The 71,851-nt window shown below is 47.2% G+C and overlaps 1 protein-coding gene across 1 annotated transcript; it reads right to left on the bottom strand.

The window, feature by feature from the left end:
• Nucleotides 1–27,451: 27,451 nt before the first annotated feature.
• GALNT12 (polypeptide N-acetylgalactosaminyltransferase 12) lies at nucleotides 27,452–64,159 on the bottom strand. The gene is made up of 10 exons (XM_049627186.1): nucleotides 63,741–64,159; nucleotides 51,484–51,653; nucleotides 46,642–46,831; nucleotides 42,597–42,782; nucleotides 39,381–39,498; nucleotides 37,781–37,957; nucleotides 35,254–35,385; nucleotides 30,962–31,075; nucleotides 29,808–29,954; nucleotides 27,452–27,839 (listed from the first exon to the last, which is right to left on the bottom strand). The coding sequence occupies exons 1-10, from the start codon at nucleotides 64,103–64,105 to the stop codon at nucleotides 27,702–27,704; spliced, it is 1,737 nt and encodes a 578-aa protein (XP_049483143.1). The 5' UTR covers nucleotides 64,106–64,159; the 3' UTR covers nucleotides 27,452–27,701.
• Between the last annotated feature and the right edge of the window lie 7,692 nt (nucleotides 64,160–71,851).

Below are 71,851 nucleotides of genomic sequence, written 5' to 3'. Positions count from 1 at the left end.
TGAAATAAACCTGATGGATATGGTAGTATTATTATTCCTATTGTTAATATCCCCCTTTAACAGAAGAGATGACTAAGACACAGAAGCTTCACACAGCTGGAAAGAGGCCTATTTGATCTTCAGACCCAGGTCACCTTCTGCCAGATGAATGTCTTCCACCGTTTTGGGTCTGTCTCTCCGCTACTCTAGGGGACAAGGCTGTGTCTAGTTCCTGCACTTTGCTCTCTGAAATACTGCTCCGTCACTGTAGTGGGGATGAATGGTAGGAGAGGGAGGCAGGAGCCAGGTTGTAAAGAGCCTTGCCTGCTAGGCAGAGGGTCCCGGACTAGACTTTAGAGATGGTGGAAGGTTCAACACAAGCCAACAAACATGCTTGGTTCTTTCAGTACTTATCATGAGCCTTGCCATGGACTCTGAAGTCAGCACAGATTTCCTGGGAAGAAGAAAATAGAACCCCAAACTCCTTAGCTCTGTGTCAAAGTGGCACAATCAGATATCCAAGAAGTGGTGAGTAGGGCAAAAACCATCATGGGTTAAGGCTTTCTCCATGTGATAGTCTCAAACATCTGGCTCCTTCCTATGCTCTAAATTTGGAACAACTACATATTCACTTCCTCCTAATCAAGATAAGCCCAAGACCGAGAATCCAGACAATTGTGCTAGGTCATTTAATTGCTTTCCTCTTGGAAACCTTGAGCTAGCCATAGGGAAATTCTCTGGCCAAGGCAAAGAATAAAGGTCAACACTATGTCGCATCCTGATGCCTTTTACAGACCCCAGGAGCCACAGGAGAAATCAATTCCAGTCAAACGAGTTGTGAATTTTTTTGTTTTTTGTTTTTTTTTTTTTTTTTTAGTGGAGTCAATATTTTAAGATTCTCCAAGTCATGGAAAAATATACACTAAGAACATGAAAACAACACTCACTGTCTCCAACAGCATAAAATTTACTTCTCATTGTTGTCTAAATAAAACCAGGCTAATTCCATCAGGAGGCTGTGTTCCTTAACCCACCATAAAATGATGTGTTATGAAATATTAATGGAAAAAATAGTATTACAAATGATTCCTACTTTTCCTGGCTGCCCACAATTTTGTTATTAACCATGCTTTCTTTTTTAAAGCTTTTTTTTTCTGACTATGAAAGTAATAGGTACTCATTGTTGAAATTTTGGAAAAGAAAAAGAAAAACGAAATAACAATCGCTGCAACCCACTATTAACAAGTTATTTAAAAAAAAAATTTTTTTTAACGTTTATTTATTTTTGAGACAGAGAGAGACAGAGCATGAACAGGGGAGGGGCAGAGAGAGAGGGAGACACAGAATCCGAAACAGGCTCCAAGCTGTCAGCACAGAGCCCGACACGGGGCTCGAACTCACGAACTTTGAGATCATGACCTGAGCTGAAGTCAGACACTTAACCGACCAAGCCACCCAGGCGCCCCTTAACAAGTTATTTTTTTTTTTTTAATTTTTTTTTTCAACGTTTTTTATTTATTTTTGGGACAGAGAGAGAGACAGAGCATGAACGGGGGAGGGGCAGAGAGAGAGGGAGACACAGAATCGGAAACAGGCTCCAGGCTCCGAGCCATCAGCCCAGAGCCTGACGCGGGGCTCGAACTCACGGACCGCGAGATCGTGACCTGGCTGAAGTCGGACGCTTAACCGACTGCGCCACCCAGGCGCCCCAACAAGTTATTTTTTAAACAAAAATTGAGGTCATAAAATCTGAAGTTTTTTTCATTTCTCATTTGTAAGTAGCATAATCCCATACACCGAGTATTCTTCAAATATGTCATTTTTATCAGATATATGAAATTGCTCAGTGTGGAAGTGCCATAATTAATTGAGCCAGTTACCAGCCTGTGGACACCCGGGTTGTTCCCAGTCTTTTGATTTTATAAATCAATGTGTAAAATGTTCTCATGCAAATGTCTTTGTCTTTCTAAGAGTTTCTTTAGGAAGTAGAATGACTAAACCAAGGGGTATGAAAAACCTAAGGTTCTTGATAGATATTGCCAAATGGCCTTCCATTGTGTTCAACAAATATTCATTGCGTGCCTAAATGCCAAGCGTGGTGCTGGGCACTGGGGATACCACAGTGAATGGGAGACAAACTTCCTGCCCTCCGGAGCTATATTCTAGTGATGGTACCGACGTAGCTTCCCACCAGCCATTTATGAGCATGCCTGGCTCATTCCCTCACCAGCATGATGATCAGTTTATGAGTAAACCTTGAGTAACCGGTAGCCTAAAAGTGTTCTTTCAATTACTGGTTGAATTTGCTAGTTTTTGATTAACATACTTTCCCATATAGGTAGCAACCATCTCCATTTGTACATGTAAATTTCATGCTCACGTCCATTTTTGTATGATGTTTGTCTCCTCTCACTGGGAAAAGTTTTTCATATATTCTAGATGCCAACTTGCTGCTGCCATATTGTACAAATACTTTTCATCTGCACTCTGGATATTTGTGGTGCTAACTTTCATTCATGTGGCAAATCCTGAGCACCTACCAGTATGGGGGGGTGGAGAGGTGGACAGAAACAGACATGGTCCCCTTGGGGGAGACAAACCTGCTTCATGAGAGAATAAGACAAAGGACTAAGAGACGACATGCCCTTGCATGTCCCTGTTATGACTGAGGACATGAGTCTCAGGGACAACTCCTGAGAAGCAGAAGCTGAGACAGGGAAGCATTCAGGGAGTGCTCTTCCTGGGCGTGAGGGGGCACCTACAGGGAGTGAGGGAGGCAGAAAGGGAAGGGAAAGGACTGGCAAGAGAATGTGCTCTCCCGTGAAGTCTCTCTCTGTCCTGGTCCTTGCTGGCATGCTGGCTCGGAAGCATAACCTTCACAGCAGAGATTCCTTCCTTGAAGTGGGGGTGGGTGGCCTTTTGTGAACCCTGCCACCAAGTCAGACACTGGTTATGAGATGTTTCTGGAGGGTGGGGAATGTGGCCTCCCAGGTAGGTAGCTCCCCAGAAGAGGCAACTGTGAGTGCCAGCAGTCAATGCTGTCACAAGTTGGGGTGGGTGCAGGAGCCTGGCAAAGGGCATGTGGGTGCGGCCCTGTGGTGTGTCCCACACATGTCAGAGAAGCTGAAAGGCCAGTGTGGCATGAGGGGCGAGGGTGGGGGGCACCACGATCAGCCTTGTAGTTAGCAGAGATCAGTTTGGTTTCAGTGTGGAGAATGGACAGGGGAAGAGGGCAGAGAAGAACTGCACGGTCTGGTGAGTTTGGGGAGTGCAAAACACACAATGCCCCACCTTGGGTCCCTTGGGACCATGATAAGCATGTCAAAGCCTCTGAGAAATCCTACAATACGGAAACTTGAGTAACTTTGCTCAGACCCACAATTCTCAAGAAATCACAGAGAAATCGATGAACAGAAGGGATATAGCATGACAATACAAAGGGTGAACTCCAATAGAGAGACAGAGGCCTGGACTACCGTAGTCCAGCACTTCTCTGCAGAGAAGTGGGTGTGTTGAAAGCATATTTAGGAATTAAAGACCACAGGACTTAAATTGAAGATTGGCTATGGAACAAGAGGGAGGGAAATGTCAAGAACGACTCGTACGTTTCTAATTTGAACATCTGGATGGTGACACATCACTCTTGGAGAAAGATGGGGTCTGTGATTGAGTAACGTGGGAGAGGACCGTGCATTTGAAAATAGATGTTACGCTCAATATTTTAACTTAGTAAATGCCAGCAAAACGTGGGGCATGGGCAGACCCCCTGATGAAAGACTTGGGTTCTCAATCCAGCTCCACCAACACGCAAATCTATAACCCTGAGAAGATCCCTTCACCCCACTGAGCCTCAGTTTCCCCACCTGAAATATGGAGATGATAAATCCTATTCTAACTACCTCATACGACTACCATTTGATCAAATAAAATAATAGAAATAAAAATACATCCTAAATAGTAGAATGCAACCTAAACACAAGAGTGGTGTTAAGATTACGGCTAGCACTGTCTTTAGAGGTCACTTCAGCCATAACACCCCAAGGACTCAAGTCAGAACAAGACACGATGTCAACAGACCCAGAGACATAAATCTAGGAGGTGGCTACGTTATAAAGCTAATTACAGAGATTTACGTGGAATCATCCCAATATGTTTTCAGGCAAGGAATTTTTTTTTTGTCCGTTATTAATGTCTCTCCCTCTCCTCACTCTCACTCAACCAGGGCTTTCAACCAGGGGCACCCCCACCCCACCAAAACCTGCTCTCAAGGTACCACCCACTGAGTGGCATTAAAGAGATAGCGCCAGGAAAACCTGACACGCGATCTTCCCAAGGATGCTTACCCAGCTCGCCCGCAGCACAGAAGCAAATCCTCTGACAGAGGCCGGAATCTGAACGGTGGGATTGGGGTCCAGGCAGCATACTCACAGAGGTACTGAGAGCGCAGTAAGCAGGTCACAAAGGACAAATGCTGGAGGAGTCCTCTGACCCCGCACACCTAGAGCAGTCAGGTTCATAGCGACAGAAAGTAGAAGAGTGACTGTCAGGGGTGAGGCGGGGATTGGAGAAGGGATGGGGATGGGGGGGCATGGAGAGCGGGAGAGAATGGAATAATGGAGAGTCAGTGTTTAATGGGTTCAGAGTTTCAGCTGTGCAAGGCGGAAAGCGGTCTGGAGATGGATCGTGGTGATGGTTGCCCAATAATGTGGATGTACTTAATACTTGGAGCTGTGCACTTAGAAACGGTTAGGATGGTGAATTTTGCGTCCTATTTTACCATAATAATAATAATAACAACGTGTAGAGGAGGTTCAAAGTCACATCCTTATACATTTGTCACACCCATAGAATGTACAACAGTAAGAGAGAAGCCTCATGTAAACTACTGACTTTGGTGATGAGGTGCCCATGCAGGTGTCTCGGTTGTAACAAAGGTAGCACTCTGGTGCCAGACAGTGGGGGAGGCCGTGCAGAGGCAGGAGGTTTATGGGAACTCTCTATCTTCTGCTCAATTTTGCTGTGAATCTAAAACTGCTCTAAACAATAAAAGTATTTTTAATAATAATAATAATAAAGTGGTACCTAGGTGGTTTGTAGCGCTTACCCTGTACTCAAGCAATCATTCCAGAAAGGGACTCCACACGCACGCACACGCACGTCATGCCCATGCACGCATGCACGACCTTCCCACGCACGCACGCGCGTTACGCCCACGCACGCGCATCACGCCCATGCACGGACGCGCGTCGCACACGCGACACGCCTGTTGTGTGCGTGCGCGCACGTCATGCGCGTGCACGCACGTCACGCCCACGCTTTCACGTCACGCCCACGCTTTCACGTCACGCCCACGCACGCACACACGTCATGCACGTGCGCACAGCCCTGCCTACCCTTCGCTCTCAGCTAGGCAAGTAGAACTGGTCCTAGATGTTTGGGCTCGTTTGGGGTTCGCTCTGGAGCTTTTAATATCTAAAGGAATCTTTGTTCTCGCCATGGAGCCATTGCTCATCTCATTTAGCTCTTACGTAAGACATGCTTTGGATCTGATATGTGGGGGAAAAAAAACATTACCCATTTTACTCGTTTTGAATAAGCTAAAAATAACCATCCTCCCCATTTCCTGGAGCCAATAAAGACTGCTTGGAAAGAATAGAGGAAAGAAAGACACGGAATGTGAAAAAGAGCCGAGTCTGGGCATACAGAAACCTGGGTTCAAAGCCTGGCTCTGCCCCTCGTCTGTTGTGCGACCCAGACAAGTCACTCGGGCACCTCATCCACCAAATGAGAAGGTTGTGCCGGAACCTCTGGCCTTTGAGATGCCTGCGGCTCTGACATCCTGCTTTTCTGTGAAAAGTAAGACGGGGAGTTGAAGCATCTTACTTTGCTAGCCATCCAGGAGATGAGTCATTTTTATTATTCAGAAACTTTTCCAAATTAATTTTGACGTGGTCCTGTGTGGTAAGAAATAGCTAATGTCTTCTCTCCTCCCGTTCCTGTTCTAGTGTCTAGAAGTAGTCATTCAGACTCACGGTCTCCCCTTTTCAACTCCTGCCACCCTCCCTGCCGTGCAGTTTCTGACTCCCCTATCCTTTGTAACTGATCCTGTCAAGGTCACCGTCACCTCCTGTGGTCGAATCAACAGGCATGTCCCAGTCCTTTTCCTACCTTGACTTCTTCTCAGGAACATTTCGCCATAGGTGACCATCTCTCTTTCTTGAGATACTCTCTTCCCTAGGGCTGAGAGGGAAAATGACTTTGCCCTCGCAGAGCCCTGAGTGCCAGCGCCAGGATTTGTACCCATGATGTTAGTGCCAAAGCCCGTGGGCCTCAATGCTGCAGGTACCATGTCAGCATTTTCGGTGATTTGCCTTCCCGCTGGGATCATTTTGCCACCACATTCTAGATTCTCCAGGTGATTCAGTCCTTCACTCATTCATCAATGACTTGTCAACAGCCAACTCTTTACCAGGCACCAGATGATGAGATGGGGGTATAGCCAGACCAGCATGACCCCCGCTCTCCCAGCATTTATAATTCAGTAGAAGAGTCAGGCATTAAACAGGTAAGTACAAGATACATGTATAAATACAAACATGATGAGTTCTTGGAATGAAAGTGCCAGATGCTATGAGAGATGAGAACAAGGAGGACAGACAGGATGTGGGCAAATGCCACTTTGGAGAGAGTGACAATGACAGGAGAAGGAGCTGGCAGAAAGGATAGAGAGGGTGGGAGCTCACCGGGCAGCGGAGACAGCACACCCCTATTGGGGCCTGGTGGGGGTGGCATCTTGAAAGGGGTACCTGGGGGACTAGGCCTTGTCATTACCAACAGCCTCCTGCTTTTACTTAGATGGAGCTTTTGGAGTGGCTTGGGGAAGCCAATGAAGACTCTGGAGGAACTAAGCCCCTCCCATGCCTCCCCCGGCCCCCCATGAACACCACCCCTGGGGCCAGATCCAGAGGAGGCCACGGCTGGACCATTTCAGGGCCTACAAGGGGCCAGAGTGAGTGAGAGAGCAGAGCAATGGGCAGAGGGGGTCAGGCAGGGTCGGCTCCCACAAGGCCTTGGGGGACACCCTGAGGAGGCCTCCAGCTCAGGCTGCAGGAAAAACACTCTGATGATCTGTGGAGACTTGGCAGGGTGGGCGGGGAGTCAGGGGGGGCAGAAGGGTAGCTTATGCTGACCCTGCTTATTTCCAGCAGGCGTAGAATCAGAAATATTTTGCCATAGCCGAGGTAATAAAACTGTTTCTCTCAGCTTCCTTGTGGAGGGCAAGCACTCGTATCATTACGAAGCCCTCAGAGCCCTCGGAGGTGACCTGGTCCCCCCTCCTCCGCGCACAGATGAGGAACCCGAGGCTGGCGAGCTGTAGGGACTCCCTGGCAGGCTCATGCGACCAGTAAGCGGCACAGGTAGAACTGAAACTTTGTCTGCCTAGCTCCAAAGCCCCTCACCTTGTCCATGAGGCACCTTGGGATGCCACCTGGACCAGCCCACTCTGTCTTGCAGGTGAGGAAATGGAGACTCAAGGGCTGGGACCTGATCCCCAGAGGCCTGGCCCTGCTGCTTCCCCTGCTCCAAGCTGCCTCCTTTTGGGGTGGCAGAAGAGAACGTGTCCCTAAAGAAAGGCCATAATCACGTGGCTGTGAACAAAGCAGTGTCCCTAACAGTGTCCCTGTGGTAGGGAGCAGTGCAGGGCCCCAGGGGAGGAGGAGAGCTGCCGCCCCGAGCAGCTGGTGTGGGAGCTGGAGCGGCTGCCTGCCACCCCCTCTCCCAGGAACATAAAACTCAGGAACGCGCGTTGGGCAGGAGCCCGTGGGAACAGTCCTGCGCTCCCCTCTCCAGGGGCCGCCGCAGCCACTGATTATGCTCCCAGCAAAATTCTGGCCCAACGACTCTGTCGTACAGAGAGCTGGCGCCGGGCGGGCTGCCACGAGGGGCTCACGGCAAGTCCACCGGGTCCAGGGCCTGTACCTCTAACCCCACAGAGACCACGTCTCCCAGGGTCCACACTCTGACCCTGGAAATCTGGAGCTAGTTAAGGGAATTTGGACAGATGTTGCTCTTTCCAGTTTCCTGTGGAAATTCAGCAAAACCAGGAGGCATCTCACTCAGGGGAGGAGATGAGATATGGGAGGAAAACTGAAGAAGTAAACACATGAGGCATTTGTTTGCAAAGCAGTTGTCCCTTTATGGCTCGGGGCTGGTCAGAAGGACGGTCTCCTCCAGCAGAGGCACTTGACAGCAAAGCAGGACCCTGGCCAGCCAGGGTGTCCACAGCGGTGAGCCCGGCCTACACACGCTTGGTGCTTGCACACTCCTGAGCCCTTGCACAAGCTGTCCCTGTGTTCGCAATGCCCTTCTTTACCTTCTCTTTCTAGAGAACCTCCCAACCCTCATGGGCCAACCGGGGTTCCCTGCCTCCCACCTTTCCAGGCCACAGTGGTGGCTGCTCCTCTGGGTTCACCCTTCACCCTGGGAACAGTTTCACAGGGATCTTGTTACCGTGGGCTTGGAAGGCAGTTTGTTGTTACATCTGTCTCCCCTGCGAGCCTTCAAGCCTTTGGCAGGTGTTCTACCTAATCAGCCTGTACAGAAGACCCCTGTAAATCTTGGAGGACAGACGGAGTGGGGAGAGAGAAATGGAAGGAGGGAAGGAAAGACGTAGGAAGAAGAAAGGAGGAAATATGGATTTCTTCAGGATATTTGCAAACCCCTAATGCTTCCTGATTGACTTGAGCCAACACCTGCCTCTCAGAATTAACATGCCTCCAGAAAATTCCACCATTAGGCTAGAATAAGACTGACCTGAGCACCACAAATAATAGTGGTGTAAAGGAGATAGGAGATCATTTCTCACTCACATGAAAGTCATACTGAGTATGGAGAGGCTGCTCTTCGAAGTCATCACAGGCCCAAGCTCCTCAGTTCCATTGCTCTGCCATTCCACGGATGTTGTACGCATACTGGTGGTCCAAGATGGCCCACCACCACATCCCCAGTCACGGGAGGGGCAAAGGGCAAGGGAAAGTACACTCCTCCCTTGCAAGGCGTGACTGGATTTTGGGTGCATCAGTCCCCTCACCGCCTAGGGCCATGCCTAGTACAAGGCAGGCTGGGATTTGTGGTCTAGTGCTGAGCATCTGTATGCCAGGGTGAAAGTTCCATTTTAGTGTAAGAGAGGGGAAATGGATTTTGGAAACAACCAGAAATCTTTCCAAAATAACAACTGACAAAGGTTTTATTATTTATTTATTTATTTTTAAAGTTTATTCATTTTTGAGAGAGAGAGAGCGTGAGCAGGGGCGGGGCAGAGAGAGAGAGGGAGACACAAAATCCAAAGCAGGCTTCAGGCTCTGAGCTGTCAGCACAGACCCCGACTCAGGGCTCGAAGTCACAAACCACTGAGCCACCCCAGAGCGCCCCCCCCCCCACTCCTTTTTAAAAACATATTTCAAAGCCACGGTATTTTCATGATATATTTGTCCATCTCAACAAACCTGTGAAGAAATTGAGGCTCAGGGGTGGAAACACCTTTGGGTGAAGGCACTATGAGTAGTGAAGGAATGGAACAAAAACCTGAATATGTGGTCTAAGTTGGTATTTCAGTTTAAAACCTCTCAAATACTAAAAAGAGGAGAAAGAAGCTATAACTGGGCAGCTCTTTATAGGGAGAAGATCTGGGGATCTGAGGTGAACCCCAACTCAGTGTATCTGATATTATAGGTCTGTCCCCACAGCTACCTTAATTGAGGCTAATGTCCAGAACAAATAGATGAGTGGTCATCCTCCCCCAAGCTGGTCAAACTGTACCCGGAATGCTGTGTTCTGGAAGCCAGCCCTTAACAGGAACACCAAGAAACAGACGTCTGGAGGTGACATAGGCTGGGGTCTGGACACCCTGTCCCGTGAAGAAAGAATCACAGCTAAACACCATGGAGAAGGGCAAAATCTGGGGTATGTAACTCCTTATCTTCCCATCTCTGTCACAGTGAGGGCTAAGTGATCTCATCTGGGTGGCTCTGAGGAGCAGGACAAGGGCCAGTGGTTGTAAGTCACTGGGAGGCAGAGCCACTAGCACAAAGAAAAGGAGGTAAAGAGAGTGGAGTAATGACGCAGGTGTGGCTGGTGTGGCAGGTGGGGAGGCCTTGCTGTCAGAGGGCTCTCAAGCAGGGATGGAGATGCTGCAGAAAGGACTCTTCTAAGGCAGAAGTGTTTACCTGGAAGCTCCTGAGGGCACGTGCAGTCCGGTGTGTGTGTGCCCGGCAACGGCATGTGTGTGTACGTGTGTGCTTCCCTGTGTACAGGGGCCATCGCTTCCTTGAGATTCTCAGAGGCGTCCGTGACCCGAGCAGGATTCCGTAGACTGGACCACCGGGCACCTCCAGGGCCCCTGGCCACTCTAAGATCCCCTGGCCCCAAGCTAGGAGCACAAACATCCCCAGTGAGGAGCGATAAGGAAGAATTCAGTGGCCTCAGGAAAGGGGGGGCTGTCTGGGACTGAAGATGGCACTACGAGTATGCCCCTGGGAGATGCCACGAAGTCTGGCTATACAAGCCTCACTTGGCAAGCTTGGAGCATACGTTCCTCCCCCTCCTAAGGCTGGAGTGGCCCAGCACCCCACTGCAAAGAATCCAGTGATCCTACATTTGTCACACACTAGGTGGGGAGACTGACACAAGGACCAGCCACATCAGTTGTGGGGCTCAGTGCCAAATGAAAATTGCAGCTCCCTCTTTCAAAAAGTATTAAGAATTTCATGATGGTAACAGTAGAGCATTAAACCAAGTGGGGGGCCCTTCAGTTGGGGGGGTGGGTAGTGAACAAGTCAAACGCCCAAGAAGCTGGCCTGATCAGATCAGAGACAGTCCAACAATGAGTTAGAAGCTCAACTCAGTCTAAAGCTCAGGCCTCCTGAGCCCCACCCCATCCCTAGTCCTCTTTTCATCACATCCCACCCCCTCACCCTCACCCTCTGAGCTTGGCTGCCTCTGGAGATCTAGCTACAGCCAGGCCGTGTGGTACCAGGGGAGGGAAGAGTGGTGAGGGCCTCATGGGCTCCTCATACCCTGAGGTCTCTGGTCCTATCACGTTGGGCAAGTGAGGCCTGACCTTTCCCGGGCCTGAAAGTTCCTCCGGGTCTGTGGGCTCGGCCCACCTGAGCAGTCCCATGCCACGCTCAGCTGATGGTGCAGGGGTGGGAGACAGTGCCAAGGAGGGGGAAGGAGGCCCCAAAGACAAGCTCTGGAAACCTCACAAGTTCACACCTGCTCTGTCCGGGACCGCCGGCAGCAGTTGGGGCCAGGTCATTCTTTCCACGAACCAACAGAGCTTGGGGAGTGGTTGAACACTGTCGTGGTCATATTTGCTTTTAGAAAGACTTTGCTGCCAAGTGGGGAGGAGAAATTGAGATAGCAGGTCTGCAAAGGAGGCCACTTAAGGGTCTATTCCATGGATCAGGGAAGAGAGGCTATGGGGTTTGAACTGAGACAATAGAAATGGGAAGGAGGGAGAAGACTGGCTTGGGAGACGATGGGTAGGACTGAGAGCCTTTCAGTACCCCTTGGATGTGGGGAGTGAGTCTGGAGGTGACCCCAGCTTTCTGGCTTACGTGGCTGAATAAATGGTACTGCTGTTCAGTGAGAGAGGTGTAGCAGGACACTTGGTTCCAACTGGCTGACCTTGGTTACAATCAAACTGACCTTTACCAAAAGGAAAAAGGGAGCACACTGGCTCATAAGACTGAACAGTGTGAGATTAGAGTTCACTCACTCACTTCATTCACAGCAAGATCCAGGACCTCAAACCACATCATCAGTATATTCTCTCTCCTTCTCTTGGCTCAGGTACTCTGTGCTGACTGTCCTTGATGACTCCTCTTGCATTGTCACAGGATGGCCAGCAGCCTCATGGTCACAAGATGGCTGCCGACACCTCTCTGAGCTATATCCTTCTAGGTTTAAATCAAATAGAAGTAAACAAGAGCTTGTGTCTGAGCATTTCCACGAAAGTTCTGAGATTCACTCTGTCTGAGCATCTCCACGAAAGTTCTGAGATTCACTCTGGTCAGACCGGCTTAGATCACACGCTGACCCTTGAGCCGGTAGTTGTGCTCACTGACTTGGACCTCACACGTGAGCTCTCCTGGAACCATGTGGACCACAGAGACTAAGAGGGGAAGGGGCAGATCCCAAAGAAACACGGTGGCTCTTGCCAGAGTGAAGGGAAACGTGCCAAGGAGACAAACCACATCTTCCAGCTTTGTGGACGAGTGTGGGTTGGAATGAGTTGTGCGGCAGCGTTGGCACAACCACGGGGAAGTGCTCGGCAGGCGGAAGGGTGGGGGAAGACCCAGAGTGCAGGCGGTGAGAGATAGGCTTCAGAGCACAGGTAGCGCTGTGGACTTTGGAGCCATTCTGGACCCCCTGCCTCAGGAACAGCAAGTCCGGCCTGTCACGAAGGTCTCTCCGTCCCTTAGCGCTTCGGGATTTGGCGGCGGAGCGGTGGCTGCTGTCCTGCACCAGCTCCATCTGACAAGACTAGGTGGCTTTGTACCGTCCTCTCCCTTGGTTGATATCAGGACGTGAATATGTTTGACGGTGACGTGAGCCACTGATGCTGCAAAGGAACAAGATGCATGCCAGGCCTCGGTGCCAGGGCATGATGTGAGACAGCCAGGGTCCTTCGGGGCTGATGAGCGTGCACAGGGGATCACAGGCTGACCCCTCACTAGGAGTCAGAGGTGACTCCTCTTGCCTGCCCCCCCCCCTCTTTCTCTCTCTCTTTTTTAAATGTTTTTTTATTTGGGAGAGAGGGGGTGAGTGGGGGAGGGGCAGAAAGAGAGGGACACAGAGGATCTGAAGCAGGCTCTGAGCTGTCAGCAGAGAGCCCGATGCAGGGCTCGAACTCATGAACAGTGAGATCATGACCTGAGCCAAAGTAGGAAGCTTAGCCGACTGAGCCACCCAGGCGCCTCCCCTCTTGCCTCTCTTCAGCTGGTGGGTCTTTTGCTCTTGTCCTTTCTCCTCTTCCTTGAATGAAGACGAAGGGAATACTTAGTGGGAGGTGGGGGGGTAGTGAGACAGCCATCTTGCAACCACAGTGTGACAGGGATGTGCTAAGCATGGCCGTGTGGAAAGACGGAATGAGCCTCCCCCCCTAACAGTACCATGAAGCCTCCCTATCAGCCCCAAAATGCCTAATGCTAGGCATCCTCTCACATAAGAAAAATAAAGCCTTGAATTTTATTAAGCCACTGTTTTTCAGGTTTCTGACACTTGCAGCTGAATACAAGTAAGTCCTAACTGGATAGACCCAGGTAACAGTCAGCATTAAAGCCAGGCCTGTGTTTGAGGTCTTCCAGGGAGAACATGCAGGGTCACAAGAGGATCCCATGGGATCCCAGGAAATGTGGCTCAAGGATGTTGGAGAGGAAGTCTGGAGTGGATGGGGAGCTAAGAAATGTGGTGCAGTGGCCAGAGCCACAAGAGGAGACAATTCCAACAGGAGGCAGGGACGGAGCAGGCCAAATGTAGTGGTGAGATGCAGGGACATGGGGAAGAAACTTTGCAAGGGATTTAGTATATGAGAGGCCCTTGACCTGTCAGGAGAGGTTCAGTGCAGGGTTGGGGACAGAAGCGAAACCACACAGCGTGATAGACTCCCAGGCTTTGGGCAGCTCACTCATGGGGGAGGGGTGCTCATGGAAGGACGATGCAATGGGAGGAAGCGGCCCCTGGGCCAGCTGCTGTCTTGTCCTCACTGCAAAGACCATTTCCCCTCTTTCATCCAGGATGAAGTCTAAACTCTTCAGCCTGGCGTCCAACCCCACCAAGATGTGGACCCAGTCAGGACCTGGCTCACCTTCCCAGCCTCCCTCCCCCACATTCCAGCAACACCGCTCCCCACCGTTCCTGGCCCTGCCGCCCCCTCCTTGGACCACCCTCCCCTCCCAATCGATGGCCTGCTCAGCCTTTCAAGATGGCACAGGTTGCAGCCTTCTATGATGAAGATGAGATCATTTTCTTTTTTGGGCTCCTCCCATCCCTCTGTGTCCACCTTGAAACATGACTGCCCAAGTCCAAGCAGGGTTTGCTCACTGGGGTAGGGACAGTGTCTGGTTGTCTGGCACATGTAGGGGCCAGTAGTCTCGGCCTTGGCGAGTCGTCCTGGGCCGGTGACAGTACGCCTTCCATGAAGCTCCCAGGGCAAGGGGAACATGCGAGCATCCTCAGGTCCACATCTGTCCCTTCCACTCCCACATCGCTGGCTTCTGAGAGCTCCAGAAGGGAGCAGAGCAGTCAGCAGAGAAGCGCAAGGGCTTTCTTCCCTTCTCCTCTCTGGAGACTTTCCAGAGGGCAGCTGCATCCTTTCTCTTGTTTTAGAAGGAGAAGATGCGATTGTGACCAAATTTAGAAAACAACCAAAAATTAAAATAAAACACAACCCATATTTAAAATCCATCTTGACAGCTCCACCCCGCTAAAAGGAGCATCTCTTCTGAGCAATGTGGGTGAGGGCTCAGCAGCAGAAGTGACAGCACGGCAGGCTGTGATGTCACCAGCTTGGAGGTCGCTGGGGAGAGGGGGTTCTTCCCACCAGAGATGGACAGGCCTGTCCCACCAGCACAGGGGTGGGATGATGAGAGCCCAGGGGGAGGTGGGGCTGGCATGGGGCAGATGCACACAAATTCAAGGAAGCAGCTTCTTGTTCTTGCCAATAGCTGGGGAGGAAGGATGCTTCTGGAAACTACCTCGGAGACCAACCACAGTGGATGGGCCCCTCCTTAGCACAGTGCTACTTTTAGCACATTGTTCTGCTGTGTTTTGTGAGGAACAGAGGGAAACCCAGGGAACCAAACAGTGTCGCTTACCTCATACAATAAACATAGCAACCAGGTACTGGGTGAGTGCTACATGCCAGGAGCTGAGCTAGGTGGTTGGTCGTTTTGATTTTGATGTTGATGTTGTTGTTGTCGTTTTTAATATTGTTGCCAGGAATTCTACATGAGTTATGTTGCCTCCGAGTGATTGTTATAAAGGGGAAAAAGGTCTTCGTGAGACAGAATGAAGGAGATGAATTTATCAGGAACAACCGTAAAGGCTTCTTTTGCAGGTATGGCATTCAACAGGCAGTTTTAGTAGGTTGTCAGGAAAGCTACTGTGTCTTCTGGATATATTAATAAAGATAAAGAGGCCAGATGAAGGGAGGTGATATCTTGATGAACACCATCCCTATCAGTCCCAATGAGACCTGTAATCTCTGAGTCTCAGTTTCTTCCCCTATAAATTAGACCTAGAAAATATCTCCTTCGAAGGGTTGTTGTGAAGAATAAACAAAGTCATGCATGAAAAGCAACCGGTGCAATGTCTTGCAAGCAGTGCACACTTTTTTTTTTTTAATAAAGCGCAATGATCATAACTGTAATTATAAACGTTGGCATTCAAAAATGGAGTTCAGGTTTTCTCCCAGAAGCGGGAAGAATCTGGAGATGCATCTTGTCTTCACACATCTGAATCCTTGGTACAGGCAAGAGGAAGGAGACTAGCTGTGCTTTTCTCCAGAGGACAGAACCAGGTTCACATGGCAAAAGCTAATTTTGAGCCAATTCCACCCAAACAAATGGAATGGTGGGGACAAAGAAAGACTGGAAGGAAAAACTTCCAAATGGTGCCATCTCTGGGCAGCCAGAAGTTAGCTGATTTCTTTATATTCTTGCATAGTTTCTAAATTTTCAGCTAAGCATATATCTTCCTAATAATCTGGAAAAAGTAAAGTGTTATGGAGGAGGGGGGAGACAATCTATGTCAAGAATGTGATAGTAGGAGGGGCACCTGGGTGGCTCAGTTGGTTAAGCATCTGACTTCGGCTCAGGTCATGATCTCGCAGTTTGTGAATTTGAGCACCACATCAGGCTCTGTGCTGACAGCTCAGAGCCTGGAGCCTGCTTCAGATTCTGTCTGTCTGTCTCTCTCTGCCCCTCCCCTGCTCATTCTCCATCTCTCTCTCTCTCTCTCTCTCTCTCTCTCTCTCAAAAATAAATACACATTAAAAATTTTTTTAAAAAAGATATGATGGTAGGGGCGCCTGAGTGGCTCGGTCGGTTGAGTGTCCGACTTCGGCTCAGGTCATGATCTCACTGCCCGTGAGTTCGAGCCCCGCGTCGGGCTCTGTGCTGACCGCTCAGAGCCTGGAGCCTGTTTCAGATTCTGTGTCTCCCTCTCTCTCTGCCCCTCCCCTGTTCATGCTCTGTCTCTCTCTGTCTCAGAAATAAATAAATGTTGAAAAAGATATGATGGTAGGAAAGAGAGTCTAGACTCCATTTGAGATTCTACCAAATATGAGTCTCATTTCCAGGCCTCAAAAAAACTGAAATCCATTCACCATCAGAGTGTGGCAGGGTTGAGCCTTCCCTCAACTTGAAATTAAGGAAACAGCCTGAGTTAAATCTAAAAGACAGGAGAGAGCAAGGGTGGGTGATGAGACAGACCTTGGAACGGGCACCAGCTGATGTGGGTTCTGGTCCCAGCCTCATCTCCCCTCTCTGTGTGATGCAGGGTAAGCCCCTTCCCTCCCTGGACCTCGGGGTTCTCATCTACAATTTCAAGGGCTCGGACACAATGGGTTCTAAGCTGTTTTCCAGCTCAGAATTGGCAGCTGAAAGCCATAGGCTCTTGGCCATACTTTCTCAAAGTCTCCATGGCCCAATGGACCTCAGAAAGTCTTTCAACCCCACTGTTCTACCCCTGCCTTTAATAAAGCCACATCTGGAGTGTATCTCCTCTGTTCCCTGTTTTGTACAGTTCTTCACAGCTGGATCCCCATAAATCAATTTGTTCTGGAGACAAGTTCCCAGAACTGTCCAGAATCTTACCCAGAAAGGGCAGTTTTATTTCCCTTCAGCTTCTGGTTCCAAAAGGAGTTTCCTAAGCCCATTCCATGTCAGGACAGGCTCCCCAGGTCTTTCCAACCCCATGGCCAGCTGGGGTTTTGCAGAGTAGCCCAGACTCACGCTCCCCTCCCCTACCTGTGGGTGCAGGGGATGAACCAGCCTGGGAGTCCGCTTCCTGGCCCCTCTTAGGATGCGGTGCCCCCACCGTACAGTGAAAAGACTGGACTAAAATGACCCCCCAAGCCTCCTGCAGTTCTTGAGTTCAAAGTTTTCCCACAGATGAATAATGAGAAGCGATGAGTTGAAAAGTTAACTTCCCTATGGATGGAGGGGGAGGGAGACTGGGGAGCCTCTGAGGACTTCTTTTGCTCATTCGTTCAGCCACAAGGCAGCAAACAGCACAGAATCCAGGACTTTTACGAAGAGCAACTGTTATTCTTGGGCAGAGGTCTGAGATACTCCTTATTGTTTCTGACGGCTGGCCTGGTACCCAGCATGTCTTAGTACAAGCAACTCTCAATGTTTGGTCAGCAAATGGTCCCCGAGCACCTGTTCAGCTGGGTGCTTTATGCTCCCGGCTTTGTCCACCTCATCTCGTTTAATGCTCACGACCCCCTGAGAGGTACTAGCACTGCCTCTATTTTACAGAGGAGGACTTGTGGTTCAGAGGGGTTAGGTTACTTGCCCAAAGTCACAGAGCTGGCAAGTGACCAATCAGAATTTATATCCGGGTCTGTCCTTCTACAAATTCCAACCTCTTTTAAATCTAGCCAGCCAAATAAAGCCAAATCTAGGTCCCTAATTGTTTTCCTGCTAACAAGAGTTTGGACTGAGAATTCATTTGGGAGAATTTTTAAAGATAATCTTTCCCAAATGTACTTAGTTAGCAGAAGTACTTGTACTTTGCTTAAAAAGCTGAATAGTACTCAAGGTTTATAATAAAATCAGCAGTCTCCTGCCCCTCCCCACTCCCACCCCATCCAGATCTGGCTCCCAGGCTCAACATTTCAAGCTGTTTCTTCCAGTATTTGCCTCCGTATTTCAGATAACATAGCAGCCCTCCTTTCTCGTGATTTTTCTGTTTTAGATCATTATTATTGACTTCCTGTTATGGAAAATGAAGGTTGCCTTACACCATTTCTCCCAGTCTTGCTGCCATACACACAGACACGCATGCACAGCTCCACCCTGCCCCACAGCCCCTGATGTGATTTTATTGCCCTCAGAGCATCTGGGACAACCTAAGCTCGCCTAGACCTCTCTGCAGCAATGGTGAACAGAGTCTTGACCTTTGGTTAAATGGAGCAGATGTAATGCAAACGTTTATCTTCCCTACTCCCAGAACTCCAGTGGAAGCCACATCCCATCAGAATGGTTTGAAGAAATGAGGCTGGCTGGCCTGGAACAGAGAAGACTTGGACATATATCCTCTTTCCTTGAATCTCTGAGAGGCAAACACACTGGGTGGCCTCCCAGGGAGATCCAGAACAATAAGGGAACCTTCAGGGAGACAATTTCAGCTTCATAAGCCATTTGAGAAAAAAATGGCCTGAAAAGGGAGGAGCATCCCTCCCAGGGGCTGTGGACAAGCCAGTGTCTCTGACCACAGACTGGGGACGAGGAGCGAGTCCTGCATCAGGAGTGAGTTGAACATAGGACTTCTACAGTCCCTTCAAATTCCATAACCCAGTAGTTTGCTTCCTTTTGTAACAGTTGGCAATTAGACTCCGGGGCTGAGTTGCAATCACTCTTGAGTTAATAACCAGAGCTGCCCAATAGACACACCCTTCTGGCAATTTCTTTTTGGGATACTGAAATAACTGTCTTAATTCTAATGAGCAATCACTTCCACTGACCCTTGCCTTGTAAAAGAAGGTTCAAGATGACTCACAGAGGAATCATGACATAGCAGATGTGACAAAACTCTCCGCCCCATGGGTTTCAAGCACTCTGAAGACAGAAACATGCTGGATGGAGTGATTGCAGCTGCCCTGCCCATAGACTGTGGGCCTCCCTGGCTCTTCAGCAAGAATCTCATGGGAGAGACTGCAGAAATACCTCCCAAACCCAGTTTTGCTGCCTTTGAAAGAGAGAGAGGGCAGGCTGTATGGACAAAAGGGATTGCACCCGGACAGCTGGCCATGAAGGAACCGGTCGGAACCTTCGGCCACTCTGCACTTGGGACAGTGTCCCCGGGTTTGTTTCTGACTTGGCACCTTCAAAAGAAATGAGCTTGCCCAGAGACAGGAGTCCACCGTGACCTCCTGAACTTTCCAAGCAGGACAGACTCAGTAATTCTCACGCCATAAGTAACTGGCAGTGTGGCGTAACTGGACCAAGAGTGAAGGGGGCCCTGCGGGCAGGGGCTGTTGGGTGGGTCATCCCTCCTCTGGGGGAGGCAGAGGACAGAGCTCAGATAGCTGAGCTCAGATCCCAGCACTGCCACCTATCAGCTGTGTGGCCTTAGATGAATTCCCTACTCTCTGTGAGTCTCCGTGTCCTCACATTTGAAAGGGGCACAGGGAGGGGAGGACTAACACCTACCTCACTGGGTGTTTTGAGAATTAAATTAGATCATTTACATGAACTGTTTAGAGCACAGCCCACCTCATGGAATAATAATAATAATAATAATTATTATAATTATTATTATTATTAGCAGCAGCAGCAGCAAACAGGAGACAGCAATCCTTACCCAGATGACTTTGTAGGATCAAACAAAATAATACCCTTGAGGGGCACCTGGGTGGCTCAGTTGGTTGAGCGACTTTGGCTCAGGTCATGATCTCGAGGTCCCTGAGTTCTAGCCCACATTGGGCTCCCTGCTGTCAGTATGGAGTCTGCTTCAGATCCTCTGTCTCCCTCTCTCTCTGCCCCGCCCCTACTTGTGCTCTCACTCTCTCAAAAATAAACAAACACTAAAAAAAAATAATGCCCTTGAAAACAGAACTCTAAAGTTGTGTATAAGTATGAGAAATCTAGTGTGTAGTACATTAAACCTCACAAACATTAGGAGACTGAAGACGCCAGTATTTCCCACCCTGCTTGTTAAATAAACATTGTAGCTGTGGTACAACCAGCCATGTAGCAAGGTCTTTAGAACTTTTTATCAAGATTGGTAACTAATTTTATTTTATAATTTAACATAATATATTAAAGCCAATGTTTGAAGATACGACTTTTTTTAATAGAATACCAATTTAACACTTTAAGAAAAACACACCCAGACCAAATTTAGAACACAGGGGACCGGATGGAATGACGGAACGGCAAAGAAAGTGCCGTCCCTAACTTGCTGTGTGACCTCAGGCAAAACCCTTTCCCTGCCCGGCCTCAGTTCTGCCATTGGCTACCTTGGGCACGGAGTGACCTCTGGGCGCCTTCCAGGTCTGCGTCCCGTGGACCCATGAGTTGGAGGATTTTTAGACCAATAGACTCGGCCTCAAGTAAAGCTGTGGTATGTTTCCTGAACTGACAACACCATCTGGCGTGTGTGTGAGGGTAAGACACTAGTGACTGGCCAACCTGGAGCTTTCTGCCCTCTTTCTTTTTCTCACTTGAACATCTGGCCACTCCAAATATGGCCCACAGACCAGCAGCCTTGGCATCATCCCGGAGCTCGTAAGAAATGTACAATGTCCAGGCCCAACCCGGACCTACCCAACATGAATCTACCTTTTACCAAGCTTCCAGGTGATCCTGTGCACATGCAAGTGTGAGAAGCACTGTTTTCACAGGCAGAAAGAAGGAAGCTAGTTAGTGCAGGCAATTTAAGTTGAACACATACTCAACCCTTAAAGAAATTTGGAATTGACTCACATACATAAAATAAATCCTTCCCAAATGATGTCTAAGGGGTTCATCATGTGATGAAGATTTTGTTTCTTGGGAATGTTTACAAGTTTTCAAAAAGGACCCTTCTTGAATGGTATAAGCAGGCATCCGATGACAAACATGGTGTCCCTGAACCTGATTTTCAAATGCGCCTGCACTGTCTGCATTGTTGTTAAGGTAATAACCACACTGATGGGTATGTTTCCAGAAATTCAACATGAACTCGGCCACTCTGAGCTCCCAGCGGCCATCCTCAGGTTCTAGCCGCTTGGCCTCATCACAACATGGCAGCAGACTTCTTCAAAGCCAGTTAGAGAATTTCTCTCAGCAGGTGACCTCTAGGAGCTGAGGTCAGTCAGTCTTATAAGCACAAAGATCCAAATTCTGCCCACAAATAGTGGGCTTAGAAGAAGACTCCAGGCCTCAGAAAAGACAGCAGCCCCGAAAGATCCTCAATTTCAGCCCATGAGCCCAGAGCAGAGAAGGCAGCTAAGTGATGCCCAGGCTAACAACCTACAGGGAAATGAGGGCTATTGTAAGCCACTGGGTTTGTGGTGGTTTGTTACACAACAATAGGAAACTAATACAGGTTTTGGTACTCAGAAGTGAGACAATGCTGTAACAGATATCTAGCATGGGGAGCAGCTTTGGAATTGAACAGTGGGAGAAGGCTGGAGGAATTTTGCAGAACATGGTAAGAAAGGCTAAATTTCCTTGAACAGACTGCTCATAGATATATGGATGTGGGGTACCTGGGTGGCTCAGTCGGTTAAGCGTCGGGCTCCTGGTTTTGGCTCAGGTCATGATCTCATGGTTTGTCATTTCAGGCCCTGCATTGGGCTCTGCAAAAACAGTGCAGAGCCAGCTTGGGATTCTCTCTCTCTCCCCCTGTCTCTGCCCCTCCCTCACTCGAGCTTTCTCTCCCTCAAAATAAATAAATTAATTAACTTAAAAAAGTCTGGATAAAGAGGGCACCTAGATGGCTCAGTGGGTTAAGCATCCACCTTCAACTCAGGTCACAATCTCAAGGTTGGTGGGTTTGAGCCCCACGTCAGGCTCTGTGCTGACAGCTCAGAGCCTGGAGCCTGCTTCAGATTCTGTGTCTCCCTCTCTCTCTCTCTCTCTCTCTGCACCCTCCCCAGCTCATGCTCTGTCTCTCTCTCTTAAAAATAAACATTAAAAAAAAATTTTTTTAATGGATGTTGAGGACACTGTTGGTGAAGGACTATAAGGATTGATTAGAAGAAAGTGAGGACCACGTTATTGGAAACAGGAGTGAGGGGACCCTTGTTATATGGTGGCAGAAAGCTTAGCAAAACTTCCTGCACTTACGTAGAATTTGAAGGGATGAACCTGTTATTTAGCTAAGATTTCCAGGCACTGCTGGGTGCTGCCTGGTCTCCTGCCATGCATAGGAGAACACAAGAGACAGATAGATAGTTACCCAAAAATGAAGTAGGACTAAATTATTTAGAAAATTCTCAGACTCTCCAGATGGCAAAAGATGGTAAAAATCAGGATGGTTGCTGAATGTGTATCACAGAGAAAAGGTTGAGTGTATGACTGCACCACCTTTTGTTAAAACCCCAGAGAAATCAAAAGGTCAGAATATTCAGTCACACCAACTGTGGGGCCCTTTCAAGAAATTATGGGTGTGGGCACCTCAAACGTCTTCACAGCTGAACCAGGGGCATCTAGGAAACTTGAAGTCATTATCCCCCAGGCATCTTAACAGGAGGCCAACAGAGAAGAGACGTTTTTAAAAAGATCTGTGGATGTGGCTTCTGTTTAGTGAAGTGAAAAGCAGTGAATTCATACAAGATGCTCAAAGTTCTTGAGAAAATCATTTTAGCAGAAATCCTGCCAGCTTGGACTGAAAAAGGGACAGAGTACAACATGAACGGAGACTCTTGGGCCCCTAAAACTCCACTGGAGGAAGCAGGTTGGTAAAACTATTCAGTTGCAATCATGTTACCTTTCATAAAAAAGGAAGGAGGACACGAAAAGGGGGAACTTCATGCCCAGAAGAAAGAGACAAGAGTCCCGAAGGTTCTTCCCAAGTCTCGAAAGTGAATCCAAAAAAGGCAAACATTTATGTGGCTAGATTTCAGAGTGTTATGGACCTGTGGCTCCTTCTGACCTTCACGTCCCCCTTTTTGAGACAGAAAGTCTGCAACCGTGATCACATGCTTTCCCACTGCTGTGTGCTGGCCATGTGAGGGCAGATAACCTGTCCCTTTGGCTTTGCAGGCCCATGGGTGGAGAGGAGCCATACCCTGGCCACAGCACATGCCAGAGGGCTCCCAGGAGCCCCATCTGGACCTGGACCCAACTTAGTTTTTGGATTTTCAGCTGGTGAGATTTAGATTCAGATGATGAAATTTTTGACTTTGAACTCATACTGTAATGAGATGAGGCTCAGGAACCTGGGGTGGGGGTGAATGTATTTTTTATGTGGAGGGGGTATAAACTACTACGGGCCAGAGGGTGGGCTGTGGCAGGCAGAATGGGATGAGCCCCAAACATTGTGCCTTTTGGCGGACATGCTCTGTGTGGTCTCATCCCCTTGAGTGTGGGCAGGGGCTGGGAATATGATGGGATACAACTCTGCTGAAGACATTTTGTGGATGTAAATAATACCCTGGATCAGATGATTTCTGAGTTAAGAGATGGGAGATTATCCTGGGTCAACTTGACCTAATCAAGTGAGCTCTTAAAAGAGATAAGAATTAGCAATAGGCGCTCTCCTACTGGCCTTAAAGAAGCAAACTATCATGTTGTGGAGAGGGCCACATGGCAGGGAGCGGAAAGTGGACTTTTAGAGCTGAGGTCTTTAATTCTGTGGCCCCAGGGAATTGGATTCAGCCAACAACCAGGGAGCTTAGAGGAGGACCCTAAGTCTCAGATGAGATCACAGCCAAGGTCGACACCTGGATTGCAGCCTTGGGAGACCCTGAGCAGAGAATCAAGTCGAGACATGCCCCAAATTTGACCTACAGAAACTGTAAGATAATATATTTAATGTTTTAAGCTGCTACAATGCAAAAGCTTCAAAGCAGTTATTAAAAATATATTCAAAGAATTTTTTAACACTATATTCAAAGAACTAAAAGAAAATGCGCTAACGATGGGTCAGTACAGAAGAAATCTCAACAAGAAATGATCGCTACAAAAAAGAACCAAATGGATATTCAGAGATGAGAAATATAATAACCAAAAAAACAAAACAAAACAAAACATAAACCCAGCAGCAGGTTTGAGATGGCAAAAGAAATCAAATGAACTTAAAGACAGATTATCAGACATTATCCAATTTCAAGAATAAAAGGGCAGAAAAAATATTTGAAGAGATAATGGCTAACATCTTCCCACACTGATTTTAAGAGCATTGCATTCCAAAGGCTGCAACAAACCCCAAGTCTGATAAACACGGGCTATATCTAGACGTATCTTAAGCTGCTGAAAGACAAAGACAAAGAGAAAATCTTAAAAGCAGCAAGAGAAAAATGGCTTATCACAGACAGGTAACCAAATGATTACCAAATGACTTCTCATTCAAAACAAAGGCAACACTAGGGTGGTATAATCTGAAACTCACCACGATGAAGGGGGGGGGATAAACCGTGTAAATGAGCATTCTATAGCCAACCAAACTATCTTCCAAAAAATTGAAGGTAGAATAGAAACATTCCCAAATAAATAAAAACTGAGCTTTTGTTGCTAACAGATCTAGCCTAGATGAAATACCAAAGAAAGTCTTTACACTGAAAGAAAATGATACCAGAGGGTACTCAGATTCACAGCAAGTCGTGAACAGCATGGAAAATGATACTTAGGTGATAAATATAAGAGACTGTGTATATATACATATTTTTCTTCTCTTATTACTCTTCAGAGTAATAATAAAAATAAAGCCATAATTATACCATTCTATTGAGTTTATAACATATATTAACACAATTTGTATGTCTACAATAGCACAGAGGAGGGGGTAGGAAATGAAGCTACACTGATACAAATTTGCTAAATTTTACTGGAATTAACTCAATACTATGCTGAAGATTGTGATAAATTTAGGAAGCAGACTATAATCCCGGGGGAAACCACTAAAAGTGTAAGTAAAAAATTTAGGTAAGAAATCAACATGCTTGGGTACCTGGGTGGCTCAGCTGGTTAAGCATCTCACTCTCGATCTCAGCTCAGGTCTTGATCTCAGGGTTGTGAGTTCAAGCTCCACATTGGGCTCCGCGCTGGGCGTGAAGCCTACTTTAAAAAAAAAAAAAAAGGAAGAAAAAAGAAATCAACACTCTTAAGGGCATTCTTATCCCCATTATGTAGATGAGGAAATGAGTCCTGGGAGTGAAATAACCTACATAGCTAAGGCTGGCCCCCAGGACCCCTGGCTCAGCACACTAGGACTAGGGGCCAACTCACACCTTCCAGTGGGTCAGATGGAGACACCCAGGCTCATATTCCTCATCCATCAGTGAAGGAAAATGTTCATCAAAATATTGTAAATTGCCTCCCAGTCTGTACAAATATTTCCCTTGGCATCCTAAAAAAATATTATTTTTATTAGTTTTCTACCCTAAGAATAACCGCACATAAGTTGATAGCAGGAGGATGAGGGATGACTTCTTAAGGCAAACAAGTTGGTGGCAGTGCCCAGTGAGTGCACACAAAAATGCATGTTGTGGCCCTCTTGCACTCTTTTTTTTTTTTTTTTCATGTTTATTTATTTTTTAGAGAGAGAGAGACAGAGCGTGAGCGGGGAGGGGCAGAGAGAGAGGGAGACACGGAATCCGAAGCAGGCTCCAGGCTCGGAGCTGTCAGCACAGAGCCCAGTGCGGGGCTTGAACTCACGAACCTCAAGATCATGACCTGAGCTGAAGTCGGACGGTTAACCGACTGAGCCACCCAGGCACCCCACCCTTGCACTCTTTATGAATTTGGTCGGCATCCATTTATGCCTGCCCGAACTGTCTTCCCACACCCCTGCATGGAGCTCAGACTGACACACAGCAAAGATAAAATATGCATAACATAAAATTTCTCACTTTAACCATTTACAAGAGAACTGAGCTGTGCTGGAAGGGGTTCATACCCTAATCCCACCTGCCAATGAGCTATTTAATCCCATAAGGATAAAATCACTAAATTCTTTAATACTTATTTTTGAATAAATGGCTGCAGATGCTTATTGTGCTTCACATTGTATAACACGTTATTTATGAAAATAGAAACTTAACAAGGGGTGCCTGGGTGGCTCAGTCAGTTAAGTGTCCGAGTTCGGCTCAGGTCATGAGCTCACAGTTTGTGAGTTCAAGCCCCACATCAGGCTCTGTGCTGACAGCTCAGAGCCTGGAGCCTGCTTGGGATTCTGTGTCTCCCCTCTCTCTGCCCCTCCCCTGCTCACGCGCGCTCTCTCTCTCTCTCTCTCTCTCAAAAATAAACATTAAAAAAAAAAAAAAAAGAAATTTAATGAGCCTGTACTGCATGCCAGGGACTAAAATAAGCCCTCATCTGCTCTGTTATGTAATCCTCACAACTCCCCTCCGAGGCTGGTTTCATTATTCTCATTTGACAGAAAAAGAAACCAAAGTTCAGTGTGGTTAAGAGGCATCAGATTGACACTAGCCAGGTCAGTTGGAGTTGTTCTGGGTGATTGTTAAACCAGATTGCTCAGAGAAGGGAGGATGCTTTTAAGACAGCATGAGGCGGTAGGAAATGTACGTTGAAATCAAGTACGCCTGTGTCTTCATTGCTCACATCTGACTGGTTACAAAAACAAAGACCTGCAATGTCCTCATAGTTTCCTTTTAATTATCACACTGATGTCATCAGGTTGACAAGATCTCAGAAGTGGATCTGGACTAGTTCACAGATCAGAATTACTGACAAACAGCAGCAGGAGCTGCTATAGCACGGAACTGAACACGGGGTTCAGGACCAAATCTCATCAATGAACAAATTTGAAAACTGCGTTTCATAGAGCACATTAAATTTCCCCTGATGCTAATGTGTGATTAAAACGTGAAATGACATAAATATCTTTTAAAGTCACAGAGGTAATTACCGAAAGTAGCCAGCCACATCACAGCTAGGCATTGTCGGAAGGCCACCGTGTGCTTCAAGTTTACTGTGGCTCAGCAAGTCACACTGTTCCTTTAAGACTTCAGCTTTGGTGGGGCGCCTGGCTGGTTCAGTAGGTTAAGCATCCAACTTCGGCTCAGGTCATGAGTTCATGGTTTGTGGGTTCGAGCCCCACGTCGGGCTCTGTGCTGACAGCTCAGAGCCTGGAGCCTGCTTCGGATTCTGTGTCTCCCTCTCTCTCTGCTCCTCCCCCACTCACGCTCTGTCTTTCTCTCTCTCTCTCAAAAATAAATAAACATTAAGAAATTAAAAAAAAAAAGACTTCAGCTTTGGTTTAGTCCTCTTTAGCTAATGTAAACCTTTGCTGGAATTTTGACTATGGTGGCAACACATAAGCAAATAGCATTCTTTATTTCAATAAACCTGGAATATCTCAACAGTGTGAAGGAATCAATACAATGTTCCTCGTGTCCATCTGTCTACACTGAGAAAAACCTAACCCCATGCTTGAGGTGTTATCAGTGTACACAGAGTACATTACATGAGTCTGATTTCCACACATTCGTGGAACCCTCACGAACACCAAAAGAGAAGATTTACCTCTTTCCTAGGGGTTAAGAAAAAGACATGACAGTAGGACATACATCTTGATAGAAAAATATTTAAAGATTTTATTTCTCTGAATGCCACGAGTTAACATTTTATGATCACCCTTCGAAAATAGGGCATTTGGGAGCAATTTTGAAGTTTTCCAAATCAGTACAAAGCTGATTAAATCCAACGTCACATTCACAGATTGCAAAATGAATTCCTTATAAAAACAAGGAAGCCAGGGTTGGGGTGGGTCTGTCACCAGAGTCCGGGGGCCTTGCCACTCCTTCGTGGAGCTCCCTGGTATTACATGTGTTCCTTAAAGAACCATTTCTGATGTTCCGAGTTGGTGCAGAGCCGTAGGAATGGTATGAAACTGTCACTGAAGGCCTTCTTCTCAGCCTGAACGCATTTATTGGACTGTGCGTGAAATAAAGAACCATCCTACAAGAGAGAATAAGCACTGGCTGTTTACCAGAAATACAAATAATTCCTCAGAAAGTAGCTTTTTCCTTAAAATGTGTTAAGAGCTCGGGTGATTTTTTATCATTGCAGAAATATTTACTGAGCACTGTGTTTGCCCTGTACTGAGGCAACTCAGGACTGCCCACGCATAGACAGGGCCAGGCGTGGACAAGCGTGTCAGGCTCACCAGGGTCCCTGATTCCACCGTCAGGGTGAGTGGTGCCACCTGCTGGCTGCTCTGGGGATCCGTCAGATCCCAAGTCTCCTCCCTACTGCTATTCTTCTCCTTGAGGGATATTAGGATCAAAGATTCTTTATTAACATCTTCTGCTTCCCTTAGGTCAACTGATTCCATCCCTGGCGATCTCTTTCTCTTAGGTATTTAAATACAGAATCAGGAAACTTGGCTGTAGTCCCAGCTCAGCCAGAGAACAGCTGGGCAAGGGGACAAGTCACCTGAGGACATGGGTTCTATGGGACTGTGCCAATTTCCTCAACCCCAAAAGATCGTGGTCCTCTTTAAGGCCTTCCCCTTGTCTTCCTTTTCCCAACTGTTCTGAGTTACCTCAGCGAAACTCTCCCCCATCCTTGAGTCTGTTTTTTCCCTCCACCTCTCTGTTGTAAGCTTTAAGTTCCCTGGGAACTTAATCATGGCTGAGCAAGTGACATACCTGTTCCAGGGAAAGAGAAACCTTTGGGAATAAAATTATAGGCAGAAGAATCTCAAAAATATTAACCCTGAAAACCCTTAAAAGAGTTCAAATGTTGCCTTCAGAGTACCATGAAAGGAAATAATTAAATAGCATCCCTTTTCCCAGCCTTCTAAGGAGACTTTACTTTTCCTTAATTGGTCACTGAAATTTAAGATACAATTTTAATGATGTTTCAAACCAATTTTATGATTTCTAGCTTACATTACTGTGTAAGCCCCTTGAGGGCTTACAGTTAGAAGAAACAAGAGAAGGGGATGGAGGCGGGCGCTGCAGAGAACCACAGACGGGGAGATTTGCAGAAGTATTTTCCCTCTTATTTTTGATATCAGACGGATAACACCATGGCGCAGGCTTGTTCAGGTAGCCCGCAAATTTCACTGATAATCATAATATCTTCTACAGGAAAATGTACTCCAACTTTTGATCATGCTTAGAATTAACCCATTTATTAGCAAATTAGACCAATCTTTCCATCCCTGGGGCCAGGCTGGGAACGAAAGCTTCCTATGGAGATAAAAATAAACTCATTTCGTCTTTTGAATTATTTTCTTTGGATTTACTCCCTCAAGTGCTTTTTAGTGAGTCAAAAGATTTGACAGATTCACGAGTCCTATTACAGCTTGTGGCCAAGTGTGGCGGGGCTAGTGCCTAATGGGCCTGAAATAATACCCGGTTCCAAATCAACATCAACTATTCTGATGGAGAGCCAGCTCCATCAGAGAGATGTTTTCTTGGTGATTACCCTGCAGGTAACAACTGATCTCTATAGAGCTTTATGGTTTCCAAGGACTATTTCTGCTATCCATCTAGTCCACACTAGAGGTAGACAGGCTGCTATTATTGTTCCCATTTTACAGCTGGGAAAAACGAGGCTTAAAGAAATGGACTAGCTTGCCCCTGGATCTAACCTCACATCCTCACGCTTTGGCTATTCGTTTCACTCATTTTAAGCCCATTTCATCCTTGGGTGTGTTTGCGACAGCTCCTCACTCCAGGACTATGGCTCACGGTCTAAGGAGGCCAGAACGACTAGATGGGAGTCAAAGCACTCCTGATGCTGGATGCCGGGGCCCCCGACCATACTGTTGGGTCCATGGTGAACTCCCTGGTCTCCCCAGATGTGGCCGCATCCCTGAGATCCTCGAGGACTGTGCCAGGGAACACTCTTTACCTCCACTCCCCCTTCTGCAGCCCATGCACCGAGAGCAAGGAGGGCAGCAGACGGCTCACTTACCTCCCGCAAGATGAACTTCTGATTCTCCGGGGCAGTTTCCTGGCAGAGTTGCATGATGAGAATATCCATTCCTGCGTCCACAGCGATGCAGGCCTCTGGCTGGTGAGTGTTATAGCGTATTTCATTCCGGGATGTGTACTCAAAAAACTAAAAATGGAGCAGCCAATCGTGCGTCAGTTACTCTCTGATGTGGAGAGAGGGAAATGGCTGGACGAGAGCCTGGGGTGACTTGGAGCTGGAAGAAACTCAAATCCCACCCACTCATCTCTAGGTGTCTGACACTGCTTAAGGCAGGAAGCCTTTAAAGGTCCAGGTAGCCAACGTTTCCCTCCTCTGGGTCTCCTGCATCTCCTGCATCCTCCACGGGCCCGCTCTGGTGGTTTATCTGCCTCCTGGGGCTGGGATCTGTTGCAATTCACAGACCTTCCAGAACTTGCTCCCCTGCCCAGCCTGAAACTCAGCACTTAACCCAGACAGACCTGCCCCGGCCACCAGCAATTGCCCTAAACACCACTTTACGTGGCACTATCCATCAAAACCCAGAATTCTGTTCAAGCATTAATTCTAAGGAAGTCATCGGACCGCAGATCTGTTGCTCCCCACCCCCCCACTTTTGTTTCTGACAAGAGGTTAGTGGCATGGTTACTTTACAATCAAAAACAGGCAGGCAGGGAATCAGTTAACTAAACAGTAATACAGCCACACAAAGGATTATCAAGAGGCCATTGGGAATGACATTCTCAAAGGATGTCTAATAACACATGAAAAGTATGACGAAGTGGAAAGAATGGAATATAAAACATATAGACATTATGATAACAACTATTTAAAACACATGATCTAAAGGCCTTGCATAAAGGAAGATGAGAAATAACTAGGTCTTAGTTCTAATGGTGGTTGCAGAGTCCTGCCATTCACTTACTGCTTATATTTTTTTGCATTTCCCAAATATTCTGCAAAAGCATATAATACCCTCATAATGCAAAAAAAAAATATATATATATACATCAAATATTTAATTTAAAAAAAAAAAGAGACTTCCCCTCATTTCTCTCTTTAAAGACCCCACACAAACGGTCCCTTGAACATTCAGGCTCCCACTGTCTGCTTTCCCCTGGCTTAAGAATGTCAAACTATAGAGAAGCAGCACCTACCTGGTTCTGACCCATTCCGTGACAGTGGTAGAGAAGGACCTGGTGTCCCACGATTTGGTTTTCATTGGGAGGGTTATAGTCAAAGCAGTAATCTCTCAGTCCTTTGTTCTGGAGCTAAACAAAACATAAAGGTGGCATTTTGGTCCAGATTTATACACAACAACAGGTTCCACCCAAGGCTCCAACGGTAATGACTCCATTGGAGAGGAGTCATTGAGTCAAGAACCGGACTTACTGGGTAAGAGCTCCTTAGATTTTCAGTTTTGAAAGTGCTTTCCCATTCTATACCATAGGCAAGAATCATAACCCCCATTTCTAAAGATAAATCTGAGTTGCAGAGAGATTAACTCTTTATGACCTGAAAGCTCTTATCTCTCCATTTCTCCTTGGTGCAGACTTATTGCTGCACTGGTCCATGCAGAGCTGGGTTGCTGCCTCACACATGTACCAAGGACCCCTGCAAGCAGGATCTGCAAAAGACATCCTGTGTGAGAGACTCACCATTTTCCAGATGAGAAGTCCATCATTCTAGACTATAGGAACAGCACAATACAGAGCTGATGGCCCAAGGTCACACGAGTGGAGATGCCTGAGTCTTGAATCCAGGAACTCAGACTCCAAGTCCAGTGCTCTCCCCATCACTCAACACTGTCTAATCTAATGCCATCTCTAAGGTACCTTTTAGATCTAAAACCCTTCGATCATTCCAAGAGAAAAAAATCATGCTCCCGCCTCCCTTTTAGTAGCCTCCAGGGAAAGACATACACCTTCCAAATCTCTTTCTGGAGAGTTCAAAGACCCCTCAATGAACTCCTCATGAATCCCTCTCCTGCCCTGGCCCTCGTCCACCCTTGACTAGCCTGTTTCTGAAGATAAGACTCAGTCATATTGAAAGAAGATTCCACAATCCAATCAACTAAGCTCACAAAGCACAGACTTCCATGTTCCTGAAGTCCCTTTGCTTGTGAAGAAATCTGGTTAGAATAAGCAGAGCACCTTAGATTTGGAAGGGCTCAAATGTCCCCACGCTTGACCACCAAAGGACTGTGACCTCAAATGAACTCCCTATGTTCAGAAAGATTTGAAATGGAAAAAACACTAAAAGAGAGGTGGGAACCCCTGAAAATTAAAACTGAGATAAACTAAGCTAGCTGTATCAAGTTGGTGAAACAGAAAAAGAATGATATTAAATGACTTTAGAACATTCCCCGCTGTTTTTGTTTTTTAGAACATTCCATGTTTGATTACATTTCCTTAGTGAACTATATTCTATAAACAAATAGAGCAGCAAAGAAATCCTAAACCTCATTCAGTATCAACTGTCAGTGGTAATAGTGGATTATTATTTTGAAACTATTTTAAATATCTTTTAAGATAAAGCAAATAAATAATATGGTAATATTTTTGAAACTAAGATTTTCAGTGTAAGCAAAAAGTAATACAAGTATAATATCGAAGAAGAAAAAATCCTGTAAGATTACATTTAAATTTGAGATATCAGTATGAGTTCATGATTTGTTTCTCAAAAATATGCATTTCCTTTCTCTACCCACTGAAAAACTATAGCACTGTGCACCCCACATGGTACTCACTGGCCATATGTGGCCACTGGGTACTTGAAATGTGACCAAGTCCAAATTGAGATATGCAGTGAGTGTAAAATACACAGCAGGTTTCAAGACAGTATGAGAAAAAGACGTAATGCATCTCGATAAATTTTTACATCAACTACATGTTGAAATGATAATACTGGGGATACATTGAATTAAATAAAATATATTATTAACTTCACCTGCTCCTTTTTAAAATATGGTTACTAGGGGCACCTGGGTGGCTCAGTTGGTTGAGCGTCCAACTTCAGCTCAGATTGTAACCTTGTAGTTTGTGGGTTCAAGCCCCACATTGGGCTCTGTGCTGACAGCTCAGGGCCTGGAGCCTGCTTCAGATCTCCTTCTCGGTCTGTCACTATCCCACCTGCACTCTCTCTTTCTCTCAAAAATAAACATTAAAAAAACTTTTTAAATAATAAATAAATAAACCTTAAAAATAAAGTTAAATATAGTTAAATTTTTAATTATGTATGTGGCTAGCATTATGTTTCTGGTGTAGAGTGTGGTCTAGAGACAGAGACCACAGCTGGCATCCGGATTGTGGGCTCTGAACACTGCCCCCCACCGAAAGGGTCAGGGGCTCTGGGAGGGATGGCAGCAAATGTAGAAGATGAGCGTGGCCAGGATCAAGGAAGCAATCAAGCTACTACAAGGGGTCAAGATCACAGAAGCCAAAATGAAGAGGTTCTCACTAGCTGAAGATGGGCAACCTGAACTCTTCAAAGAAAAAAACAGAAACCAACAGACGAACTGCAGCACACTGACCATATAAAACCCCACTGGTTTACAGTGATGCTCAAGAAAAGAAAAAGCCAACAAGCAAATGAGCCAACAAACAAACTGGAGGAAACTGAAGTGCCAATTCTTACTCTGAAAACAGGCAAATAAAGAGAAGGACTTAAAAAATTTGTTATGCCTTTTCTTGTTTTTAATTTTTTAAGTTTATTTTTTTATTTTGATAGAGAGAGAGAGAGCGCAAGCTGGGGAGAGGCAGAGAAAGAGAGAGAGAGAGAGAGAGAGCAGGGGAAGAGGAGAGAGAGAGAGAGAGAGAGAGAGAGAGAGAGAGAGAGAATCCCAAGCAGGCTGCACACAGTTAGCTCAGAGCCTGATGAGATCATGACCGGAACTGAAATCAAGGGTCAGATGCTTAATGACCGAGTCACCCACTCATCCTTAAAATTTGTTATGCCTTTTCTGAATGAACTCTAAATTTCACGAATACCAAATGGTCCCAGTTAACAAGGGAACGTTCTTCTTTACAGAAACATCTCAGCTAAAAATGCAGAGGAAATGAAAGGATTAGAAAAAGCACCATTTGACAATGCCACTTGAAGTTTGGGTCTAGGTGATGATTATCAACAGTTACAGAAAACACGAGAGAGGATGCTGACATGGCCCCTGATAGTGGCTGGTCCTGGACAGGCCCCATGGACCCGCTGATCAATGTCATCGCTAGAAGCAGGATGACCAGAGGTTAGGTGCTCCTGCGATGATGCTGCAGGAGCACAAAACACACCTGTGGAGTGTTCTTGCCATAAAAGGCTGATGATTCCATTCCAATCAGACCTTTGGACCTCACTTCCATTTTAAGAACTATGGGCGAGAGGCACGATTTACAAGACACCACAAGGAAACAATTAGGTAATTCCAAGGGTGAGATGTGCTACTGGACAACGGATGCTGTTTTTGCAACAATATTAGCACAAGTGGGGAGGAGGAGGGAAGAGGTCTGCCTTAGATGAAGGAGACGTGGGAGGGAGGACTAGCAGCCAACCACAACGCGAGACCTTGTCTGGACCCCAGGTGGAACCAGCCAGTTACCCTGAGAGAAGTGTGAAAAAGCAGGGGAATGTGGGTAAGGGCTAGATATTAAAGGGTACCAAGAAATTACTGCTCACTCGACGGGGGTGTGATAATGGTCTGCGGTTAGAAGATACCATCCATACAGACGTGCACGTGGAAGCGAACGGGAGTGAAAGGACAGGATGCCTGGGGTTTGCTTGAGCAAAGAAAAACATGAGAGGATGCAGCAGAGGAGACAGAAAGCAAGAGAGGCAAAATCATCATAATTCTAGAAGCTCGGGAACAGGGTTCATCACATCATTCTCTCTGCTTGAACCTTTTCATAGCAAAGACTGAATTGAATGCGTTAACGTCCTGCTTTGTGTTTATCAAAGACTCCCAGAATGGAACATGGGCACTTCTGGTCAACACGACACAGCAGAGGACACCTTCCTAAGTTGGTGTCGCTCCTCCCCAAAGCCAAAGGCACTGGACATTTTAGTTGGCTTCATCCCAGAGACATTTCTTTCAGGTTCTTTGAAATAACCAAAGTGACTCTTCTCCCTCTACTACTGCCTTTATCAATCCCCGAGCTGGGAATTATTAACTGGTCCAGCCATCTGAAGCTTGAAGTAATGTGAAACCGGACATGGAAACACCAGGTGAGCCTCAGTTTCTTTATCTATAAAATGGGAGGCTTATCATCACCAATTTGGAGATGGCTTCTAGTGCTGACATTCTGGACTTGAGGCCCAGACACGGGGAGAAGGAAAGACAGTGGATTAAAGCAGGGAGGGGAGGAGGGGTGAGGAAGGCTAGCAGTCCCCATGAAGGGGCCTTTCTTGGCTAGGATTTATTGGTCAGGGAAGCCCCTGCCCACCAGAGGCCCGCCTCACTCACCATCCCAAAGAAGCCAGGCCTGTCTTCAGGCACATGCAATTCTGGGTACACGTTTTCCAAGAACCACCTGAAGTCCTTACACTGGAGCTTTGCACGGAGCTGCTTCCTCTCTGTCACATCGCCAAAGGGTTCCTGAGGAAACAGCAAAAGCAGTGAGTCCCTGCAGGTCACGTACTTCCTACCAAAGCCTTCTCTCCACGGATGCTTCCCTCCTCTGCAACGTGTACCGAGAACCCACTGTGTGCTGGCTCCTGTGCAGGCTCAGAGGGTCAGACCAGCCTCAGACACAGCGACAGCGCCTTGGCAGGACAGACCATCACACAAACAACTGCATTATCGGCACTCTCACTACAAGGAGGTGTGGCCAGGTGCTCTAGGGAAGGACACGAAGCGCCTGGTAATGAAGTCAGGGAGCCGAGTCCTGGGGCTGCGTCAGCTCCCTGGACCCGTGCATCTGCACCATCGATGAGTGTGTGATCACAGACCAGTGGACGTCAGTCGAGTACATACACCCTGACATTCTGAATTACTGCTGATACCTGAAGCGTTCACTTTCAAACACAGGTGAATATTCTCAATGTAACCATGTACATAGACCTTATGTGCTCAACATGCTGAAGTCTGAACATATGCTTACAATGGTAAGTGCCAAGTGCTGCAGTGAAAAATACTTGTGGAAGTTTAGCTTTCTGGCCAAAACAAGTGATTAAGAACTTCTAAATAATTGCAGCACCTGGGTGGCTCATGGCATGATCTCGCAGTTCGTGAGTTCAAGCCCCATGTCGGGCTCTGTGCTGACAGCTTAGAGCCTGGAGTCTGCTTCAGTTTCTGTGTCTCCTCTCTCTGACTCTCCTCTGCTCGCATTCTGTCTCTCTCTCTCTCTCTTTCAAAAATAAACATTAAAAAAAATTTTTTTAACTTCTAAATAATTAAATAAAGCAAGCATCTATTTAGCATAGCCACAAGAGCAGTGCTGAGCACTATTACTGTCCTTGCAATATGATGTTAAAGATTAAAATTTAACAGGCTAAATATTTAACAAAATGGTAATGTCAGGAAAGCGTTTGAGCAAAATTTCAGAGTTTTACTTATTTCCCAGAGGGTCTTCCTTTGATGAGTCATTGTGCCCTCATCTTCAACCAAATATCCCTTTTAACACTCGGCCACGGGCATCCAGACAAAAGGTGTACGTGGGGCCCCTCTAATATGTCATTCTTTGGGAAGCCTCAGGAAGAGAGAGCTGTGGGTTCCAGACTGGGTAATGGGAAGGAGCAGATGTTTCCACCCTGCAGCCTTGGGCATGACAGAGGAAGCAATGACCCTGGAGCCCAGAGGCAGAAAGGGGCCAAGGTCAGGGGCAGGTCCACAGGGCTCTGCAGAGCAGGGAGTGGGTTCTACGCACCCCAGGCTCAGTTCTGCCCACATCACCCACGAGGCCTTGGGCAAGCTCTCTGAGCTTCAGTTCTGGCATCTAAAATGAGAATTGGGGCACCTGGGTGGCTCAGTAGGCTGAGTGTCTGACTTCCTCAGGTCATGATCTTGCAGTTCATGAGTTCGAGCGCCTCATTGGGCTCTGTGCTGACAGCTCAGAGCCTGGAGCCTGCTTCGGGTTCTATGTCTCCCTCTCTCTCTGCCCCTCCCCCGTTCACACACAGTCTCTCAAAATTAAATAAACATTAAAAAAAATAATAATAAATAAAAAATGAGAATTCCATAGCTATCCTGAAGGGCTGCTGTGAGGATTCAGAAAAAGAGGTTTACACTTTCATTTTAGTTGATGCTGGTGCAGAGTGGGCACCCTGTCCAGGGGCCTGTAGAGCTGGCCACTGCAGAGGCAGTGGACCTATTTGCTAAAGCTTATTTGTAACCCTAAAACCACTACACCACCATCATCTGCAAACACATACAGAGAGGGATAAAAAATCTGAGTCACCCAACGTGACGCTCCTGGCTGAGATCATGTCTCAGCTCTCACGCTGTAAACAAGCGTCCTGTTCATCGCCCACCTAGTGCCACATTTTGCTGCTTTGTGTTGGTGACCTCACTGTTTAAAAGGCCCCCAAGCATGGTGCTGAAGGGCTGGCTAGTGTTCCTCAGTGCAAGAAGGCTGTGTTGTGCCTGGCGGAGAAAATACGTGGATTAGGCACGTGTCACAATGTTGTTGGCCATGAGTTCAATGCAAACAATCTTTCGACAGAAATATACACAAAACCACGTATTGTATACTGTATATATTGATCGGTTGGCAAAAATGTCAACCTGCAAGAGGCCTGAAGGAACCTAGCACCGTATTTCTCTGAGAAGCAGCGGCTCAGTAGCCTTGAATCAGTGTTTGCAATGGTGACACAGACCATAATTACTGTAAATGATGAGAATCAACATGAATGTATTATTATAAGTGGGGGGATAAAGTTTTCCCATACTTGTATCTATTTCTGGAACCAGGTCCACTATGGCGGGGAGGCCAGAATCAGCTGCTTTTGTTTGGATGAGGCCAGCTGGGATACAGGTGGGCTGGGGAACTCACCAGGCGGGCATGGGGGTTGCGATGGTAGTAGAGTTCTTTAAATTCATCCATCCACACTTCAGCTGCTCGGACACTGTTGGCCAGAGCCTTATTGCGGGAGTAGGGAGCTTGCTTGGGGAAAACGTGGCCAACGTGAGAGCACGGGTGTGTTTCCAAGGTCCCACCGCACTGCCAGATCTGTGCAGAGAGCAGGGAGGAGGCCGGGTGGGTGAGTGGCGGGGCGGGGGGGGGGGGGGGGGGTGGCGCGGAATGGTGAGCTGCTGGTCCACCGTGCCCATAGCAAGGAGGCCGGGCACACAGACATCATGATGAACACTGCCAGGCCTCACCCTCCATGGGGTAGGAGGCCACCTCCCCAGCACATTCAGGACACAGGATGCAGTCAAAGAGCAAGAACACAGCCCCAAAGACAAACAAGCCGCCGGGAGCAAGATCCCAGAGTCCATGCACTAGAGCTCATGCACTTGACTCACAGGAGCACCCATAACTGACCTCACTGGGAACCCATTACTCATTATGTAAAACACAGGCTCATTACCTGATCTCCTAGCCACAGAAGATAGGAAAGCAGCAAGTAAGGAGAGAGGTTTGGAAGGGGAAAGGAAGAACTTCTAGAGGCAGAGAGCAGCCTGACACCTAGGGAAGAGGCAGAAAGACCATTAAAAGCACATCCTAAACCTCAACAGGCTGACTTGTCTGAGACCAGCTCATGCTAGGGCACAGGGCCGTGAAGACCCCACGGTTCCCAGGATGTGAGACCAGGGAGAGTACCTGGTACTTATAATGGGGGGTGTGAGTCCTCAGCGGAGGGCCAATTCTTATTAACTCTCTCTAAGCAGGAAACCATATAAAATACCACCAAAATTTAAAATTTTCTATTAAAAACTACAGACGTTAACATAAAATGTTGATACTCAAAATGCAGGATTTGGTTAACTAGAAAACCCACTGAAATGCTAGTGGCCTCTCAAAGGGGCATCCGTGGGACACAAGCAGCAGAATCAGGAAATGGGCTTTTCCCAAAAAGCAGATTCCTGGTCCCTACCAAAAATCTATCAAGCCTGACTTTCTGGAGACTGTACCTATAAATGTGTCTTTTTAAACAAGTTCTTTGTTAAACAATTCTTATATGTGGCAAAGTCTGAAGGTCACTGTGCTAAACAGGTTATTTCATAAGTAAATAAGCAAATCAAGACTCCACAAGATGGGTCTGGGAAGCAGGGGCCTGGGTGTTAGCCCCGTCTCTGCCACTCACTGCGTGGGTGACCTTGAGCCAGTCACTTCCCCTCTCTGGGCCCCAGTCCCTCCCTGCTGTAGTAAGAGAAAAGAACTAGGTGACCTGCAAGGCCCTTCCCTGCCCCAAATATATGAAAAGTACAATTTTTTAAAAGTTCAAACAAGAAGGCAAGCATGTTTATAGAATGTGCACGCCACTACTATCCTCTTCCAGGATCATTAGATAAAAACCATCAACATGGAAGAAAAGTCTGCCAGGTTCTCCTGGAAAATCCCATCATTCCCAGAGAGAGAGAGAAAGAGAGAGAGAGAGAGAGAAGGGACAAGTGAAGGATGAGTCCAAACAGAAGACTGGAATACTTACCCTAAAGGAGAATTCGAGGTTTTCTCCGCCCCAAACTTCCATTCCTGTATCATAAGACCCCAGATATTCAAAATATTTCTTACTCACAGCAAACAGCCCTCCAGCCATTGTTGGGGACCTAGGAGAGTGTGATAACCACATTGCAGTGTGAGCAGCAGGTGAACTGTCTGTCGGGAGCCCTCCAGCCTGCCCAGTCGTCTCTAAGCACACCCTGACTTTACGCTCTGTACCAGGCCTTGCGCTGGGCCGGGAGGCATAGATGTGCCCTACGGTCCCTGCCCTAGGAGGCTCACAAACATCTCACCAGGCAGCACTGTGTGGGCACAGAGGGGAGGGCATGGGGCAGGTGGGCAGGGTTCAGTTTCCCAGAGGAAGTGAGGCCTGAAGAACACGGAGGAGTTGGCAGAGAAGAGGAATGGAATGTTTCTCCAAGAAGATACCAGCATGAGCACAGGCCTGAGGGCGAGATAAAACCTTGTACCCCTAGAAGCACAGACAACCCAGAGAGTTGAAGAAAGAGACAGGCTCCCCAAGAGGATGGCTAGCGCTGGGCTGTGGTGGCCTTGGTCACAGGGTCACAGGGCAACACAGATGCCCTTTGGAGCGTAGAAGACCACAGAAGGCAGCTCTCATCTCAAAGCTCCTCCAGGGCCCATTCCTCTCCTGCATGAGTGGCCTCCTTCCAGGACCCCGATGGCCACTTTTGCCTTTCACCCAGCCTTGTTTTCTCCCCAGCAGGTTCCTCTGGTTCTAGAAATGGCCCAAGCCTTCTGTCCTACCACAGCAGAAAGCTTGAAAGGTCAACACACCAAGACATGCAGATGCCAAGGAATGTATTCAGAGGTAGAGAAACTGTACATCATCAAGGGTCTAACTGTTTAAAAATGTTAAGGTCTCCCGGCAGTGCTTCTGGGCCTTGACAAAGTATTAGCTTTCCCTGCATTCCAAGCTCTGGGCCAATGAGAAAAGGACAGCAAGATTCCTTGTGGAAGGGAAGGCTCTAGACTACAAAGCACTTCCACGTGTTTCATCCCAAAAATCTAAGGGGTAGGCAAGGTGGATATGCTTGTACCTATTTCACAGGTGAGGAAATTGAGACCCAGGGATATTATAGGAAGGGAAGAGGAGGTGGCCATGGCATCCCCGAGCACATGTGTGTGATGGGGAGGAGGGGACCATGGGAGTACATGTCAGCATCCCAGGTTGGACGTATGAACCTGGATAAGACCCTTCCTATTCTGAGCCTCAGTTTACAAATCTGTTCAGTGAAAGTTGAGTAGGATGTCACTCAGGACTCCTACAGAAGCCGGGGTGTCACCACAATCCCTGCCTTCCCCATTCTCATTCAGTCTCTCTCAGTCCACCACATCATCTCTGGAGTACCCTGTTTCTCTCCATCTTCTCCTGCACCATCATTCCTGACTCGAAGATTATGATGCCTCCTAAAGATGTCCCTGCCCGCTGCCCCGCCCCCTCCAGGCCCCTTGCCAACATGGCATCTAGCAATCTTTAAAGAATGTAACAGGCAGGGTCATTTCCAGCTCAAATCCCTTCAGTGGCTTCTATTCTCTCAGGGTAAAGTCCAAAGCCCCGTCCTTGGCCTTCTAGGCTGGATGTGACTTGGCCTCGTTCATTTCTCCACCCCCATCTCGTTTTCTTTAAATTTATTTATTTATTTATTTTTGAGAGAGGGAGAGGGGGGACACGCAGAAGCAGGGGAAAGGCAGAGAAAGAGAGAATTCAAGCAGGCTCAACGCGACAGTGTGCCCCATGTGGGGCTCAGACTCACGAACCGTGATATGATGACCTGAGCCAAAATCAAGGGTCGGACACTTAACTGACTGAGCCACCCAGGCACCCCTCTACCGCCATCTCTTGAGACTGTCTCCACAGGCATCTCCCTCTGGCCAGTGGGTCATCTCAAGGTCAGAACTCAGAAGTCCTCCTGGCAAACATGGGTGCAGATCTAAGACACCATTTCTAGCTCAATGCAGCAATAAAGCTGATGTCCGATCTCCCTCTGCCTGACTCCCATTTGCTCCTGAAGTTGGAAGGGGAGGAAGAAGCCTTTATATTACTTCAACACCTCAAAGAATGAGAGCAACCAAGCCCCCGCTGAACCCACTCTACTCAGACCCAGGATCACCAACTAGCCAAAGGTGGCCCATTCACCCCCCAGGTCCACCTATCTCCCAGTTGAAAAAGGACCTGACAGTGTGTCCTCAAAATGTTAAGCATGAAATTATCATATGACCCGCCAATGGTGCTCCTAAGTATATACCTCAAAAACCTGAAAACAGGGACTCAAACAGTAACAGTAAATCAATATTCACAGCAGCATTGTTCACAATAACCACATGATAGAAACAACCCAAGTGGCCATCAGCAGGTGAATGGATAAACAAACATGGATGTCTACACAGTGGAATATTGTTCAGCCATTAAAGGAACGGGGTTCTGGAAGAACCTTGAAAACACTTATGTGGAGTGAAAGAAGCCAGACACAAAAGGACAAATACTGTGTGATTCCACTTACACGAGCAATCTAGACTAGGGAAATCCATCGAGAGTACAATAGAAGTGACCAGGGGTTGAAGAAGAGACAGGGGAGTCATTGCTCAGTGGGTATAGGGTTTCCGCACAGGACAATGAAAAAGTTCTGGAAGTGACGTTTACTCAATACTATGAATGTGCTTGATGCCACTGAGCTAAACACTTTAAAAATGGTTGAAGTGAACAATTTTTTTGTTATGCATATTTTACCACAGTTTTTAAATACATAAATAAATAAAATATACCAACATAAAATTCATGTGGGTGGCAAAGATTTTTTAATAAAAATAAAATTATGCTCGGGCACCTGGGTGGCTCAGTCGATTAAGCGTCCGACTTCAGCTCAGGTCACGATCTCACAGTTCATGAGTTTGAGCCCCACTCTGGGCTCTGTGCTGACAGCTCAGAGCCTGGAGGCTGCTTCAGATTCTGTGTCTCCCTCTCTCTCTCTTTCTGCCCCTCCCCCACTCATGCTCTGTCTCTGTCTCTATCTCTCTCTCAAATATAAATAAAGATTTTAAAAATAAAATAAAATAAACAAATGCTCTGGAGAAAGTGGGGGAACAACAGCTAACCAGCCCTCCCCGGGTACCCTCACTGACACGGCGGCCAGACGCAACGAGGCACGCTCAGAGAGTGAGTGGCCAGAGGTTAGCCCCTAACCTGATGACATCAATGGGCGACCGCATCCGCGTCCTCTCCCTCTCGGGAACCACATGCCATGTGAACACCAGCCTCCAGTCGAAGCCGCCGATCTGTGGCTCCCCGGCATTGCCCAGGTACTCAAAGGTGTTCCAGTCAATCACATCGATCACAGGGCACACCACCGCCGACTCCTCTTCGTGGATCCTGCGAACATCCGGGATGCCCCATGTGCCTCTCCATGAGGACAGGTGGCGGGAGGACGATCAGGGAATTTGGGGATGACTCTCCTCATCCTTCCGCGAGGAGGGAGGAGAGCCCGTGTGAGGAAGGCCTACGTCTCCCGTTGCAGGTGTCTGCAGCCACATGAGGCCCTGGCGGGTGATCCTCACAGGGAACGCTCAGGTGGCGGGGGAGACCGAGGAAGGAAGGATTCTGGCTTGAATAGGAAAAGTCCCCAGCTTCAATATTCAGATTCCATCTATGGACATACTGGATAAATCTGAGTCCCTCCATGAAAGTCAAGACATGTGAAAACCAAAGGTCACTTTTAAGACAGAAAGCAGATTTTGCAATTTCTAAAGACTGCCAAGAGGGACCTCATTTAATCACAACGAAATGTCTTAGTGTTGAGAACGAATTATCCCTCTAAAAAACAGAGATGCGCCCAGACCAAAGGATCAGCTTTGGAGTTAGAATAAAAATTCGAACCCTGCCCCTTATTTGCCGTGTGACATTAGCCAAGTCGCCTAACCTCTCAGAACCTGTCACCTGTGGGTGACCCTGGAACGATAATATCTACTCTTAGGGTTAAGGTGAGGACACCCTTGGGGGATGTTTATAAGGTGGCTGGCAGAGAACCTGGGACCTACTGCTAGTCTTTTCTTGTCCTCTTTATTACTGTGAAGCAGGTTACAATACTGTAGAGAAAAATGCTGCAGATATCAGTCCATGTGCCTGCTTTAGCTATTCTCTCTGCAACCATGATCACAGACCCAGCCATCCTTCAGCATATGCTGCCATATCGTGTGGGTTTTTTTTTGCACTTGACAGTGCACCAGGGAAGATGAAGTGGGACTGGCCTGTGTGTGAACACTGGATTTCTCTGGGCTACATTCTGAGGGCTTTTATCTGGAATTTGAGACCTAAAACATCATAAGTCACACAGAGAAATGTGAAGAAACAGAGATCGACCAGACTTGAGTTGTCAGTGTCCTTAGAATAATCCCAGAAAGTCAGAGGGGGCAAAGTGAATACCACACTCAGGTAAGAATTACAGTATTAGGCAAAATTGCATTGTTCAGGATAGACTGTATGAATAAAACCTGTGCATTCACTAACTGAGGAAGATTTAATTTTTAAATGTTTATTTATTTTTGACAGGGGTAGGGGGTGAAGGACAGAGAGAGAGGGAGACAGAGGATCCAAAGCAGGCTCTGTACTGAGAGCAGAGAACCCGATGTAGGGCTCGAACTCACAAACCGTGAGATCATGATCTGAGCCAAAGTCAGAGGCTTAACTGACTGAGCCACCAGGTGTCCCCCCCCACCCCCAAATTCTTTAAACAAACTTAGGGCACTCTTAAAAGGTTTGAGAAGACAAGTGGCTGACCTGCTGGGCAGGTTCAAAGAAGCTTCTTAGCCCCTGACAGAGACCAGAAGAACTTGTGACTTGCAATCAAACTGGTCGGGTGGCCTAATTTTTATAAGAAAAGGAAACCTGGGGGAGCCGGCATTGGAGTAAAGGACCCTGAACCATGGTTACAAAGTGTGCAGGCCAAGTAACAGCTTGCCCCGTGGGTGGGGGGCGGGGGCAGGCATGCTACTGGCATCTGGGGCAGAACCAGTCTTTGTTGTGCAGGGCTGAACTGCACACTGTGGGACGTCTGGCATCCCCAGTCCCCGGCTCATAAAATGCCAAGAGCACCACCCACCTGACTTGAAAACCAAAGAATATCTATTGCCCAAAGCCCCTGGAGGAACATGGTTACTGCTCCTGTCAGACCGTCCAAGGGACAGGGAGGGTTCCCATTTGGGACCATCTGAGGGACCAGCGTGTGTCAACTCTGGTACACACCTAGGTCCCTGGGGAGCTTCTGAAACATCCAGAAGCCCGGGGCCACCTCTAGAGATTCAGATCCAGTGGTTGGCCATGAGACCAAGGAGTTGGTATGCTTTTAAAAAAATTTTTTTAATGTTTATTTATTTTGAGAGACAGAGTGTAAGCAGGAGAGGGGCAGAGAGAGAGGGAGACACAGAATCTGAAGCAGGCTCTATGGTTTGAGGTGTTATCACAGAGCCCGATGCAGGGCTAGAACTCATGAACAGTGAGATCATGACCTGAGCCGAAGTCGGATGCCTAACCGAATAAGCCACCCAGGCACCCCAGGAGTTGGTATGTTTTACAAGTTGCCCAGATGGGGTTCTATGGGTAGCCAGGGTGGAGAATCCTTTTATCTGGGGATATGGAACAAGGATTTGTCTATGGGGAGGGCTGCCTCACTGGCCTTCAGAGGATGGGCTGGAGTAGAATGCTGGGTGGTATTAGTGCATCAGGGGACTTCAGATCGGCCTAGAGGCAGCCATGTGTGTTCACAGTGGGGAAGGGGTGAAGGACAAACCCACTGGTCCAGGTTCCAGAGGGAACCCTTAGCTGTCACCATGCTGTAAAATTCCATCACAGGCCTGAGGAACCCTGGGTCCTTGCTGCTGGTGAAGCTCATCAGAGCTGAGGAGGAGAAGGAGGCAGCTGTGGGACCCACAGGGGACAGGACATAGATAGGACAGCAGAAGTAGCAGAGCAGGGGACAGCCTGGTCTCACACAGGAAGGAGGAAAGTGGGTCCCCAGCTCTTCCAGACAGACCGTGGCAACCAAAGTGCTAGAGGCCATGGGAAAGCAGTTTGCCAACTGCAGAGATCCTGATCTTCTTTAAAAAAATGTTTTAAATGTTTATTTATTTTTGGGAGAGAGAGAGAGAGAGAGAGAGAGAGGGCAGGGGAAGGGCAGAGAGAAAGGGAAACACAGAATCAAAGCAGGTTCCAGGCTCCAAGCTATCAGCACAGAGCCTGACACGGGGCTCAAACCCACGAACTGCAAGATCATGACCTGAGCCGAAATTGGGCGCTTAGCTGACTGAGCCACCCAGGCGCCCCAGAGACTCTGATCTTCTGACCCTTCGCCTGCTCCACGGGGAGGGACCAAACGAAAACCCTCCCAATCTTGGACCTTTCTCCTCCACTTGGAGGAGCTCTGACTTTGCCAGCCCAGCTCCTGCCTGCTGTGATGCTGACTCAGAAGAATAGGGAGACAAAGGAGGAGAGGAGAGGAGAGGAGAGGAGAGGAGAGGAGAGGAGAGGAGAGGGGAGGGGAGGGGAGGGGAGGGGAGGGGAGAGAGGAGTCCAGTGGCAGTAGATTTGGAGGACAGGCAGATTGGGAGGGTTAGCGTATGAGGCTGTGGGACAGCAGGAGACATGCCCTTAAAGACAGGGCTGTGTTATGACTTCATGGCTTCATAAAAAATAACATATATTTAAAGCTGTATTTTATGACTATATTGCTAGAAGGACAAGCCACACTCCAGGCTAAATCCATTGTTATGATGCTCATTTTTTTCCTTCTGATGTAAAATAATTAACATAAAAACATTTTTGCGGGTCTATTAAAAAATTTCATGGGTCCTAAGCATTGTAGGTACTGGGTATAATGGATAAGACAGCCTTGCTTGAAGGAAATACACCAAAACGTATATTCTGCAGCACTGTGATTCTATATGATTAATAGCTTTTTCTTGGTTGATCAAAATACTTCCTAAGTGTTCCACAACAAACGTGTATAATAAGCAGTGGTAAAAGTAAACACTAACAAGGCCTCATACATGCTAGCATGTTCTAAGGGCTGTATGTGTATTCATTCATTTAATGGCCTCTGCAGCCATGTGGGGCACAGACTGTTATCATGCCCAGTGACAAAGGACTTGCCCCAGGGGCATCTGAACCCAGGCGCCAAGGTGAGAAATTTGTTTCTGCTTCTGCACAGCATTGGGCCCCCATTCGCACGCTCACGCACCTCTCCAGCAGCGGCTCGAGCCACCCCTCGTGGCACTCACAGTGGCAGTCCAGGAAGGTCAGCACTTCACCCTTCGCCGCGGAAGCGCCTAGAAGCCTGGCTCGCACCAGGCCCTCCCTCTTGTTGGCGCGGATCAGACGCACCTTGGGCAGCCCGGACAGCTCATTGGCCAGGCGCTCCTTCAGGTGCTCTGGGGAGGCAAACGAGACAAGCGGGGTCACCGCCACGCATGCCAAGCAGCATCCTTCCAGGCCCTCCCTAGCCCCAAATGACAACTGAATAGACAGAAGCCTCCTTTGCTCTGCACCTACCTGGGATGTCCTCACCTCACGCAGAACCAAGGCTGGACGTGTACGACGAAGGCCAGGGGTGGGTGGCTGGGGCAGAGGAATCCCAGAACCACCCAGGGCTCCCCGTCAAAACACACGCACACTGAATTGTGTGCTTGAAATGGGTGCATGTGGCATCTGGATATATCTCAATAAAGCTGTTACCCCCTCAAAAATACATTACACCTTGACTTGCGAACATTTAAAAATAAAACACACAAAAACTGCCCAACCACCATTTTTCAGGAAAACTGGGTTAATATACACTTGGTTTATTTATATTAACTAATTATGTAACGTGTTATAAAATTTTAATTTATGTGGAATTATGTTGACAAATTTTATTTACATTTATGTTAACGCAAATTTTCTCAGGAGCTCATTTCATTTGACACAGTAATAATAATAATAATAATAATAATAATAATAATAATAATGGCAGCTACCACTAGGGGGCCTACTGCAAGAATTACTGTCCAGGTGATTTATATGAACTCATCAGAGCCTCAGAACTTTCCCATGAGGTAGGTACTACAACTATCCCCATTGATAGATGAGAACACTGAGGCCAGAGAGGCTAAGTAATGTGTCAAGATCGCAGAACAAGTGAGCTAAGGAGCCAGGATTTTAACCCAGCAGCCCTGGCTTGAATCCATAGGCTTAATACTGCCTCCCAGAGCTTTCTTCAATCTCTCAGCCTTGCTAAACAAACGCAAACTGGTTAGGAGGACGCGCTGGTCCCATTTTGCATAAGAAGAAATGAGGCTTTAAAAGTTGAAAGGTCTCGTCCACAGCGAGGGCTGGCCTCAGGACTCCAGACTTCACACACAGGTTCAGGGACAGGAGGCCCTGATTCCCACCCCTCTGTGGGTCAGGTGGAGGTGGGGGGAGCCCATCAGGCAAAATAAAAATGAGAGAATCCCCCCTAATCATTGTGGGTGTCGTCTGAAAGTCTTCAATAATCAGCAAAAGGGAAAAGTCTGTAAACTGTTCTAGGTTGCTTCAGTTTGTAAAAATGTTTCCCTAAATATTCTTGACGTTAAAAAAAAAAAAAGCATTTCATTGGTTGATTTTTTTTTCATCCTAAATATAACTGCAAATAAGCTGGTAGCAGGAATAAGGGAGGTGACTTCCCAAGCAAAGCTAATTGGTGGTGGCTATGCCCAGTAAACACACAGGTGCAAAAAAAAAAATAAAGGGAAAAAAAGAAAATGCACATGTACCCTCCTTGTACTCTTTATGGATTTGGTCAGCATCCATTCTAGGTCTGTCTGAACTGCCCTCCCATGCCTGGGGAGGGTTGGCGCCCCTGCGTGGAGCTCAGACTGGCGTGTGGAAAGGCCAGGGGGAGGGGCAGGGCACAAATCCTGTCATCACGGCTTGAGCAGGCATCTTGTCTGTGGCACAGGTCACCATGATGGAGAGGGCAGCCTCCGCCCCACAGAGACCCACACTTACACTCACGAGAAAAACTGAGCTATGCAGAAGGGGCTAACACCCTGGTCCTGCCTGCTGAGGAGCTATTCAATCCCACGAAGATCAAATAAATAATCTGATCCTTGCTTCTGAATGAATACATTTCTGAAATATTGGGGGTACTCTACATTTTGTTAATATTTCATAAAAGTACAATATGCCAGGCACTGACGTAGCATGTTACCTGCCTTTATCTCATTTAATCCTCACTGTGACTCTGTGAGCTAGGGACGAGCATCCCACTTTATAGGGGCTGAAGCCAAGGTTGACGCTGGACTTGCTCCAGGTTGAGTGGCTGCAAAGTGTTGGAGCTCGGACCAGTGCCGGCACAGATTTAAAACAGCCCCGGGAGGAGAGGACCAAAGGAAAGGGAGATGAGTACCTACTACGTGCTGGCCGACGTGAGAGTCCATCCTATGCCTGATCTCATTTGTTCCTCACCACTCTCTGATGTAAGTGTGGACAAACCCATTCACAGATGAGAAACTGAGGCTCAGAAAAGACAAGTGACTTGGCCCAGGTGCCATGACAGGTTCATGGTAAAGTTCACCTCTGACCCAGGTGCCCTGAACCCAGAGCCCAGTGCCTAATGGACTTCATGCAGCATCAAGCCCCAACTGTCGCCGAACACCCACCATGGAAGCTACAGTTCCCAGCCTCCCTTGCAGCTAGGTGTGGCCAAGTGACCCCTGCTCTGCTCCATGGGACATGAGGGCAACTTTCGAGTTTAGCTCTCCAGCCCCATGAGATCTTCCTGCCGATGACAGCACGCAGAAGGTGAAGAACCAGCCCGGGGCACACAGACCGGGGCAGCACAATGTCCTAGAGAATGTGGAGATACAGGGCAGAAGGAGCCAGGCCCCAACACTGTGAAGCCGCCACACCAGCCCTAGACCATTTTACGCGAGCTTTGTGATGTGAGAGAGATCATTTTTTTCCCATGTAAATCACTGTTGTTTAGAGTCTCTGTGAGAACGGCCAAACACACCCACCAATTAGGACACATACTCCAAGCTTTGAAGTCGGACGGACCAGACAGAGCCCGAAACAGCAAGATGCCCACGAAGCAGTAGCTGCTGCCCTTCTGTGTGGCCCACGGATGGTAATTTGGCTTGAGACTAACAACTCAGCCCACGGCTCTCCCTGTTGCTATGACCCTGACATTTCCCCTCAGCTGAGCTTAGCTCCCCCAGTTCAGCTAGTCACATGGCATGTGGCATGACCACAGCAGCCCCTCCACCCCACTCCCATCCATCGGCCACGCCCCACATGGCAGCACAGTGAGCCCAAGACTGAGCGACCTTCCTGTCCCCCCAGCAGCCCTCAGACGGCTCCCATCAGGCTCATATTTATGCCTAAACCCCCTTATGGCGGCCTCCAAGGCCCTGCCTGGTCTGGCCTCGCCCACCCTGGCACCTCATCTCCCGCGTCACCTCCCCACTGGCCAACGGTCTGCCCTGCAGAATGCCTGCGCGGCCCAGCTTCTTCCTGCAACTGGGGTCACTGGGCTGCCTCCTTTACATCCTAGCTTTTGGCTTAAAACCACTTCCTCAGGGAGGCTTCCTGCCCTCCACCAGGCTAGAGGAGGGTCCGTCCCCAAGCTCCCCTTATTCTCCTGCTCTTTTATTTCACAGCACTTTGTCCCTTGCTGTAGTCCACCTGCTATATTGCTATATTATGCTATGCTATTTTGTATTGTGTCCTGTCATCGTGTATTATTCTTTACATGTTCATTGACCATCCCCACCCACCTCTCCACCCATTAGAATGTGAGTTTTACGAGAGCAGGGACTTGTTTCCCACAGAATCCCCGGTGCCTAGAATGGTGCCTGGCACAAAGGTGGAAGCTCAAAATATGTTCGCTGAATAAATGGAGTGCCAACTCTGGACTGCAGGTGAATTGCTGGACCCCAGGTCACCGGTCAGGCCTATAGGGATATGGGTCACTCTCTCAATGGAACACCTCTCCCTGGATTCAGTTCTTCTCCTGTCTGGGCCGCCCCTTTTCGATCTCATCTCAAACTTAACAAATCCAAAGCCAAATGCCCCACTTCCTTTCCCAGACCTGTCACTCCTGCCCTGGGTGGCTTATCTAGCTCTGGGACAGCACCACCATTCACCCAGAAACCCATTCCAAGGGCCTGCAGGTCCCCCAGATGCCATGTCTCAAACACCCCTCCTCCTCCTCCCCTTCCCTCAACTACCACCAGACTCCCAGCCTCCATCTCTCACCTGGGCCGCCTCTACAGCCCCCGGCCTCCCTGCAGAGCTCCCCTGTACACCGTTCTCCACCCACAGCCTAGAGGGATCCCTCAAAGGGCAAAACTGCTCTCCTGTTTAAAACCCTGCCATAGGGGCGCCTGGCTGGCTCAGTCAGTTAAACAGCCGACTCTTGGTTTTGGCTCAGGTCATGATCTCATGGTTCGTGAGTTCGAGCCCCATGTCAAGCTCTGTGCTGACAGTGTGGAGCCTGCTTGGGATTTCTCTTTCCCTCCCTCTCTGCCCCTCCCTGGCTTGCTTGCTCTCTCTCTCTCAAAAAAAATAAACATAAATTAAAAAAAAAAAAAGTCCTGCTTTGTTCTCCCCGCCCTCAGGACAAAGTCCTGACGCCTCGGCCTCGCGTGTAACGCCTGCACCCTTCCCCGTGTCTCATACCTCTCCTCCGCCTGCTGGTCCTCCGTCCTTCCTGAACTACCTGCAGAGCCTATCATGCAACACTGTGCCTCGGAGGCTTTCCACATTCTATGCCTCCACTTAAAACACCCTCTCTCCACCTTTGCTGCCCACAAACTACTTCAAGACTAAGGTCAGTCATTCTTCCTGAGTGCTCTGTCTCCTGTAGCACCATGTGGTAGAGCCCTCTGTCCACACACCTGCATCCCAGCAGGCTCCGAGCTCCTGGCAGGGGCGGGGCACACGGAGACACAGAAAGCCTGTCCTCCTGGGGCCCATTCCACCCCTCCTGAGCCGCACTCTTGCCTCCCAGGCACTGCTCTGGGAAGCCAGGCCCCTCCAAGAGCTCATGTGGAGGGCTTACCTCTGTCACTGTAGTCATCTACGAGGATGACTTCTTCTAGCAGCATGTCTGGGGACGTCTCGAGGACACTGTAAACTGTCCGGAGGAGAGTTGACCAGGCTTCGTTATAAAATGCTATGACAACAGATGTCGTGGGCAACTTGTCATAATCATATTTCTTCTCTTTGCACCTGCAAATACAACACAGCTTCAGGGAATCGAGAATCCGCAGCAGACTGTGTGTACCAGGCCCAGGCTGGTCCTAGGGATGGAGGTGTGAAGGGGACACAGGACACAGTCCTGAGACCTCCTCCTAGGGAATGGAAAATAATCTGCTGGGATCTTCCAGAGACCCCAGTGTTCCTCTAGGAGCCCCAGCGGAGTCTAAGAAAGGTTCTAAAGTGACACCAAGAAGCTTGAACCGTGGGACACTATTTTGAGGCTTTAAAGCAAATTTCAGATTTGAGCAACATATGAGCTAAGCAGACTCAGAAGGGAGGACGATGGCCACCTCCCCCTCCTCAGCACCTCTCTCGTGGGTCCTCTCCCTTCTGATTCCACTGCCAGGCCTGTGCTCAGACCGTGCCCTCTGCCTGGAACGCCCTTTCCTCATTTCTCTACCTGGCAAACTCTCTGTCCTCTTTCGAGAACAGCTCAGCCCCATCCTCTCCCTGGGACAGCCTGTGGGGGCAACTGCTCGCTTCTGGATGCTCCTCAGGCGCCTTGCCCACACGCGCGCCTCTGGTCCAGCAGGTGTCAGTCACAGCGCTCTGGCTGCTCACTGGCATCTCACTGCCCTCTCTAGCACGTTACCCGGGCAGCAACGATGCTTACAAAGGTGGTGTGTGCAGAAACCAGAGCCACTGCTAGAATGTGCAAACAGTCCAGAAGGGCTGCATAGAGGACACTGACCACCCCCCTCCCAGTACCCATCCCGCCCCTTGCCCCACTCTGTGGCCTCCCGGTGGGGGTGGGGGCATGTGCCTTGACTGGCGGTGATAGGAACCAGTAAGTTTCCTCTTTCTTTAGTAGGGTTTCCAGCTACTTCCTAAGGAGTTTCCCTAGTTGACAGAGAACTCTCTTCTCAGAGTGGCTCACGAGAAACTCCCAATGTCATCCCAGGGACTGGGCCGTGCCTGGAGACCTTCCATAGGAAATGGCAAGAGAGGGGAGGAACAGAACCCCAGAGGGGCACCCACAAGACTGGGCTGGAATGCGGGGCTGGCAATGCGAGAAGAGCGTACATGCTTGAAGACCAGCCAGCCGGCCTGGGCAGAAAGGGAAGACCTCACAGCAGGCTGTGCAGCACGTCAAAGGGACGCAGAACCAAGCAGGATGAGGAGGAGTAAAGCTAGATCAGCCAACTGCCGGTACCAGGCAACACGTCAGTGGGCCCTTACCTGTCAGTCACCAAATATTTCCTGATCACCTACTAGGTGGATTAAAAAAAAAGCCTCTGGGCTTACATTCAAGGGGACAATGATCAAATAAGCAAATGTATCAGTAATTTCAGAAAGTAATGGTGCTATAAAGAAAAGCAGGGTGCAAAACAGAGCAACTGTGGAGGGCAGTGGGAAGGGGGAAACGGAGCAACCACAGAACAGGTAATCAGGGAGGGCCTCTTAGAGGAGGTGACATTGAGGAGGAGACCTGAATAATGCAAAAAAGCAGAGAAAAAGCCCTTTATGTATCCACTTTATTTCTTGTGGTTTTTCTCCTTTTGTTTCATCATGAATTTTTTCAAACATTATAAGGAACTCCTGGGACCTTTTGCCCAACATCAACAATTCTCAATGCATGGTGTATCTTGATTCATCTATGCCCTCACCAGACTAGGGTTTTTTGTTTTGTTTTGTTTTGTGTTTTAGAGAGAGGGAGAGAAAGAATCTCATGCAGGCTCCACACTCAGCTATCCCATGAGTTGTGAGATCATGACCTGGGCCGAGATCAAGAGTCAGATGCATAACTGACTGAGCCACCCAGGCACCCCATCCCAGACTAGTTTAAAGCAAAACCCAGAATATCACAGCATCCATGAATATTTCAATCTATCTAAGATATAAGGACGCCTTTTTTTTTTCATAATAAAACACAATACAACTGAGACGTCTTAAGAAGTTACCAATTCTTTACTGCTACCATATCTCCAGCCTGCAATATTTCATAAAAATTAAAGATGCCAATGTTTGGAACACACACCATTCTTTTAAGAACCTCTAAGGACAAGTGTTGCTTATCCTAACTGGAGGATGCATTGATTTTAAGATACCTCCAAATCTCAGAGATGCTTCAATATGAAAAAAAAAAAAAAAAAAGACTTAAAATTAATGAAATGTCCTACTTCATTTAACTCTCAAAACCACTTTCAGTGTTGGCATGTATTGTTCCCGCTTGGAAGGCCAGGCTCAGAGAAGTGGGATAACTTGGGTGGTTCACAGAATGCCTGTGAGCACGTACCTGGCCGGGGTCCTCATGTCCAGAGGCCCGGTCGTGGGGTTGTGGCTTGCCCCCAGCCGGACGCTCAGGTGGGCCATCTGATCAAATGAAGAGCCCTGCACCACACCTCCCTGTCCTCCCTCCCAGGGTCTTGCTCCAGGCCCTCTTCCTAAACTCCAGGGCAGTCTCTGCAGAGAGCTCTGCTGTCACTGGGAGGACCCTCCACACGAACAGGCGTATCCGGGAGACTCTGTTAGAGGCCGGCTCTTCTCAACCACACTCACATCCTCACTCGTGCTGCGTTTGCAGGCCCTGCTCTACACGCTTGAGTCAAAGTCAGCTGAGGCTGGAAGCATAACAGGTCTGGTGTCCTAAAGCGACGACAGGGCATCCCCAGCAGCCCGAGCAGCGGGACGCGAATCCTTGGACGCCAAGGGCTTCTGATTCACAGAAGTGGTTACTACTTAGCACTGTGCTCCACAGAGGGGAGTCCAGCCCACACTCAAGGGGAGGAGAGGCAGGCTCCATCCTTTGAAGGGGATGATTGCCAAGAATGTGTGGATATATTTGAAAACCGCCACGCAGGGATAGAATGCAGAAGTGTGACAGTACGTGTCTTCCAACACCAGGCCCTAAGACACTGAGGTTCCCTCTTTGTTCCCTCCCATGGACCATCCATCCTGGGGAAAGCCAGTTCCATGCAGTGACGCGAGTAGACTCAAGCATCCTGTGGAGAGGTCTCTGTGGCGAGGGACCGAGGCCTCCAGCCAACAGCCAGCCCCAACTTTCCGGCATGGGATAAGCCCTCTTGAAAGCAGATCTTCCAGGCCCAATCAGGCCTTGAGATGATGAAATCCCCAGGCAGCATTTGGATTGCGATCTCATGGGAGATCCAGAGCCAGAACCACCCAGCTAAGCCACTCCCGAATCCCTGGCCCACAGAGATTATGTGAAATCACAAATGTTTATTGTTGTTTCAAGTCACTAAGTTTATGGTACAGCCTATGCTGAAATAAATCACAAGGAAACTTTCAGCCAAGCCCAACAGAGAGAGATGTTTTATAAACCAGTAAGCCTGTACTTTTAAAAAAAAATGCTAAAATGCCAGTGTCCTAAGAGACAGAGACAGGGCTAAAGAGACACAACTAAATGTCGCCCTTGATTCTCAATTAGATACCAGGTCCAGGAAAAATAAAGCTGCTCCAAAAGTTGGCACAGTTGGAAAAATCCAGTATTGTATAAACTTTCTTTATTTGAGAACTACATCATGGTATCATGAGAGAATGTCCCTGTCCTTAGAAAATGCGTGCCGAAGGAACAAAGGCTAAAAGGTATTATTGCTAAAACTTACTCTCAAATGTGTGTAATAGTATATAGCACACATAGAGAGAAAAATTAAGTAAATGGGGCAAAATAATGAATGGATCTAGGGGAAGGACGTACAGGAGTCTGTTCTGCTATTCTTACAAATTTTCTCTAGCTTTGAATTTTTCAAAATTAAAAGTGTAATAAATTAAGAAGAAAAAGGGGGCCCCTGGATGGCTCAGTCAGTTAAGTGTCTGACTCTTGGTTTCAGCTCAGGTCATAACCTCACAGTTCGTGGGATCAAGCCCCATGTCAGGCTCTCCCTCTCTCTCTCTGCCCCTCCCCAGCTTGCACTCTCTCTCTCTCTCAGAATACATAAATAAAGTTAAAAAAATAATCTTTCTTTGTGAATATAAAAATGATGCATGTTCATTGTGAGTAATTTTAGAATGCAGGAAAATATAAAGTAAGAATCAGCAATAAGCCCACTGCTCAGAGATCTCCATTGTTAACATTTTTGGCATATTTCTTTCTATTGTTTATTGTTTGTGTGTGAGCACATGCTCACACACACTGCTGTTTATAGATCTGTACCCTGCTTTTTTGATTTAATATGATAGTGCAGTTATTCTTCTGTATTGTTAAAAGAGTCTCTGAGAACGGGTTTTGGATGGTCTTTGTAGCATTCCTTCATGAACCTGCACTACATTTCACGTTTTCTTGTCGGACCTTTGGAATTATTTACAGCTTTTTGCTATTATAAATAATGTTACAGAGAAAGATTGTTACTACAAGCGTCCTTCTGGGTTATCTCTGATTATTCCCTCAGGTGAGAAATTCTTAGATGTATTATGACATGATATTAAAAAGAAGAGGAACATTTTGAAGCTCTGAGTAATAGTGCCAAATGTAGCCAGTGCTCTTATGATTTGAAGGGACACATATAGAGTACCTGGACATTCTAGAACAGTGGCCTTGGGCTTTGGGGTTTTGCAGAGCAGCAGAAACATATAAACAAAAACACCGAGGAGGGACTGACATCTGGTCCCAGCATTATTTGGTCAAGCGGATATCTTTCTACCTTCCTACTTATTCTTATCATGGGAAGAAAGCCATTTTAATACCAACGGTTAAGGATGTGATTTTATACTAAAGGACCACTGTTTACACTGAATAAACCTCAGTTTTGAAAACCTAACTTTACTGTCCTTCTTTCCATTCATTTCTCCTCGGACCTATATACATTTGGAACTAAATTTTAGCTTTTTTTTTTTTTTTTTTTTTGATAAAAAAATCTTTATTTTTAGGTTGCACAGAAACACATTTTTTTTTTATGGAGTATAAGCAATTAATTCTTTCTAAAGCTTCTAGCAGGCTGTGGCTCGGCACGACATAGCCTCTCCATGAGCCGTGTCTACTAGTCAGGGGCTTTTAAAATGCAGATACACCTATTAATATTTTATATACGTATATATGTTGTCTATTTGTTACAACATATATCTGCAGGAGAGCAGCTGTTTTGGTGGAAGCAGGAAGAGTGAGGTAGGAGAGGGCCTGTGTCAGGGCCACTAAGCTTGAGTTACCTATTTTTGGAATCAGAATCAGCTTAGCCCTTGGATATAACCTTTGCACCATTAACATTATTTTCTTCTTCTTTTTTTAAAATTCTATTTATTTATTTTTGAAAAAGAGGGCACGAGAGAGTGGGGGGAGGGGCAGAGAGAGAGAGGGAGAGAGAGAATCCCAAGCAGCCTCCACACTATCAGTGCAGAGCCCAAGGAGGGGCCCGAACTTACAGACTGTGAGGTCGTGATCTGAGCCGAAATCAAGAGTTAGATGCTTCACCCACATGCCCCAAAGAAGATTAATTTTAAAAGGCTGGATCATATTTCTTTAGTAACACATAGCAAATGTCCTCATCGAGCAGTAATTTCATATTCTGACCGCTCCTTTTTTCTTGGCCTGGTATAGTTTCTCCTCCTTTCTTTAAACATACCTTACAGGCATCGTCCTTCGTGAATGTTCAATATATCCTTCTGGAAGGTCTAAGTTTGTTTCCAGGAAAAACGCTTTCCCTTTTCCCTTTTTTCAAAGCAAGGTTCCAAAAGTTCAGATTGCAAAACAAATACTGCTGAAAAAAATATGTAATTTTCCTTCATTGCATGATCAAAGCAATTTGAATGACTTTTATAAATGTACAGGTCTAGCCCTCTAGAACTGTGAATTAACTAAGTCTTTACTTCAGTTCTCCAATTTTTCATTTTAAGTCAATTAACCAAAAAAAAAAAATTATTGAAAACCTCTATGTGCCCTTCCCCATCCCAGGTGCTATGAAGGGATAGAAAAGAATTATGTGGCATTTCTCATTCTCCTCCCAACCAAAAGCAGAGCATCCTCTAGTTAGACAAGAACAGCTATGCATCCATGCCTCAGGGTTCCACTTTTGCCTAAGGGACAAAAGGAAGCTCAGAGTCAAATTCACTGCTAAATCATAGCAAGCCATCCTTTCTTTAACATTCTGGTATAATCCATGTGTCTTGTAAGGGCAGGGGGTGAATTGTGGTTTTTGCTGTATTTTCTTCATGCCTTGTACTGTACCTGGTAATAATAATAACATGTATTGAGCGCTGACTACATGGTAAGCAGTGTGCTAAGGATTTTACAAGCATTATTCCACTTTCCCTTCCCAGCAACCCAGTTGGGCAGGGACTTCCATAAACTCTGCTAGCATAACATACGATTACGTATTATACAGATGCGAATGAATGGGTGCAGTAAATGCCTCCTCGTCTTCCTTTATCTTTATATTCAGGTTATCACATAAAAGTCTTTTGAAAAAATGAAAATCCTTATCTGTTGCAGAACAGGCCAAGGAGGTCACAGTGCACCTTGGTGGGTTCTGCCTGCCCAGAATCCTTTCTCCTTTCTTCACATTCCTGCACTTTGAGTTCCCTTTCATGAACCATGTCTCCCAGACTCGCAGGCCATGTGGTCTGCGCAAGGCTGAACACACACACATGCGCACACACGTGTGTATACACACACCCCTCTGGGAAGGTCACATGCCCCAGGCCTGACCAATGAACATTTTTTGGCTGATGACACCAGTTGAGTCCCTGAATCCAGGGCCCAGAATAATCTGAACCTAGTCCCAAACCCAGACTTTCCTGTGATAGAAGCCAATATATTTTCTTTTATATTCAAGTCAGTTCACATTTTGCACTGGGTTTACAGTTATTTTCAACCAAATGAACTATGACTAATAGAGGAAATAGGTTTTGTGTTTTTTTGTTGTTTTTTTTTAAGTGAATGTAAGATTTCCACTCCGGACAATCTGGAAGATTAAAATGTCTGGGGAAACCCTGTTGGAAAAAATTTTTGATAAAATACTTCTTAAAAATCTTGTTTATTTATTTATTCATTATGAGAAAGCCAGAGGGAGAGCACACGAGTAGGGGAGAGGGGTAGAAGGAGAGGGGGGGAGGGAGAGAGAGAGAGAGAGAGAGAGAGAGATTGATTGATTCATTATCTTAAGCAGGCTCCATGCTGAGCACGAAGCCCAATGTGGGACTCGATCCCACAATCCAGGGATTATGACCTGAGCCGAAATCAAGAGTCAGCTGCTCAACCAACTGAGCCACCCAGGCGCCCTTAAAAAAACTCTTTTAAATGCATGGCTCAGCTTATAGAAAAGGAAATAAAGTCCTCAGGGTCCAGGAACAACATGAAAATACAAATCTCGATATTAGAGCTATCAGACACAAAGCATAAAATAAGTATGCTTAACATGCTTGAATAAATAAAAGACGCCCTCATATAAATGACAAAGAAATAAGAATGACAGGCAAATTTAACTCAGTATAGACATCTCACAGCAGTGACTTTAGATCACCAAAGACTTTAGATCCTGCTGAGCTGAATATGTACTTTCAAGTTTACCACCAAAGATTAGAAATAAACAGTATAACTGAGGCACCCGGGTGACTGAGTCAGTTAAGTGTCCAACTTCAGCTCAGGTCATGATCTCACCATTCGTGGGTTTAAGCCCCGCATCGGGCTCTGTGCTGAATGCTTGCTCAGAGCCTGTAGCCTGCTTCAGATTCTGTCTCTTTCTCTCTCTGCCCCTCCTCCACTTGTGCTGTCTCACTCTGTCTCTCAAAAATAAATAAATGTAAAATAATAATAATAAAAGAAATAAACAGTATAACTGCCAAATTAGTAGAGAAGAAAAAGTGGAATGAGAAGGGTAGAGAAAAAACTTCTATCAACTGAAAGAATAGTGTTAAAAGAAAAAAAGGAAAAAAGCACAGAAAAAGAAAAACAATTAGAAAGCATAAAATAAGATGGCATGATCAAAATAATCAAGCCTTAAGTATCCTGTAAGCACGCGAAATACATGAGGACATAAATGTCCAATAAAAAGACCATCAGTCTGGATTTTCTCTTTAATGACCATACAAAATGCAGCAACACGCTACTTAGAGACAGGCCTACAACATTCGGACATAGAATCAATGACAGTAAAAGGATGGAAAAAGGTATCATGAAGATACTAACTAAAACTGAACACATTCTCCAGACTTAAAGCACCGATTCAAAGAAAGGATGTTACTCTGACAACCACAAGATGGGTCTGGTAAAAATTAACGGAATAACCTGCAGTTTACAACTTTGTTGGGGAAGCAAAGAAGCATTAGCCTAATCTCCACACTATGCGTGATGCTGTTCCAAAGACGATGTTGTTATGAGAATGGTCAAGTAGGCTACCGCTCTGCAAAAAGAGAACTCTTAACCAACTCCCTCCTGCCAACCCCATCAAGCACACTCTCTTTAGCTGAATTGCCTATTTCGAGCGATTCTGAAACTCTTCACCATCCCAGCACCCAAGTCCTGATCCCTGAACTCAGACACACATCTGCAATTATAGCACTAATAAGGCTAAAACCAGAGCAAGCATTCACGGAACACCTATGTATTGTTGCCTAATCAGCAGCTCAAAATTCTTCAGCTACAGCAGAGAATGGCTGATGTTCACATGTGACATCCCCGTCCATGTGCCATGGAAATGTGGAAATGCACAGCCCCAAGCGCACTGTCACTCCACCTTTTCCTCCTGCTCAATAGGTCAGACTATAAATGAGAATGGCATTATAGTGATTATCTCAACGCTTCTCTGGTCTATAAAAACTAAAACTCTTTGCCAATATTGGTACATTAGCAACCATCGCTTGTGACACACCTTACAACTGACTGTGATGTCATCACTGGTTTCACTGGCACCTGACCTGTTTTGAATCCCCACTTTGTCTAATTCTGGCATCCTCCCCCTTGCTCAAAAGCACTCACTTTTCATCTTCTGAGTAGAAAACCCACAGGCCCTAAGACAGTAGCTTTCAGCCCTAGGTGTACATCAGCCTCAGCCTAGGTGCTACCTACAGAAATTCTAATTAATTGTTCTGGGGAAGGTCCCTGGCATCAATACGTTTCAAAGTTCCCCAACGCCACAAATCCAGCTTCCTGGCTCCCCACTTTGGCCTGCTGCCATCTCAGAGTGAAAGTTCCACCTCCTTGCTCGGCTCAAAGGAGACCGTGTTTGTGAGTTTTGCAAACCCTGCCCTTACTATCCCACCACGTAAGGATTCCTGGTCATCCTGTTCCTTCTCCTCCTTCTCCTCCTCCTCCTCGATTCCGTGCTATAACTAACAGAAATAAAGCTGTGTTCTAATCCACTGGCACATGAATTACCAGACTCACAGAAGAGCTGGGGTCTACACCAAGTCTCAAAGACTTAGAGCCAACACTGAAGTGTCTCTAGCACTTTGGCCTGTCCAAGAGAGCAGATGCAGTATCACGGCTTGCAGACGCCGAGAAGAACCAGGCCGGATCCCTTAGTAGTTCCCAACTCCTTGCAATGGGAACAGCTTTATCCACGTAGTGTAAAGATTTCAGTCACAACCATGTGTGAGCCTACATACATACTCATGTTTGAATATGTTCTCGTTCACATACCCATGGGTATATTTTTCAAAATCTATTTCTATACCTGGAAAAGTCCAAAAGGATACACAGCAAAATGTTAGCAGTGGTTCTCCTGGGGTTGTAGGTTTATGGAAGATTTTTTTTTTTTTTTTGGTTCCCTGTACACGCTAAAATTTCTAGAGTGAACATGTATTGCTTTTATAATTAAAATAAATAGATAAATAATTGTCTGCACCCCAAAAGGGAGGAGGGAGTAAAAGATCTGGGCTCTAGGGGCGCCTGGGTGGCTCAGTCAGTTAAACATCCAGCTATTGATTTTGGCTCAGGCTATGATCTCACAGTTTGTGGGTTCGAGTCCTAGGTCCGGCTCTGTGCTGACAGTGTGGGGCCTGCTTGGGATTCCCTCTCTTCCTCTCTCTCTGACCCTCTCCCACTTGTGCTCTCTTTCTCAAAATAAATTAAAAAAAACTTAAAAAAAAAATCTGGGTTCTAGATAAGCTCTGCCCCAGATCTGCATGTTACCTTGGGGGCACGGCTTTGCCTCTGTTAGACAGGATGTTCACTCAGCCTCTCCCTCAGTGACATTCAAGGATCTTAACCACCCCTCTGCTTATCAGTTAAAATCTCAAAGGACTCCCCCACACCCACCCTGACTCCAACTGTAAATTTATATTCTGCTATTCTGGTTTCTCAGGCTAAAACTCAAGACCCTGATTAGGTCCTCACCTTTGTATGAACTATAGTAAAAGTGAGTCTCCATCAAAGACCCTGACCTGGAGGGCAGAAGTTATGCCTCCAGGCCTCCCTGGCTGAGTCTAACACAGATCAAGCTCACCTTTCTCTCCAGCTAGACAAGAATAATCCAATAGGCCTTGCTGTAGGAATTAAAGGCAGGAGGCATTCACACTCCTTATCACGCTGGGCTTGTATTAACTTCCCAGAGTCAATGCAACAGCAGGATCTATACGCAAATCCTGATAGGACACAGGGCAGCTCTGTCACCATGGAGACAAGGATACCATAAGCCCCACAGGTCATCCACAGTGTTTGAAAGAGATTTCTCAACCTGGGACAATAAAGGAAGTTGGAACCCGGAAAAAAAAACAAAACAAAAAAACTTTACAACCAATCCCTGCATGCCTCTTAAAAACAACCTCCTGAGGACATTGTTGGCAACAGGGAAGGGAAGAAAAACTAATAAGAATTGAGTACACAGTGTGTTCAATGTTTTATTAATTCCTAGGTGGTGTTATTTCTACGCATTCCTTATTTTGCAGATAGGGAAAGTGGGGGGAACTGCTACCAACACTAACAAAGTTCTACCAAAAAGATTAACAGTGAAGATGCCTCAGGGGAAAGCATGAGGCTAGACACGAACAGATACCGGAAAATAGGGAAGACAGTGAAGTGTGAGTCCCTCCCAATTCTGCCAAGGTCGGGGGGGGGGGGTTAGCAGCTCCTGGAGCAGGTACTCATGCTTTCTCTGGCCAAGGATTCACGGATCCCCAAATCCTGAAATTAGCACAATGCCAAAGAGGCCATGAGGGTCACATCCCCCACTTTCCAGCTGTGGGGTGAGTCACTTGTCCTGACACCTGAGATCTTTGCCACACCTCCAAGGCAGGAATTTAGGGGAGCAGGAAAGGGTGGCAGGTGCCTGGTGCTCACACAGACTGCTCCACTGGCTCCTCTTGGGACCCCCTCTCTGAGCCCTCTTTTCCTCCAAGTCTTTAAGAACAGGGCTCAAGTGGGGACCTAGAAGATCCCCACCGATGGAGGAAAGGAGAGAGAAGGCCAGGAGGTCTGACCTTCTGCCAGCTTGCTCCCTTCTCACCTAGGCAGTGGGCACAACCCACCGGGCCAGCAGCTCAGGCAGGAATTAGGCCTCCCACTGCACAAGCTCGGGGCCTGCACCACCCACAGGAGTGAGCTGAGCTGCATCGCAGCCAGAAGGAGCCCTTCCCACCAGCGCCTCCTTCCTGCCCTCCTTTGCCTAAAGCTCAGGAATCCAGCTCCCAATGAGAGGGAAGCTTCGGACTTGGCCTTCCAGCGACCTTTCACCACTCCTGCTGGGGCGCCCTCCCCTCCTGGTTCATTCATGGGCCTGACACACACTGATAAGTGAATGGAGAGACGATCTCAAACCCTAGGAGTCCTTAGTTTCACCAAGGAAGGGACATGCAGGCAGGGCTGGACTGGGGTGGGGGGGAAGGTGCTGGGAAACCAGGAAGAGCACCCAAAGGGGGTCTCACACCTGTCTGCTTGGCCCTGACCCTCCCCCACTTTTTCAGAGCCGAATGACAGACCTTCTTAGGAGGGAGAGACCGCCCAGTAAGAGATTCGTCAATTTCTGAGATTATTCTATTTTCTTTTTTTTAAAACTTTCTTGCTTCGCCCAACCCAGATGACCCCTTCCACTGCCCACTTTCCGAGAAAGAATAAGACGCGCGATCCCCAGGTATTTCGACACCCCATTTCCACCCCGCCATTTCACAGATGCCTAAACTGAGGCCCGGGGACTCCGCGGGCAGTGTTCCCCCCGCCACCTGCGGACTCACAGCGGGTTCCAGCGCTCGGGCAGGCGGCGGTGCAGCGAGATGCGGTCGCTAAGGTAGATGTTGATCTGGTGCACCCGCACGCTCTCCTCTTGCAGCCGCAGCTCCTCGCCCTGCAGCTGCAGCCGCACCGCTTCGCCCCGCGCGCCCAGAGCGTCGCTGGGCACCGGCGGCCGCGGCAGGACCGGGTCGCGCCGCCCCGGGCGTGGGGTGCGCGGGGGTCCCGGCTCGGCCGCCCTGGCCCCGCGCCGCGCCCGTAGCACGGAGCCCAGCCCGGCCAGCGCCAGCAGCACCAGCAGCGCCAGCAGCGCCTTCCGGCCGCGCCGCAGCCCCAGCGGGCAGAGCCTCCGCGCTGCACGCCCCCACATGCGCCCGCCAGCTGGGGCCAGCGCTCGGCTCGCCGGGAGCGGCGGCGCAGACCCGGACCCGGATCCCGGAACCGCGGCGCCGCGCCACCCCGCCCCGCCCCCGGCCCGCCCCACCTGCGCACCGCCCCCTTTCAGCCCAGCCCGCGCCGTGGAGGGTGGCTGGTCTTCACTCTGTCCCCCCGCGGACAGGCCGAGACTCGCACCACCTTCCTCGTTGGGCTGTAAGCATTAGGAAAAAGGTGACGGTCGTAAAACCCTCAGCCCAGCGCCCAGCACTTCATAAGCGCTCAGTAAATGTTGGCTGAATGCACTCTGCAGGGTGCTACGAATTTTACTGCCCTTATCTCATCTGGCCCTTATGCAGTCCAGTCACAGGGGTAGTAGGATTATCAACTCCGTTTGACAGATGATGGGACTGAGGCACAGTGATTCTGTGTCACTGAGGCCTGCAGGCCCGACCAAAGACATAATACTGTTTAGATTCGGTGAATAGCAAACTTTCCCCTGGTTCCCTGTTAGTCTATCTTTGTTTTATCCCTAACTTTACAAAGGCTTCCAAGAAACTGATCAAAGGAATGAACCCCCTCAGAGAAACACATGCATAGGCACCCATAATATGATCGCACACATCCCAGGTCATCTGTTCCTGTTAAATACCCCCTGACCTTGGCCAGAGGTTTCCTTTGAGGGGATTGAAGAAATGAAGGAGCCACTTGGGTGCTGAAAATATTTAACAGGGTCAAGACTAGAGTGAGTCTTGGCTCTCTCCTAGGCAAGAAATTATAGGTTGGGCCAAAAAGAATCAGCAATCAAAAATAAAAAATACTTTTGAAAATCAAAATGAAAGCAAAAAATCCACGATGAACAAAACATCAAAATTTTAAATAAAGCAGACAGAACCTGACCCTGTGTTTGCACAGCTCACCTCACAGGCCTCACTCACCCTAATCCCTGCCCTGGTTCATGGCTAGATTTTGGTGGTGATTACATGGAGATACATATATGCATATATATATATATATAATATATATATATATATTGCAAATATATATATGCAATATATATATATATATGCAATATATATATATATATTGCAAATATATATATATACACGTGCCCCAAAGTCATCTGGGCACGTGGGTGGCTCAGTCCTTTGAGCCTCTGACTCTTGATTTAGGCTTAGGTCATGATCCCAGAGGCGTGGGATGGAGCCCTGGGCTCCACACTAAGCGTGAAGTCTGCTTGAGGTTCTCTCTCTCTCCCTCCTCTGCCCCTCTCCTCAGCTCATGCTCTCTCTAAAATAAAAAATTTATTACAAAAGTCATAAATATGCATTTGACTTATGAAAGTTCTATCTCAATTAAAAACATAAAAAATAAATAAAAAGAACTAAGAGGAATAAAAAATAGGAATACCCCTGGCCTCCAGTATAAATGCTGAAATGCAAAGCCTGTCTCCATGCCACTGAGGGAGAGGGCCTTCACCATTCCACACCTGTGTAAATTTTTTTTAATATTTATTTATTTTTGAGAGAGAGAGAGAGAGAGAGAGAGAAACAGAGCGTGAGCGGGGGAGGGGCAGAGAGAGAGGGAGACACAGGAATCTGAAGCAGGCTCCAGGCTCGGAGCTGTCAGCACAGAGCTCGACTCGGGGCTCAAACTCATGGACCATGAGATCATGACCTGAGCCGAAGTTGGAGGCTCAACCGACTGAGCCACCCAGGCACTCCACCATCCCACACCTTTGTAACACATGCTGTTCTCCCAGCTTGAAATGCCCTTCCCTACCTGGCAAACTCCTATCTACATTTCAAGGCCCTGCCAAAAGCCACATTTTCTGTGAAGCCTCCAGCAACTCCACAGCCTTTTAGACAAATGCGTTTCATGATTGCATCACCCTTTTGTTATTAGTCAGGGTTCCACCAGAGAAACAGAACCAGGAGGGGATATAGTAAGAGATTTATTGCAAGGAATTGGCTTACACAACTGCAGGGGCTGGTTAAGCAAGTCCCAAATCTGTAGGGCAGGCCATCAGGAGGGAAGGTTGAAATTCTCTGACATGAGCTGAAGCTGCAGTCCACAGGCAGAATTTCTTCTTTTGCAAGGCAACCTCAGTTCTGCTCTTAAGGCCTTTCAACTGATTGAATCAGGCCCACCTACATAATCTCCATTAGTTAAAGTCAACTGATTGTAGACGTTAATTATATTTACAAAATATTTTCATGGCAACTTCTAAGTTAGTGTTTGAGTGAATAACTTGGGATTAAAACCCAACTAAGCTGACACATCAAATTGACCACCTCTATTAGTTTCCTAGGGCTGCCATAACAAAGTACCACAATCTGGGTGGCTGAAAACAACAGAAATGGATTCCCTCTCCATTCTGGAGGCTAGAAGCCCAAAATCAATTAGTCCTATCAGCAAGGCCATGCTTTCTCTGAACGCTCTAGGGAGAACCCATTCCATACATTTCTCTTAGTTTCTGGTGTTGCTTGAAATCCTTGGCATTGCTTGGCTGATCGAGGCATTGCTTCAACCTCTGCCTCCATTGTCATTCTTCTGATGTGTCACATCACCAGTCACATCGGCACCAGTCACATCGGATCTGGGCTCACTCTGATGACCTCATCTTGATTATGTCTGTCGAGACCAAATAATGTCATATTCATAGGTACCAAGGATTAGGACTTCAACATATCTTGTTGAGGGACTCGATTCAGTCCGTAACACCCTCATACTTTGTTACAATGCCTAGTACATTGGGTCGTGTTTAATTTACCCCTAGCCTTGTAACAAAAAGAATGTAAGGGACTTAGAGTATGAACTGTGGTCACTTCATGATCGCAGAACTTGGCATAGAGTCAGACACACAGAAAGTGCTCAATTAATGGCTGGCTTTGTATCTCACACTCACTTCTGTAGGCATCTCTTTGAACTTGCTGGGGAGGTGTCTGAGGGAAGGTATAACCCGGTTAAGTGCAGGGAGGAGTTACTCCCATAATGTGACAAACACGAATTCTTCAGGCCTTGTTCCTGAAAGGGCCTCAGTGGCCTTGAAATCTCCTAATAGGGGAGTTTTTAAAAATCTGGCTCCCAGAAACCCTGGGAGACCACCCAGGAAAGGAAAAAGAGGCTGACTGAGGCTCCAGTTCTCTTCCCTAAAACCAGAGCATTGACACTTTTATCTGCCGAATGCTTTGAGCTGCCTTCTGAGACTACAGCACCCTCCTCCCTAATTACCAGACGAACTGGTAACAACACCACAGAAAGTGTGTTGTCCAAGCCCACAGAAGGTCAGTGGCAGAACAGGAAATAAAATGGACTAAAAAGGTGTGGCAGAAACCTGTGGATGTCTGCCAATATGCATTCTCCTCTCCTTTCTTAACAATGGAACCCCTGAGACGTTTGCTTGTTTCTCTGGGCCCATGGTCTTCCAAAATAAAGACTAGAATTCCCAGCCTCCTTTGCAGCCAGGCATGGCCATATGACTGAGAGTGTAGCCAATGGGGGATAAGTGGTATTGTCAGATGGCGCTTCTGAGTAATCTCCCTAAATGAAACTCCCTTACCCTTGCTTCTTCCTGCTCGATGGATTGTGGCTATGAAGACCAGAGCTCAAGCAACCACCGTGAATCATGCGGTAAAACCACTCAGAGTGGTTAAACAACATGGCAGAAAGAACCCTAACACTGTGAACACTGAACCAGTCCTGACAACCTCCTTCCAGGCTTTGCTTATGTGAGGGAGAAATCAACTTCTATATTGTTTATGCCACTGTTTCTGTGTGTGTGTGTGTGTGTGTGTGTGTGTGTGTGTGTTGTCCTATGCAGCCAAATCTAATCCTGAGTGATAACAGAATTAATTGCACAAGAACTCCTCCCACATCTGGCTCTGATAGTGTGGTGGTTTTAAAACAAGGCTGCAAATTATTCAACACTCCCTTGCCTTGAATCAGGGCAGACTTGTAACTGCTTCAACTATTAGATTATGGTAGAAGTGAAGCTCCTTGACTTCACTGGCTAGGAGCGAGAAGCCAGCTGTGAAGCTTCCACCTTGTTCATAGGATCACTGTTCGTGCAGCTTGAGCTGCCAGGGAAGAAATCCCTATCTTGGTGTTGTCATGCTGGAGAAGCCCCAGGTGGACAATCTAGCCAACAGTGCCGGCTGCACCCAAACTTCCGCTGGCCTAGACAGCCCAGGCATAAGGCAGGTGAGTGAAGAAGCCATCTTGGAAGTGGTTCCAGGATGCTAACCATTCAGGTCACTTCATCTGTGGCCCCAGATGTCACGGAATGGAGAAGAGAGGTGCCCTTTTCAAATTCTTGACCCACAGAATCCAGGAGCACGATAAGATGGTTGTTGTTTCACACCATTAAGTTTTGGGATGGTTTGTTACTTGGCGATAGATAACTAGAACAAATGGCTGGTTTTAGCCAAGTTTTTTAATTCAGGAAAACATTTATTGAGAATCGACTATAGTGCCAGGCACCATGCTAGAGTCCAGGCACACTATAACGATCAAGTGTCAAAGAGAAACAAAACTAGACACTACTTAAAATGGTAAGGATAGATTTTAAGCAGTAGCATGTTATCCCAATAGGGAAGAGGGCCCAGCATGAATGGATTCAACTTTGATTTGCACAGAATGACTGGGCATTTTAAATAGGGTCAGGGAAGTGAAAAATGACAAAGGAGTAATCAGCATAAATGCTGATAATGCCAGCTGTGTCTGTGGCTGGCAAATATCAAAGTTAGGATTCTATTCTCACACAGAGACAGAGGCCCTATCCTTCCTGATTACATTGTAAAGGAATGGCTTTCAGTCCTTGAGAAAGACACTCTTGAATTGTAGGAGATACACATACATCTCACAGGGACAGAGAAAGGATTTATAACTGCAAGCCCTTCTTAGTAAGTTCTCTACGAAAGGGTGGTCAGGGACTGACAGGTATCAGCTATAACAAATAGTAAATTCTTTGGACAACCTTGAGTTTTCTGAGGCAGATACTTAAGCAGGGGGATGCTAGGGTCATCTTGAGAGTGCAGCCTTGAGCTGTTAAAAACTCTGTTAATGTTTAAATTTTTAATATGAAGGGAGGTAGATGTATAAAATTATCTGTCTTCAGTCCGTCACCTTCATAGGCCAAAGTTAAGGCTTGGTTGAGAAGTGGGCTCAGAGGAGCCTGGCTAGGGTTTGATCAAGGAGAGACTCTTTGTCACAAGGCATATTTTCAACATCATGGTGCTTAGAGTGCAATGGAATAGAGTGCAAATATTAAAAAGGTATCTTACGGGGTGCCTGGGTGGCTCAGTCGGTTAAGCGTCCGACTTTGGCTCAGGTCATGATCTCACAGTTCGTGGGTTTGAGCCCCATGCAAGGCTCTGTGCTGACAGCTCAGAGCCTGGAGCCTGCTTCGGAGTCTGTGTCTCCTCCTCTCTCTGCTCCTCCCATGTTCATGCTCTGTCTCTCTCTGTCTCTCAATAATGAATAGGCGTTAAGAAGAAAAAAATTAAAAATAAAAAAAAAAATTAAAAAAAGGTGTCTTACTAGAGTTGTGGTTAAGTGTTTTGAAGAATTACAGGGCGCTAAAACCTGGTTTAGTTGAGGGTTTTAGGAAGGCTTCTCTGAGGAAGTAATGTTTACATGCATACCTGAATGGTAAAAATGATATCAGAGATTTGAAACCATATTTTAGGTTAATGTGGAGCTCCCTCTGCTGGGAGGGAAATTTGGGGAAATGAATAGTTTTGAATCTCCCATAGAAGGACAGAGTGAGTAAGCTGTATTTTTTTTTTTTTTAACATCTGGGAAGCTGGTCCAAAGTTTTTTTTTTTTATCAAATATTCTCTATTGTCAAGGGGACCACAACCAAAAAAGTTAAGAGGCATAAATGTGGCCTGATTCTCTCATTTTAAAGATGGGGAACCTGAGACACAGAGTACGGAAAGGGCCTCGAACAAGTTGGTGTCTCCGATACAGGTAGAATTTAACCTTCCATCCTTGTTGACTCACAGCCTCCCTGGAGGAAAGGGGCCTTCCATGAACATCTCCCCCGGGACTCCAGGAGGGGGATGGGTTTGGAGTGAGCCACGCCAAGCAGCTCCCACACAAGACAACCTGCTGAGGACACCAGACTGGTGGGAGGTGACTCCACCCACAGAACAGTCTGCTGGTTGGTACTAGAAGGCAGGTGTGAGGGAAAGGCCTGGAGCTGTGCCTTTTGGCCTCTGTCTGGATGTTCAACACAATTAAGATCTGCGGTCAGATTAGAAAACAGACACGGATTACAACTCATACTGTCTCGGATCAGTTTACCAGATTGGAATGCTTCCTGATACAGGCTCAGCTGCCGAGAAAAGAAGGATGGCTCTACAAAACATGGGTTCAAGCCCCAGATAATGGTAAGGGCTGTCATTTATTGAGCATTTATACGTACCATGAACTACTAGACTTTATTTTTCATGTATCATCTCCTTCCACTCTCATGACAACATTGCAAGGTAGACAGATGAGGAAATTTAAGGCTCAGAGAGAGGCGAGGTGATTTATTCAGAGTCAAATGACATGAAAGTACAGAGCGACGGTCTGAGTCCAGGTGTCTTGACTCCTAATTCAGGATGTCCCACCACACAATTCACTGGCAGACTGCTGTGAGGCCAAAAGGCAGCTTAGTTTAATGCGTACAAGCACAACCTTGGAGCCCACTTGCCTGAGCTCACACCTCAGCCCCATCACAGACTGCTGGGTGGCCTTAGGCAAGTTACTTAACCTCTCTTGACTCAATTTGCTCATCTATAAAGTGGTGATGATTATACTAGTACCTCCTAAGTGGGGTTTTTGAGAGGATTGAGTGATATAGTCCACACAGCCACCCCAGGCTCAAAGCAGGGTGGGAAGAGTTTCTGCAAGGGCAAATGGAAGGTGTCCAGCACCTTGCTACTCGAAGTGTGCTACTCAGACCAGCAGCATTGGTACCACCTGGGAGCTATCAGAAATACAACAGCCTGTTAGCAGAGATAAAGCACTAGGAATGGCCCCTGCCCAGAGTAAGCCCTTTACAAATGTTACTGATGATGCACCCATAGAGAGCAAACCCAGCTGGGACCTCAATTCTTTTGGCACCACTTCCCAAATTGAGTACCTTGTTCTTTCCTTGGGTTTGTTGTTTGTTTGGGGAGCTTATTTGTTCTTTGACCACACCATTTCGTTTCATCAGCTGTTCAACAACAAACAGATCTCTCTAGAAGGCACTTTCAATTTGTTGTATTAACTCCCTTCGTAGGGGTCATTACACCCCTTTGAGAGTTTAACTTGGTATATGGTAGATGTGGAATTTCAAACATTAGTGGAAAAAAGATGGCTGACTCAGTCAATGACTGGGGCAACTTGATAGCCATTCGGAAAAAAATAAAGCTGAATCCCAAACTCACACCTTATACCAAAATAAATGCTAAATGATGTAAAGATGTAAAAGTAAAAATTAATAATAAAAATCCAGCAATAAAAGTATTGGATGAAAGAGCCAAGAGACCATTATAGAAAAGATTTATAAAGTTGACCACATAAAATTTTTAATATTCAATAAGGTCCAAAATAATATAAACTCAAAAGTCAAAAGACAAATCAGAAAGAGATATTTGCAGATGACATTTACCCGGTATGTGAATCAACAGGGAAATAAAAGAACAGAAAGGAAAATGGCTGAAAGATTTGAATAGACCATTCCCCCAATAAAGAAATACAAATG

The sequence above is a fragment of the Panthera uncia genome, chromosome D4, assembly GCF_023721935.1.
Source record: "Panthera uncia isolate 11264 chromosome D4, Puncia_PCG_1.0, whole genome shotgun sequence".
NCBI classification, from domain to species: domain Eukaryota; kingdom Metazoa; phylum Chordata; class Mammalia; order Carnivora; family Felidae; genus Panthera; species Panthera uncia.
This window is presented reverse-complemented; position numbering and strand designations above follow the sequence as displayed.

Coding starts and splice junctions, on each gene's coding strand:
- GALNT12 (XM_049627186.1), bottom strand. CDS start 64,105: ATGTGGGGGCGTGCAGCGCGGAGGCTCTGCCCGCTGGGGCTGCGGCGC. Junction 37,958..39,380: donor ACCTCGAATTCTCCTTTAGG/GTAAGTATTCCA, acceptor CTCTCTGCACAG/ATCTGGCAGTGCGGTGGGAC. Junction 35,386..37,780: donor GCAACCCCCATGCCCGCCTG/GTGAGTTCCCCA, acceptor CTGTTTCCTCAG/GAACCCTTTGGCGATGTGAC.